Here is a 72,089-nt window from a genome sequence, read left to right on the forward strand (position 1 = left end):
CAGCATCAGCAGTAGCATAACTCCTTCCTGGTCATTCTTATCGCCTTCCCTCCTAGAACAGAAATCAAGGTTTATGCAGAAACTGAATTGAAGGTTGCTCCTCAAAACTCACTGGAACTTTAGCAGATCAGACACCACTTCTGCCACCTGGATGGCTCCGAGACAAATTTATATCAACAATTTTTCCTCTTACCTGTTTTTAGGCCGTGACCATGGAGGAAACAAAGGCATGTCAGTCTCTTCAAAACCAGGAGTGAGCTCTTTTCAAGACATGAGATGTTCTGCCCACACCTGGAGAACTCAGGCATATTTTTTATAGCTTGGAAGTTTTTGTAACCACAGGGGATACAACTAAGAATTACTGTACTTCTGATAATTGCAAGGAAAAGCAATTGCTCTCCCCGCATAGCAATAGCGTCTCATTTACCAGAACGGAAAAACATGTTTGTGTTTCTTGTCATGCACAGAGCAGATGGAGTCATGCTGAAGTTGTGAATTTGACCTCCATGAAACTGACCCCCTGCATACAAGGTGGAGTTTGGCCTGTGCCGTAGTTGGTCAGCTAGTAAGAGTGCTAATGGGTCATGCTGGCATACAGCAATCAGTTGTACCCTGGTAACTGTGAGCAATGCTTGGATGGAAGAGCTAGCTTATTTATAGCCACACAGCAGGGGATGAAATTAGAAACTGGAGTAGCAGAGAATGGGTGTGTACTGTTATGTGGTTCTCTCCTTCATCTGAAGGTGGAGCCATTCAGTGTTGGTTGGTGGGAAGAGATTGAGCCCAATCCATCAACTTTCAGGGCATTTGAATAAGACTTTCTCAGTAGACATCAGGTATCATTCGTATGCTGATGATATCCAATTTTATAACCATGGACTGACCAAGCAGGTCTGTCAAGGTTTTGCCCTTGTGCATGAAGGAGGTTGGATGGGGAGGTGACATCAATACAACTGAACGTGTCTAGAAATATTTTACAAGGAGAGTTCTCCATTCCTCTGAAAACAATAAAATACCTTATCCCACCAGACTTGAAATCCTAGGCTTAGAAAACTTGGAACTCCGTCGCCTTCGACAAAACCTAAGTTTAACTCACAGAATCATCTATTGTAATGTCCTTCCTGTTAAAGACTACTTCAGTTTTAATTGCAATAATACTAGAGCAACCAATAGGTTTAAACTTAATGTCAACTGCTTTAATCTAGATTGCAGAAAATATGACTTCTGTAACAGAATCATCAGTGCTTGGAATACTTTACCTGACTCTGTGGTCTCTTCCCATAATCCTAAAAACTTTAACCAAAAACTTTCTACTATTGACCTCACCCCATTCCTAAGAGGACCATAAGGGGCATGCATAAGAGCACAAATGTGCCTACCGTTCCTGTCCTATTGTTTTTCTTTTCTTCTTCCTATATATATATATGCTTATACCTCCTTATATTTACCCATATATGTGTTATATACTATATAATCTTTTTGTATGATACCTACATATATTGTTGTGACAAAATCAATCAATCAATCAATCAATCAATCTTTGGCTGCTTTTACAGAGGGGTAGAATCAAGACCACATAAAATGTTAGTACCACTTTATAATACTTTGTTAAGAACACACTTGAAGTACTGCATCCAGTTTTGCTATGATATAAGAAAGATATTGAAACTCTAGAAAGATTGCAGGGAAGAGCAAGAAAGATGATTACATGGCTGGAGGCTGAAAATTAAGATGAACAGTTGCAGGAGCTCATGGCCCAAAGCTGTTTTTTCAAGAGGCAACTGGACTTTCTGGTTTTTCTTTGAAGACATTTTGCTTCTTATCCAAAAGCTTCTTCAGCTCTGACTTGATAGTAGGGAATGGAAAGATATGAATAGAATAGAATAGAATTTTTTATTGGCCAAGTGTGATTGGACACACAAGGAATTTGTCTTGGTGCATATGCTCTCAGTGTACATAAAAGAAAAGATACCTTCATCAAGGTACAACATTTACAACACAAATGATGGTCAATATATCAATATAAATCATAAGGATTGCCAGCAACAAAGTTACAGTCATACAGTCATAAGTGGAAAGAGATTGGTGATGGGAACGATGAGAAGATTATTAGTAGTGCAGATTTAGTAAATAGTTTGACAGTGTTGAGGGAATTATTTGTTTAGCAGAGTGATGGCCTTCGGGAAAAAACTGTTCTTGTGTCTAGTTGTTCTGGTATGCAGGGCTCTATAGCGTCATTTTGAGGGTAGGAGTTGAAACAGTTTATGTCCTGGATGTGAGGGATCTGTAAATATTTTCACGGCCCTCTTCTTGATTCGTGCAGTATACAGGTCCTCAATGGAAGGCAGGTTGGTAGCAATTATTTTTTCTGCAGTTCTAATTATCCTCTGAAGTCTGTGTCTTTCTTGTTGGGTTGCAGAACCGAACCAGACAGTTATAGAGGTGCAAATGACAGACTCAATAATTCCTCTGTAGAACTGGATCAGCAGCTCCTTGGGCAGTTTGAGCTTTCTGAGTTGGCACAGAAAGAACATTCTTTGTTGTCCTTTTTTGATGATGTTTTTGATGTTAGCTGTCCATTTTAGATCTTGTGATATGATAGAACCTAGAAATTTAAAGGTTTCTACTGTTGATACTGTGTTGTCTAGTATTGTGAGAGGTGGAAGTATGGAAGGGTTTCTCCTAAAGTCTACCACCATTTCTACGGTTTTGAGCGTGTTCAGTTCCAGATTGTTTTGGTTGCACCACAAGGCTAGTCGTTCGATCTCTCGTCTATATGCGGATTCGTCATTGTCTCGAATGAGACCAATCACTGTTGCAAGGATGCAAGGATATAAATCCTTCCATTCCCCACCATCCAATCAGAGCTGGAGAATCTTATTAGATGAGAAAGGGAATTTCTTCAAAGAAAAACCAGAAAGTCCTGTTGCCTCTTGAAAACCATCTTTGGGACAACCATGACCTGGATGACTGAGAATCTCCATAGACAAAATAACAGAGTTAGAAGGGACCTTGTAGGTCATCTAGTCCAACCCCCTGCCGAAGCAGGAGACCCTACACCATTTCTGACAGATGGCAGTCCAAACTCTTCTTGAAAGCCTTCAGTGATGAAACTCCCACAATTTCTGAAGACAACTTCTGCTGGGGTTAATTGTTCTCACTGTCAGAAAATTTAGGTGCATGGGAAAATAGCCTGACTCCCTTCTCTCTGTGGCAGCCCCTGAGATATTGGAACGCTGCTATCATGTCTCCCCTAGTCCTTCTTTTCATTAAACTAGACATACCAAGTTCCCTGCAACTGTTCTTCATGTATTTTAGCCTCCAGTCCCCTAATCATCTTTGTTGCTCTTCTCTGCACTCTTTCCAGAGTCTCAACATCTTTTTTATACTATAGTGACCAAAACTGGATGCAGTATTCTAGGTGTGGTTTTACTAAGGCTTTATAGAATGGTATTAGGACCTCCCTTGATCTTGATTATATCCTTCTGTTAATACAATTTAGGATTGTGTTGGGTTTTTTTGGCTGCTGCCCACACTGTCAGTTCATATTTAATTGGTTGTTTACTAAGACTCCAAGATCCCTCTCACAGTTACTTCTATTAAGCCTGGTTTTACTCAGTCTACAGTATATGTATACTTTTAGTTTGTATTGCCTAAGTGTAAAACTTTATTTTTCTCTACATTGAATTTCATTTTGTTAGATAGGGCCCAGGGTTCAAGTCTGTCAAGATCCATCTGGATCTTCAGCCTATCATTCTAGGGGTGTTGGATCTTCTGGCCAGCTTAGTATCATCTGCAAATTTGGTAAGTTCTCCTTCTATTCCCTCATCAAAGTCGTTGATGAAGATATTAAACAGTACTAGGCCTAAGACAGAACCACTGCTTACATCACTCCATGTAGATGTAGTACCATTAAGGACTACTCTTTTGTCAGTCAGTTACAAATCCATCTGATGGTGATGCCATCTATCCCACTTTTTTCTAGCTTACCAAAAAGTAGGTTGTGGTCTACTTTTTCGAATACCTTCCTGAAGTCTAAGTATATTATGCCCACTGTCAATGAAAGAAAACTCCGAGGCTTGAGTTTCCTCAAAGTTCCATTTTATTAGAGATCTCATATTGGCACATCTGGAAAGTTCAAGTTCCTGTCCAACACCCACATATCCATCACATGGTCCAATCAAAGCACCATCCCAATTGGAGATGCCTCCCAGTTCCAGCTGTCCAGGTGCAGGGCAAGATGTCCTTGATTTTCTGAGAAAGGAATGTTATGAGTATATATCAGTTCCAAGGCCCAAGATGTATTCTAGGCCTGACACTGGACTTTGATCTCTTGTGCTTTCAAAGGGAGTTGAGATTAATGGAGCATTTGACCCCTTCATTGGGTTCATTTTTGTCATCTCCTACATTCCTTCCCGCCTCCCTATTTCCCACAAGGTACAGCAAAGCAAAGCAAATGAAACCCAGCATAAAGAAACCCCCCCACAAGCTTCCCACTCCCACCAGAATGGTAGCATCCCAATAGAGATCTATGGGACCTGACATGTAACCAATTGCAGCACTTGAGAAGGAATTCTTTAACGGACAAGTTCCTACTTCTTGTCAACACTTTTTAAAAAATAATCAGATTCTAAATATGCCTGAAAGATAAATATAAATGAGGCAATACATGCATTACTTAGAAATTCTTGTTTCTTACTATATTTTCTCTACAATTCAGATCTGGCCTCAGCAGAATAATGTAGCATTTGGGGAAAAAGATACAAGCTAAGAGAGCAGCTCCAGAGGCCAAAATGGAGAAGATCTCCACAGCCACCATGGACTTCCCTCTGGTGCTCAGGTAGGTGGGGAGGAAAGTGATCCAAACACTGCAAAAGACCACCATGCTGAAAGTAATGAACTTGGCTTCATTAAAACTATCAGGCAATTTCCTAGCTAGAAATGCTACTATGAAACTGACAAGGGCCAAAAAACCTAGGTAGGAGAGGACAATGTAAAACATTGAAGCTGAGCCTTCCTTACATTCCAAGATGGTCTCTCCATTCAAGGAGTGGAAGTCCATGTTGGGAAACGGGGGAGAGGTTCCCAACCAGGTGGCACAAAGAAGGGCTTGGACCAGAGGACAGGCTAAGACAATGGAGTTGGTCAGTGGTTTTCCTAAGAGTTTCCTTGTCTTGTTCCCTGGCTTGGTGGCCATGAAGGCCAGAACCACCATGATGGTTTTTGCCAAAACAGAGGAAATTGTGAGGGAAAAGAGAATGGCAAAGGCAGATTGTTGTAAGAGGCAAGTGATCTTCCCTGGTTGACCAATGAAGAGGAAGGAGCAGAAGAAGCAGAGAAGGAGGGAGACCAGCAGGATGTAAGTGAGTTCTCTGTTGTTGGCCTTGACAATTGGTGTCTCGTGATGTTTATAGAAAATCACCAGGACTGCAGATGTGATCCCAGAGAGGAAAAGAGCAAGAAAAACTAAAATGTATCCCAGGGTGTCTTGATAGGCAAGGAAGTGGATCTTCTTGGCCATGCATTGGTCCTTGTCCTTGTTGGGATATTGGTCTTCTGGGCAGGGTTCACAGTGAGCTGCATCTGAAATCAAAAATCTCTGTCTAATGATTCCTTGAACAACCACCATGCACATTATCCCTCCCGCATAAATGATAGGAGTGTTGCCTTTCTGCTATTGTTCTACCTACAAAGGGAGTAATGAAATAATCCCCTGTGCTATTTATGGGGCATCAAAAAGAGCAAATCATCCTTTGTTTATGATGATCTTGGGGAGAGATTAGCCAGAGACAAGGATTTATTCAATTTCAGCTATCCATTCACTGTGCACTTCCATGAGTAATCTGGCTTTCAGTTTGAGATTCCTGCTTGTTTTTTCTGCCATTTTATAATGGAACCTATTAAGTTCGGGCAATAAAGAGGCAGGAGACCAGTGAGTATATATATATCTTTAGTTTATAGTGAACCCAGTTTAGTTTATAGTATATATCTTTAGTTTATAGTGAACCCAGCAAAAGACAACCGGCAAAACCCCCTCTTTATATACTATTTTGGCTAAGGCTTCAACCAATCAGCAACGTGCTTGTTCCCGCCCAAAATTCCCTCCTAAAGTTTAAAATACATTACACTCCTTTCCTCCCAGAACGCATTGTACCCATATTTACATAAAATTAGCATGTTATTTCTCCACGTAGTCACGCAGGTAGACAGGGCGTCTCCTAACTCTTTCTGACCTGCGCAATTCATTCTCTGGGAGTGAGTCGAGCTGGTCGGAGGGACTGTTAGTTCCTCCCAGCTCCTCCTCTGGGCCGTCCGGCCCTGGATTATTGGCTGAGTCGTCCCTGCTGTCTTCAGGAGGAACCGGTTGGCGTCGCTGGACTTCATCGGACTCAGATAAGTCCCCCGCTCGCCTTGGGTTTGAGTCAGCTGTGAATTCAAACATTTGGTAGTCAGGGCCTGGCTGATTGGTTTCTGTTTTACTTGGTATTCGTTTCCTTATTTGGTCTATGTGGCATCTCCAAACCCGGCCATCCTCCATGTCTACTACATATGATTTCGGCCCGGTTATTCCAAGAATTGTTCCTTTTAACCATGTTGGACCCTCACTATAGTTGTGTGCCCACACTGGGTCATCCACTGCTATTTCCCTAGTTTTTCCTTGTATCCCCCTGTACCCATCTTGGGTGTAGGTTGGGTTTAATCGGTCCAACGGGCACCTGAGCTTCCTGCCCATCAATAATTCCGCCGGGCTGCGGCCGGTTGTTACACAGGGGGTTCTATGTTGGACTGCTAAAAAGGTATCGATTTTTGTTTGCCAATCACCTGGACTTATCCTAGATAGCGCTTCCTTGGCGCTCCGAACGAAACGTTCTGCAAGTCCGTTCGTCGCCGGGTGGAAAGGCGCCGAGAGGACATGTCTGATGCCCTCCTCTGCCAAGTACCCCTCAAACTGGGTTGCCGTGAATTGTGGGCCGTTGTCGGAAACTAGGGTGTCGGGCAGGCCATGGGTTACAAATAGATGCCTTAGGACTGAGATAACTGCCTCGGCCGTCGTGGTTCTCATGAGAATGATTTCTAACCATTTTGAGTAGGCATCTACTACGATTAAAAAGGTTTGCCCATGGAATGGCCCGGAAAAATCTATGTGAATCCTAGACCATGGCCCCTGGGGTTTCTCCCACTCTCTAATTGGGGCTGTAGGGGGTAGTGGCCATGACTCTTGGCAGGATTGGCATTTCCCTACCCTGTCGCTTATTTCCTTATCCATTAGGGGCCACCATACATAACTCCTCGCTAAACTCTTCATCCTCACGATCCCCGGGTGGCCCATATGCAATAGTTCCAATACATTTTTTCATAATTTCTCCGGGATGACCACTCTATCCCCCCATAACAGACACCCCCCTTGAACTAACAGTTCCGCTCGTTTTTTCGCAAAGTCTTTGAAACGCTCGCCTGGCGCAGCGGGCCATCCCCTTTGCACCCAACCGATTACAGTCCGTATGGTAATGTCCTTGTAAGATGCCCTAGCCACTTCCTTGGATGTGACTGGGCCAGAGTCCAAAGAGTCAATTAGCAAGACGGTGTCCCCGGGTCGGGTCTTCGATAGTCTCTGGTAAAGGGCATCTACTCAGAGCGTCCGCATGCCCTAAGTCTTTTCCGGGGCGGTGGAGCAATTTGTAAGAGTATGCCGCTAGGAAAATAGTCCATCGGGTCAGCCTGGGTGAAAGTGCAATGGGTGTTGGGCGGTCGCCCGCTAATAGACCCAGTAGGGGTCTATGGTCCGTGACTATCTCGAAATCTCGTCCGAATACATATTCGTGGAATTTCTTAACCCCGGAGACTATAGCCAATGCTTCCCTATCTAGCTGGCTATAGTTCCTTTCGGCCGAGGACATTGTTCGGGAATAATACTCTATAGGGGCTTCTGTTCCATTCGGTAATCTATGGCTGAGCACAGCCCCCACCCCGCAGGGAGATGCATCACAAACTAGTACTAATGGCAACATGCCATTGTATTGAATAAGGAGGCTATCGCTGGACAAAAGGTTTTTTACCCCTTCAAATGCCTTAGCTTCCACCTTCCCCCAGGACCAAACAGTTTTCTTTGCTAGTAATTTGTGTAGCGGTTCGGCTATTGTTGCCTTGTTCTTTAAGAATACCGCACAGAAGTTGACAAGACCTAAGAATGCTTGTAACTCCGTTTTATTTTTGGGAGCTGGGGCCTTCCTGATGGCCCGTACCTTGCTCTCAGTGGGGTGAATCCCTTCCCTGTCTATTCGGTAGCCCAGGAATTCTACGGATTCTACCCCAATTTGGCATTTGTTAAGCTTAACGTTAAGCCCGGCAGACCTGAAAATGCCCAAAACCTTCCTTAGTCTTACCCCCAGTTCCTCTAAGTTCTCAGCTGATACCAATACATCGTCAAAATATGGTACCACCCCAGGTAGACCCTGTAATAGTCGCTCCATTAGGTTTTGAAATAGCCCTGGGGCCACACTAACTCCGAACTGGAGTCGAGTGCATTTGAAAGCACCTCGGTGCGTGACAATTGTCTGAGCCTCGGCTGTGCTGCTATCTACGGGTAACTGCTGGTAGGCTTGAGCCAAATCGACTTTGGCGAAAACCTGCCCTTGTCCCAACGAGTGCAGCAAGTGTTGCACTACTGGGACGGGGTATGCACTCTTCTGCAATGCTTTGTTGAGCGTTGCCTTGTAGTCAGCACAAATCCGGACCGATCCATCTGGTTTGACTGGGGTCACTATAGGTGTCTCCCATTTTGCATGGTCAATAGGCACTAGTATTCCCTGGCTTACTAGCTTGTCCAATTCCCGGTCAATCTTGGGCTTTAGGGCGAATGGGACCCTCCTAGCCTTTAACCTGATAGGGGCAACTTGTGGGTCTAGATTGAAGGAAATAGGGGTCCCCTCGTACTTGCCCAGGCAGTCTTTGAAGATGTCCTCGAACTCCTTCAGCAGTTCAACCTTGAGGTTGACTTCATTTCTGAAGACCCCGGTCACTCCCATGCCCAAAGCTCGGAACCAGTCCAGTCCTAGCAAACTCGGTAAAGTTCCATCTACTATGGTGATTGGCAGGGCTTTCTTGAACTGTCCATACTTGACTTGGACGGACGTTACCCCTCAAACAGGGATTCGATTTCCTTGGTAGTCTTGCACTCTCAGCTTCTGGGTTTGTAGCTGGCGCTTCGCGACAGCTGGCAAGTCTCTCACGAGGGTGTCCCAGGACATAATTGTGATTGATGAGCCGGTGTCCACTTCCATTTGGCACGGCACCCCTTCAATGTATGTCTTGGTAAAAATCTTTTTTTCTAGTCGCGTCGATGCGTGGCCCACTCTCACAGTGGTCTGGTTTAACTTCGCGCCCTTTTTGAATGGACCAATCCCGGGTCGCTTCGCTGCTCCCGCGCTCTGATTGGTTGGTTTGAATTTTTGGCGGGAAGGTTGGGGGGCTCGACAGGCCTGCGCTATGTGACCTTTCTTTTCGCACCGCCGACAAATCGCGTCCTTAAACTTGCAGTTTTGTCGTTGATGTTGGCCCCCGCAACTCACGCATTCGCCCCGGTCCCCTCTCTCCGGCCTCCCGGTGTGGAAAACCTCTTCCTCTTCCTCACCTTCTGACTCGGCCTGGACTTCCTCATTGTGGACCGGTGTTGTTTTCGCTCTGGTACCCTGTGCATTCGGCTTTTGCAAGGTTTCTGCCGCTTTGGTAGACATCTCGTGAGCCCTGGCTTCGTCCAAGGCTATTGCCAAAGTCAGGTTGCTCTTAGACAGCAGCCGCCTTTGCAGTCGGATGTCCCTGACCCCACAAATGAGCTGTTAGAGTAATGAGTCCTCCAAATCTCTGTACTCACAGTGGTTCACGGCTTTCCTCAACGCGGCCATGTACATGCTTATCGATTCGCCTTCTCACTGTACCCGCTGCCTCAACTCGAACCGTTGGACGAACTTTGAGGGTACCGGTGCATAGTGCGCTCGAAGTCTTGTTTGTAGTGTTTGCCACAGTACCGATTGTACCGGCGTTGGCTCTGAAAGTGACTCTGCGGTATCGAAAACCTCTGGACCGCAGTGGCTCAGGAAGTACGCTCGCTTCCTATTATCCGAAACTCCTTGTAGTTCGTTTGCTTCGAGGAAACACTCGAAACGAGCCATGTATGACCCCCATTTCTCTTTTGCTGGGTCAAATGGCGCTGGCGGCGTGTAGCTGGACATCACTAACTATCCACCCTTGAACTGGCTGGGTTCGCGCTTTCTTTTGCTCCTTCAGCTCTTTTTTTCCGATCTCGCTGCCTCAGAATCCCATCTTCGTCGCCAATGTTAAGTTCGGGCAATAAAGAGGCAGGAGACCAGTGAGTGACAACAGCTCTTTAGTTTATAGTGAACCCAGCAAAAGACAACCAGCAAAAACCCCTCTTTATATACTATTTTGGCTAAGGCTTCAACCAATCAGCAACGTGCTTGTTCCCGCCCAAAATTCCCTCCTAAAGTTTAAAATACATTACAGAACCCATAGAAGACAGACAGATCTGTTATCCAGAAATGCTTCTATTTTGTTTGTGTGTACATTATCCCTGCCTTAACTTCTCTGCTTTGTATTTCTAATCCATTCATTAGGATATTTTTTTTTTTGCTCTCTCCTGCCCTACCAAATTGACATAAATTGATGGATCTCCTCTTTTCTTGGCAGGTCTATTTCTTCAGAGGGTTGATAGTGCTGACAGAAGGAGCTTATTCTGAATAATAAAAATTAAAGTTTGGACCGGACACCCCACTTCCTCAGGGAAGATTGGAAGGTGTTTTTTTCAATTAGAGTAGCAGTGGAAATCCTAGTTGGGCATTCTTTTTTTTTTAATTTACATTTATATCCCGCCCTTCTCCAAAGACTCAGGGCGGCTTACAGTGTGTAAGGCAATAGTCTCATTCTATTTGTATATTTACAAAGTCAACTTATTGCCCCCCCAACAATCTGGGTCCTCATTTTACCTACCTTATAAAGGATGGAAGGCTGAGTCAACCTTGGGCCTGGTGGGATTCGAGCCTGCAGTAATTGCAGGCTGCTGTGTTTTAATAACAGGTTATCTTACAGCCTGAGCCACCAAACTCTGCCCTAGAACTATCCTGCATGGAATTGCTGAGGATCAGGGAAGGTGGCCTCTGTGGCCAAGGCAGTTTAGATGTGTAAACTGAAAGGTTTTGCTGAAAATATGATTTTATGTCAATCTTCTTAAAATGACAACAATAACACAAAAATGACTTAATGAATGTTTTCTTTGATCCTGGAAGATTAACTTTCGAAGTTTTGTCTACCTGTCTTGTTAGAAATGGTCCCTTCTGGACAAGGGGAACATTGGTAGCAGCAAACCTGCTCACCCTCTGGAACTCTTCTCCTCTCTCCTGCCTGGCATCTCTTCTTGCCACACCTGGCAAAGGGCACCTTCTGAAAGAGAAGAGAGAAAAATTTGGGATGACCTAAGTAATGTACCTGCTGCATTTCCCCAAATAACTGTCATAATTTCTGATTCAATTGCTTATTTTTCACTTTAGGAAGATATAATGCATCTCAGGAAGAGAATGAATTTTTCCCTGATCTTTTTTTAAAAAAATGTCTTTATTCAACCTTTTTAGTTTTAAAAATACATTCTCATTTTTATAACTTTCGATTATCAGTATCCCTTTAAATTTCATATTTCCAATTTATGCCCCATTATTCTATACATTTTATATACGTCTTTCAATAAATAATATCTTGTACTATATTCTACATTTGTTCGTCTTTAAGATCAGTTTGGTATAATAGACATATAAATAAATATATAAATGTATAAAGACAAATAGATAAAAGGTAAAAGTTCCCCTCGCACATACGTGCTAGTCGTTGCCAACTCTAGGGGGCGGTGCTCATCTCCGTTTCAAAGCCGAAGAGCCAGCGCTGTCCGAAGACGTCTCCGTGGTCATGTGGCCGGTATGACTCAATGCCAAAGGCGCACGGAACGCTGTTACCTTCCCACCAAAGATGGTCCCTATTTTTTCTACTTGCATTTTTTTATCTGCTTTCGAACTGCTAGGTTGGCAGAAGCTGGGACAAGTAACGGGAGCTCACCCCGTTACACAGCAGCACTAGGGATTCGAACCGCTGAGCTGCCGACCTTTCGATTGACAAGCTCAACGTTCTACCCCTGAGCCACCACGTCCCTTAAAAATAGATAAATGTGTGTGTATATATATATATATATATATTTATTATACCAAACAGAATCTTTCCCTGATCTTACAACCTTGCAGCTCACCTTTGTGGCCCAGACAATTCCATCAGAGTTAATGGTGAAATCCTGGCCTGGGGGAGCCTCAGGATTTACTTGACCAAACTTCATGGGGACAAAAGATTGATTGGGGAGGAAAACCCAGTTGAGAAGATCATAACGAGCCGATCCCAGTCCATCTTCTGAGAAGGAGACTTCCTCTCCAGCACTGTTGTTGAACTGGACATTCCTCAAATAGGGAAGAATCTGAAAGAAAGGAGACCTTCAGAAATTGGAGTACTTGGCTTAGAGTTATCAGTGAGACATTGTGGCTTCTATCATAACATGGTGACCATCTTGAGAAAATGGGATTATGTCTGAGAAGCTAGAGGAGTTCCCTTGGTGGAGATCTGAAGAATCAGGAGTAACACCGAATATCTGGAACTACAAATGTTTCCTTTATCACAGGGCATGGTTTCCAACTCCTTTTTCATCAAAATACAACACACACAAAAATTCCATATTCCAAATGTAAAGATAGGCTACACCCAGCTTCAGATAGTTACTTTGGCCAAAGTCTGGTTAATTGACAAATGAATTTTAGAAATGAATAATTTCTATCAGAACCATGGAAAATTCCACTGACTTTAAAGACCAGAATTCTGACAGACAAACACAATTCAAAGCGCATTGAAGATGTCTCCTCCAATGGTGACTAAATGTTTGTAACCAAATTGCCAAGTTCGGAGCTCAGAACAACACCCTAACTACCAACCTCAGCTACTAATATTCAAATACATTCCACGGACTTTCTCTACCCCATAGTCAAAGGCAGCAGAATGCAGGAACCAGGTCTGACCAAGTGAGGCCGTGTAGAAGGAAGCATCTGCCCTATTGACTATTAAGCCTTTGGTACTGAAAAATCAAATCAGGATCCTTTTAGGATCACTTTGAATCCTGCCGTGTGCTGTGGTTGACAGAGGCTGCTTTCACACAAAAAGATGACTATTGCAACAAATGGTAAACTAAACAAAAAAGGCAGAGGGTCACACAGGATAATAAGCCATATAAACTTAAAACAAGCTTAAAATGAATTGAGTGAATTTTTACATGTTGGATTCGGGGCTCATTCCGAGCAAAACTGAGACTTTTCTGCATAGATGCCCTCTAAGATTTCCACTGACCAGGTGAAATGTGTTGCACAAACACACCCAGATTGCTATCTTGTTTTGGGCTGACATCTTTTTCTTGGAATGGAAGTTGGAACTCATCATCTGAAATTTGGGCAATTGTTGAAGGCCATTCAGGACTTTATAATGATCTTTCCTATGTGGAACTTATGGATCATTGGTTTGGATTTCTCTCTTTTCCTCCTCTATCCTCTTTCAATAAAATATTGAAAAATATTTAATCATTTTTTGATGTTTTATTATGATTTGAGATGGATTGATATGGGAGTATACAGACATTTAATCAGTAACTGAAGAAATTGTTATGGGGAGCTTCCTCTCTAAGCATCTGTGGACCGAGTAAAAACCCACAGTAATTACCTGCCATGACTGGATATTTGAGATCCTCTTTCCAAGCCTCATCATGGTCGGTCGGGCTCTGTATCCATACATTGCATGCAAAGCGTGTGCCACAGAATAAATGGCATTGTAGATATTATAACTTTCACCTGTCATTCTTGTTTCAAAAGTGTAATTTGGTAGATTCTGCAAATTCTCCTTTCCTGTACATTGTTTTTCCCCCTTTAGGGGATTCTTGTCTGGTTTGTGGATCTTGCAACGAAAGACAAATTCCCACCATAGAGGGAGAAAGACGTCTCCTTGAGGATTCAAGGGGTCTAAAGACAGGAGGAAATGGCCGAATCCTGAGACATCCCCAGTATGGTCCCTGAAATTCAAGACTCCGTGAAAAGTCTTTATAAATTGCAATGTGTCTTCAGAATCATTTATACTAAGTTTCCAATGGGAAGTTAATATCCAAATTGTCCTAAATGATATCTTTTTGATTTTTTCATAAACAAACAGAGCCCCTTGTACACTGCTAGTCATAGTGGGCTCTCCAAACAGGATAAACACTTCTGTCTTAGACCATGTTTGGAAAATGTGAAGTAATTTTTTTATCATAATATGAATACCATCCAATTTCAATGTTCTAGTAAAGGCAAGGCAGATCTCCTCCTCCTGGAGCATTGGCATCACAATTGAAATGAAATGCTCTCCACTGTCATCTTCAGGGGCCAGAAGTCCAACCCAATTCCACTGGAAATGCAGGAGCAGCTGGACTAAACCCACATACTGAGGAGATTCCTTGGAATTAATTCGGAAGAAGGAAGGATAAACTCTTCTCTCTCCCCGAGAGAACTCAAAGCCAACACCGAGCTGGAGAAAAAGAGATTCTTTTTTCAAAGACAAAGTAGATGTTGACTTTAGGGGTCATATTGTGGCCCCAGCAGTCAAGGCAACTCAATTCGAATGGCAAACTGAAACTTCTTCCCTTCTTAGCCCTTTTTATTGGTTGTCAGAAGACAAGAGTAGAAACCATCAACCTGATACAGAGAATAAATGACACTAAAATGATGACTACCATTTTATCACATATAAATGGCCACAAGCTGATGTTATGCTTCTCCCCAAAAACTACCTTTGGTTTTATCTTTGGTTTCTGAGTAACCTTCTGATCTCTGTCTACTCTGTGCTGTATCCAAGAGAGCTCTCTTACCTGTGGGACCTTAAAGATGCTGAAGATGTAGGCCATCAGCCTTGAGGACTTGCCACTGAGACCACCAATGACGGACAGCAGAGTGTCCTGCAGGTGACATTTATACCCTGGAACCAGTTGGGCTCGTGAGGAGAGCATGGAGAGGCTGTTTAAGGAAATATATATCTCCCTCTGAAAATGTCCATAGATGTGGAAGCCAAAGGTGATGTTGGGGAGCAGAAGAAAATCCTTATTGACCTCAGAGACAGCAAACATCAATGCAAGGAACTGCTGGTAGTTACTGGGGACGAGTCTGTAGTGAGAAAAACATTGGGGAACATTACAGGAAAGCTTCTGTATGGCTGTAGAATTTGCTTCATTGTTTGGGGGGAATTTTGGAGGAAGCAACTGCCAAATTTCATTCGGTTTCTTTTTTTAAAAAAAGATCTTTCTTATCGAAACTTGGAGGACTTTGTGAGAAAGGAGACGAGCCGTTGCATTCATATCATGGACTGTTTTCTAGCCTTCTATCATCCCTCTCATCTTCACTTTGCTCCAGTGGTTACAATCCTTCCCATCTGCTTCTCTTTCAGGCTAGAAATTCCAATCTCCCTTGGAAAAGCTTCTTCAGGTGTGGCAAACATTGTTAAGCAGAGGACTACAGGGTGGGGGGTCACCTCATAGATGTAGTGAAGACCACTATACACGAGCAATGCTGATTGCAAAACTGAGAGGGATTTTTGTAACTCATGAACACTGGAAGAGGATTGAGCTTTTATTTTAATTTTCCACCCCAAGTTACTGTCCAGATTAATATTATAATTGAATGATAATGCCTGCACAGTTTCTACTGTAGTCTTCATGTTTGTTTTTTATCATCTCCGTGAGAAAGAGATTGAGAATCGCACCCTATTTAAAGAGCTTAGTACTTTATTGAGAGAAGCACAAAATGTGCACTATACTAGGAGAGTGCAAAATAGTAGAAGAAGTATTTCTGAAAGGAGTCCCAGAATTTAAAGCAAAGAAATTATTTAACTGCATGTTTCTTCTTCAACGGAAACTTACGCATTATCTATAAAAAGATTCAATGTATTAAAGTCTAGGACAGGAGATTTTGAAATGGTTCCCAGAGGCAAATTCCCACCAATAACGAGATCACCAGGCCTATAGTAGCTTTCCTCTAACTCGATGTAATCCCTGAACATACAGATGGTTTGCATCCTCTTTGCTGTAGTTGGAGCCAGGAGCCAGAAGAGCATCAGCATTAGCAGTAGCATGACTCCTGCCTGGTCGTTCTTATCGCCTTCCCTCCTAGAACAGAATTCAAGGTTTATGTAGAAACTGATTCGAAAGTTGCTCCTCAAATCTCACTGCACCTTTAGCAGTCAGAAACCACCTGTGCCACCTGGATGGCACCAGGACAAATTTATATCAACAATGCTCCCTGTTACCTGTGTTTGGCTGTGATCATGGAGGAAACAAAGGCACATGAGTCTCTTCCAACCCAGGAGTGAGCTCTTTGCAAGACAAGCTAAGGTGACATTTTCTGCCCACATCTGGAGAACTCAGATATTTTTTTTATAGCTTGGAGGTTTTTGTGTCAAGAAATCCACAGGGGATGCTATAGTACTTTACTTCTGATAATTGCAAAGTAAAACAATTGTTCTACCTATGTAGAGGAAATGGAGTCATAATGTAGTTGTGAATTTGACCTCCATGAAACTTACCCACTGAACACAAGTGGGAGTTTGGCCTGTGCCACAGTTGGTCAGTCAGCTAGTATGAGTGCTAATGGGTCAGGCTGGCATATAACAATCAGTTGTACTCTGGTAACTGTGAGCAGTCATGCCAATGCTGGGATGGAAGAACTAGTTTATTGTAGCCACAAGGAAGTGGATGAAATTAGAAACTGGATAAGAGAGAATGGGTGCACATTATTTTGTGGTTCTCTCCTTCATCTGAAGGTGGTTCCATTCAATGTTGGTTTATGGGAAGAGATTGAGCCCAATCCACTAACTTTCAGGGTGCATCAATAAGGCCTTCTTAGTCAGAGACAGATATCATTGATATGCTGATGGTGATCAGTTGTAGATACATGGACTGACCAAGCAGTAGTCTCAAGGTTTTGCCCTAGTGCATTGAAGGTTGCTGGATGGGGAGGACCATTAATGGTTTAAATCCAGTTAGGTTGCATTAACAGAATGAGAGAATCAAGATAACGTGTTTTATTAGTACCGCTTTATAATACCTTGGAAAGATCACACGTGGAATACGGCATTCAGTTATAAAAAATATGTTGCAATCATAGAACGAGTGCAGAGAAGAGCAAGAAAGATGATTAGACAGCTGGAGGCTGAAACCTACGATGTGTCAGGCCTGGAAACCATACTAGACTTTAGGGTTCCAGACTCTGCCACATTTTTCCCCTGAGGGGAGGAAGGGGGGTTGAGGGGTATGGTAACATTCTTCAAGCGGTCAAGGTCGGATGGTGTTCACATCTGCAGGAAGAGTGGCGAGAAGATATTCGAATGAACTGGGAGAACGTGGGACCATGTGACCAGCAAAGGGGTCAGGGGGGTGGGACTCTTGGGGTTTGTATAACTGGGAAAAGAATCCGGAAGTTCAGTTTTGGAATTTCACTCATCGTGTGCCAGTTTCCTTATGCTAGTAAAGAACTCTGAAAGACAATGGCTTCTGAGTTTTTTACTAGCATGAGGAAACTGGCACACGATGAAGGAATGTAGGAACTGTGTATGTCTAATCTAAGAGGGGTGACATGATAGCAGTCTTCCAAAATTTGAGGGTTTATCACAGAGAAAAGGAGGTCAGCGTATTCTCCAAAGCACCTGAAGGCAGGACAGGTTTACATTTAATGGGGTGGAACCTTTTCAAGGAGTGATCCAACTAGAACTAAGGATAAATTTTCTGACAATGAAGACAGTCAGTGGAAGGCCTTGCCTCCAGAAGTTGTGGGTGCTTTAACACTGGAGGTGTCAACCCTGAAGTAGCTAAACTGAGGCCATTTGAAGAAGGAACTGGACAACCATTTGTCTAAAATGGTTTGGGGTGTCAGGTCCCAAATAGTTCTATAGGGATGCTGGCATTTTGGTGGGAGGAAGCGGGGGAAGGAATGGAGTGGTCTGTATATGAAGTTTCTGTTTCCCTGCAATGACGTAGTGTGGGAGGGGTTTGGTTAGCATTGCTTTAAATAGCTGGTTTTAAATGAGAAGCTTCAGTTCTTGCCTCGATCTCTTGTTATTTATTTATTTATTTATTTTATTTATTTATTCGAATTTTTATACTGCCCTATCTCCCGAAGGACTCAGGGCGGTTCACAGCCAGATAAAAACATGCAAATAATACAGGTAAAAACAACAATTAAAAAACTTATTAATTAGGCCGAATTAAAAATATCACTAGAATAAAATAATATAAAACCCCATTAAAAACTAAATTTAAAAACTAAAACCCTAGGCTAGCCCTGCGCAAATAAATAGATGTGTCTTAAGCTCGCAGCGGAAGGTTCGGAGGTCAGGAAGTTGACGAAGCCCTGGGGGAAGCTCGTTCCAGAGGGTGGGAGCCCCCACAGAAAAGGCCCTTCCCCTGGGCGTCGCCAGTCAGCACTGCCTGGCGGACGGCACCCTAAGGAGTCCCTCTCTGTGAGAGCGTACGGGTCGGTGGGAGGCGATCGGTGGCAGTAGGCGGTCCCGTAAATAACCCGGCCCTATGCTATGGAGCGCTAGGTTATCACAAACCTTCCAATTAAAGCTCCTTTTGGAACCACTGCACTTTCAGGTCCTGCTTTCTTGGGAAGATTGGAGAGCCAAGACCTTACATGGGGTCTATTGCTTCAGCAGGGGGTTGGACTAGAAGATCGCCAAGGTCTCTCCCAGCTCTGTTATTCTGCTTTAACATGAAGAACAGAAAAAACATTTTCAGAATTGCAAGATTGCGTTAAAACCAAGCAGGTCTGGATGATTGGTCCTTCAAGAAGTGGAACATTTCATCTTTGATTCTTCATGACAGTTCACTATCCTTCTTAAGACTTTTGTGAAATCTGGGTTTCTTGTGGACTACTAGTTTCTGCTCAAGTAGTATTTTAGCTATCTCAAGAAAAGTCTTTGTAAATGTTGTGTCAGGTACAAAACATTGAGACCAGTGTGAAGTTCCAATTAGACTGAATTATTACTAGTCATGACTCTCCATAGGAACCTAATAAATGAACGGTTAGTACTATCTTGGTGTTAGATAATGGTCAACGGAATTAAAAAGGGACTGGACTTAAGTCCATTTGTGACTACATAAAGAGTTTAGGCTGATTCCTCTTTTGAATCCATGCTCCATTTCTGTTACTCCTCCTACAGCTTCAGTTTGTTAAACAGAATACAGTTGAGCTGTGGAGAGCCTGAATGTCCATGAGAGCAACAGAGAGGACAGAGGTAAGAGTAATGGAAGAGCGGAAGCCAAAAGTCTTCTGCTATTGGGAACAAACCCACAGTTGAGATGAAACCAGCTTGAGAGAAGGGGTTGTTCTTCTATCTCAGAAGGAGGACTCAGTTTAACCCCTACTCAAGAAAGAATTGCCAGAACACATGATACTGGACGATTTTGGTGGACCGTGGATGAATTTTCATTTCTGTGAGGATTCAGGACTGGGTGTGGGGTGGAAATGGCATTGGTTGCACATTTACGTGAACTTCGGAAGGAGCAGGAAGAGGGCAGTGCATCACTGGCCTGATTTTTAAATTCTAAATTTTAAATTTTTAAATTTTAAATTTTTAAATGGTAATTTTACTGGGTATTTTATATGGTCAATTGGACGGTTTTAATTTCGGCCTTTTATTGAATAAGCTTTTTAATTGTTATTTTAATATGTATATTAACTGTTTTAAATGAAGGCTGTACACCGCCCTGAGTCCTTCGGGAGAAGGGCGGTATAAAAGTTTAATTAATAAATAATAAATAAATAAATAAATTCCAGCTCAACGTGATCTCTTGGTAGTGTTTCATGTCATCAATGTCAAGCGCTGGAAATCAGGAGTGCAGGCGACCCAAATGAATATAGGATTGTTGTATGTTAATGGTCTCCAGAAGAATCTGATCTGCTAACAGCGAAAGCAAATTTGGCGGTAAATAAGAGTCAACAGAATTCAAGGTGGGCTGGATTTAGATCTCTTGGGGACTTGAGATTGATGGACACTTTGACCCCTCCATCGGACTCATCCTCGTCATCTCCTACCTCAGCCCTGGTTTCCATCTGTCTTATAGGCCTTGATGAGATCCTGACAGTTAGAACAATTAATCAGTGGAACAACTTGCCTGCAGAACTTGTGAATGCTCCAGCACTGGAAATTTTTAAGAAAATGTTGAATAACCATTTGTCTGAAATGGTGTAGGGTTTCCTGCCTGGGCAGGGGGTTGGACTAGAAGACCTCCAAGGTCCATTCTAACTCTCTTATTATTATTATTAAATACTTTACTAACTCAACCCCTGCCAAATACCAAGCCCATAGACTAATGGTTCTTAACATTTTCTTCACCACAGGTCCCCTTTAAATCCATTGTGTGGCCATACACCTTGGCCATCGATCACCAAGACTTAACTCAAGGTTTAAATCATAACATTTCTTCAAGCCTTCACAGGCACCGTGTGATGATGTTATGGACTCTCTCAGGGTCTTTGGACCCCAGGCAGAGAAGCTCCACCATAGACCAAAAATCACTGATGTTGACACCCACCTGAAACTTCACCTGCCATGGGAGCTTTCTGCAATGCTGCCTAGATCGCACAAGGGAAGCAGAATGAATCACTTTGTAAAACGTCTGCATTGTGCAATTACAGAAGCGGCCACCATTTTATTTATTTATTTATTTATTTTATTTGTCACATTATATATAAGCATAAGCATGAAATAACTATACGATATATAAGCATATATATATAATCATAAGTATGTAATAACTCTATGAAATAGAATAGAATAGAATTTTATTGGCCAAGTGTGATTGGACACACAAGGAATTTGTCTTGGTGCATCTGCTCTCAGTGTACATAAAAGAAAAGATACGTTCATCAAGGTACAACATTTACAACACAATTGATGGTCAATATATCAATATAAATCATAAGGATTGCCAGCAACAAGTTATAGTCATACAGTCATAAATGGAAAGAGATTGGTGATGGGAACTATGAGAAGATTAATAGTAGTGCAGATTCAGTAAATAGTTTGACAGTGTTGATGGAATTATTTGTTTAGCAGAGTGATGGCCTTTGGGAAAAAACTGTTCTTGTGTCTAGTTGTTCTGTTGTGCAGTGCTCTATAGCGTCGTTTTGAGGGTAGGAATTGAAACAGTTTATATCCAGGATGCGAGGGATCTGTAAATATTTTCACGGCCCTTTTTTTTCATTCGTGCAGTATACAGGTCCTCAATGGAAGGCAGGTTGGTAGCAATTATTTTTTCTGCAGTTCTAATTATCCTCTGAACTGTGTTTTTCTTGTTGGGTTGCAGAACCGAACCAGACAGTTACAGAGGTGCAAATGACAGACTCAATAATTCCTCTGTAGAACTGAATCAGCAGCTCCTTGGGCAGTTTGAGCTTACTGAGTTGGCGCAGAAAGAACATTGTTTGTTGTCCTTTTTTAATGATGTTTTTGATGTTGGCTGTCCATTTTAGATCTTGCGATATGATAGAACCCAGAAATTTGAAGGTTTCTACTGTTGATACTGTGTTGTCAAGTATTGTGAGAGGTGGAAGTATGGAAGGGTTTCTCCTAAAGTCTACCACCATTTCTACGGTTTTGAGTGTGTTCAGTTCCAGATTGTTTTGGTTGCACCACAAGGCTAGTCGTTCGACCTCTTGTCTATATGCGGATTCGTCATTGTCTCGAATGAGACCAATCACTGTTGTGTCATCTGCGAACTTCAGTAGCTTAACAGATGGATCATTGTCATTGTCATTGTCATTTTCATTGTCATGAAAACCTTTGAAAGGCTAGTGCTTTCCTACTTGAAAACTATCACAGATCCGCTGTTAGACCCCTTGCAATTTGCATACCGAGCAAATAGATCAACAGATGATGCTGTTAATATGGCTCTGCACTACATCCTACAACATCTTGAGTCTCCAAAGACCTGTGCAAGGGTCCTTTTTGTAGACTTTAGTTTAGCATTCAATACCATCATTCCAGATATTCTTCTAACTAAGCTAAACCAGCTACAGGTACAGCAGCAGACTTGTAAGTGGATCACAAGCTTCCTAACAAACAGGAAGCAGCAGGTGAAGCTAAGCAAGATCACATCAAATACCTGTGCAATTAGCACATGGGCCCCCCAAGGCTGTGTGCTCTCCCCACTTCTCTTCTCTCTGTATACCAATGACTGCATCTCCAATAGAATAGAATAGAATAGAATAGAATTTTATTGGCCAAGTGTGATTGGACACACAAGGAATTTGTCTTGGTGCATATGCTCTCAGTGTACATAAAAGAAAAGATACGTTCATCAAGGTACAACATTTACAACACAATTGATGATCAATATAAATCATAAGGATTGCCAGCAACAAGTTATAGTCATACAGTCATAAGTGGAAAGAGATTGGTGATGGGAACTATGAAACGATTAATAGTAGTGCAGATTCAGTAAATAGTCTGACAGTGTTGATGTGATGGCCTTCGGGAAAAAACTGTTCTTGTGTCTAGTTGTTCTGGTGTGCAGTGCTCTATAGCGTCGTTTTGAGGGTAGGAGTTGAAACAGTTTATGTCCAGGATGCGAGGGATCTGTAAATATTTTCACGGCCCTCTTCTTCATTCGTGCAGTATACAGGTCCTCAATGGAAGGCAGGTTGGTAGCAATTATTTTTTCTGCAGTTCTAATTATCCTCTGAAGTCTGTGTTTTTCTTGTTGGGTTGCAGAACCGAACCAGACAGTTACAGAGGTGCAAATGACAGACTCAATAATTCCTCTGTAGAACTGAATCAGCAGCTCCTTGGGCAGTTTGAGCTTACTGAGTTGGCGCAGAAAGAACATTGTTTGTTGTCCTTTTTTAATGATGTTTTTGATGTTGGCTGTCCATTTTAGATCTTGCGATATGATAGAACCCAGAAATTTGAAGGTTTCTACTGTTGATACTGTGTTGTCAAGTATTGTGAGAGGTGGAAGTATGGAAGGGTTTCTCCTAAAGTCTACCACCATTTCTACGGTTTTGAGTGTGTTCAGTTCCAGATTGTTGTGGTTGCACCACAAGGCTAGTTGTTCGACCTCTTGTCTATATGCGGATTCGTCATTGTCTCGAATGAGACCAATCACTGTTGTGTCATCTGCGAACTTCAGTAGCTTAACAGATGGATCATTGTCATTGTCATTGTCATTTTCATTGTCATGAAAACCTTTGAAAGGCTAGTGCTTTCCTACTTGAAAACTATCACAGATCCGCTGTTAGACCCCTTGCAATTTGCATACCGAGCAAATAGATCAACAGATGATGCTGTTAATATGGCTCTGCACTACATCCTACAACATCTTGAGTCTCCAAAGACCTGTGCAAGGGTCCTTTTTGTAGACTTTAGTTTAGCATTCAATACCATCATTCCAGATATTCTTCTATCTAAGCTAAACCAGCTACAGGTACAGCAACAGACTTGTAAGTGGATCACAAGCTTCCTAACAAACAGGAAGCAGCAGGTGAAGCTAAGCAAGATCACATCAAATACCTGTGCAATTAGCACATGGGCCCCCCAAGGCTGTGTGCTCTCCCCACTTCTCTTCTCTCTGTATACCAATGACTGCATCTCCAATAGAATAGAATAGAATAGAATAGAATTTTATTGGCCAAGTGTGATTGGACACACAAGGAATTTGTCTTGGTGCATATGTTCTCAGTGTACATAAAAGAAAAGATACGTTCATCAAGGTACAACATTTACAACACAATTGATGATCAATATAAATCATAAGGATTGCCAGCAACAAGTTATAGTCATACAGTCATAAGTGGAAAGAGATTGGTGATGGGAACTATGAAACGATTAATAGTAGTGCAGATTCAGTAAATAGTCTGACAGTGTTGAGGGAATTATTTGTTTAGCAGAGTGATGGCCTTCGGGAAAAAACTGTTCTTGTGTCTAGTTGTTCTGGTGTGCAGTGCTCTATAGCGTCGTTTTGAGGGTAGGAGTTGAAACAGTTTATGTCCAGGATGCGAGGGATCTGTAAATATTTTCACGGCCCTCTTCTTCATTCGTGCAGTATACAGGTCCTCAATGGAAGGCAGGTTGGTAGCAATTATTTTTTCTGCAGTTCTAATTATCCTCTGAAGTCTGTGTTTTTCTTGTTGGGTTGCAGAACCGAACCAGACAGTTACAGAGGTGCAAATGACAGACTCAATAATTCCTCTGTAGAACTGAATCAGCAGCTCCTTGGGCAGTTTGAGCTTACTGAGTTGGCGCAGAAAGAACATTGTTTGTTGTCCTTTTTTAATGATGTTTTTGATGTTGGCTGTCCATTTTAGATCTTGCGATATGATAGAACCCAGAAATTTGAAGGTTTCTACTGTTGATACTGTGTTGTCAAGTATTGTGAGAGGTGGAAGTATGGAAGGGTTTCTCCTAAAGTCTACCACCATTTCTACGGTTTTGAGTGTGTTCAGTTCCAGATTGTTGTGGTTGCACCACAAGGCTAGTTGTTCGACCTCTTGTCTATATGCGGATTCGTCATTGTCTCGAATGAGACCAATCACTGTTGTGTCATCTGCGAACTTCAGTAGCTTAACAGATGGATCATTGTCATTGTCATTGTCATTTTCATTGTCATGAAAACCTTTGAAAGGCTAGTGCTTTCCTACTTGAAAACTATCACAGATCCGCTGTTAGACCCCTTGCAATTTGCATACCGAGCAAATAGATCAACAGATGATGCTGTTAATATGGCTCTGCACTACATCCTACAACATCTTGAGTCTCCAAAGACCTGTGCAAGGGTCCTTTTTGTAGACTTTAGTTTAGCATTCAATACCATCATTCCAGATATTCTTCTATCTAAGCTAAACCAGCTACAGGTACAGCAACAGAGTTGTAAGTGGATCACAAGCTTCCTAACAAACAGGAAGCAGCAGGTGAAGCTAAGCAAGATCACATCAAATACCTGTGCAATTAGCACATGGGCCCCCCAAGGCTGTGTGCTCTCCCCACTTCTCTTCTCTCTGTATACCAATGACTGCATCTCCAATAGAATAGAATAGAATAGAATAGAATTTTATTGGCCAAGTGTGATTGGACACACAAGGAATTTGTCTTGGTGCATATGTTCTCAGTGTACATAAAAGAAAAGATACGTTCATCAAGGTACAACATTTACAACACAATTGATGATCAATATAAATCATAAGGATTGCCAGCAACAAGTTATAGTCATACAGTCATAAGTGGAAAGAGATTGGTGATGGGAACTATGAAACGATTAATAGTAGTGCAGATTCAGTAAATAGTCTGACAGTGTTGAGGGAATTATTTGTTTAGCAGAGTGATGGCCTTCGGGAAAAAACTGTTCTTGTGTCTAGTTGTTCTGGTGTGCAGTGCTCTATAGCGTCGTTTTGAGGGTAGGAGTTGAAACAGTTTATGTCCAGGATGCGAGGGATCTGCAAATATTTTCACGGCTCTCTTCTTGATTCGTGCAGTATACAGGTCCTCAATGGAAGGCAAGTTGGTAGCAATTATTTTTTCTGCAGTTCTAATTATCCTCTGAAGTCTGTGTTTTTCTTGTTGGGTTGCAGAACCGAACCAGACAGTTATAGAGGTGCAAATGACAGACTCAATAATTCCTCTGTAGAACTGGATCAGCAGCTCCTTGGGCAGTTTGAGCTTACTGAGTTGGCGCAGAAAGAATATTCTTTGTTGTCCTTTTTTAATGATGTTTTTGATGTTAGCTGTCCATTTGAGATCTTGCGATATGATAGAACCCAGAAATTTGAAGGTTTCTACTGTTGATACTGTGTTGTCAAGTATTGTGAGAGGTGGAAGTATGGAAGGGTTTTTCCTAAAATCTACCACCATTTCTACGGTTTTGAGTGTGTTCAGTTCCAGATTGTTTTGGTTGCACCACAAGGCTAGTCGTTCGACCTCTCGTCTATATGCGGATTCGTCATTGTCTCGAATGAGACCAATCACTGTTGTGTCATCTGTGAACTTCAGTAGCTTAACAAATGGATCATTGGAGATGCAGTCATTGGTATACAGAGAGAAGAGAAGTGGGGAGAGCACACAGCCTTGGGGGGCCCCTGTGCTAATTGTACAGGTATTTGATGTGATCTTGCTTAGCTTCACCTGCTGCTTCCTGTTTGTTAGGAAGCTTGTGATCCACTTACAAGTCTGTTGCTGTACCTGTAGCTGGTTTAGCTTAGTTAGAAGAATATCTGGAATGATGGTATTGAATGCTAAACTAAAGTCTACAAAAAGGACCCTTGCACAGGTCTTTGGAGACTCAAGATGTTGTAGGATGTAGTGCAGAGCCATATTAACAGCATCATCTGTTGATCTATTTGCTCGGTATGCAAATTGCAAGGGGTCTAACAGCGGATCTGTGATAGTTTTCAAGTAGGAAAGCACTAGCCTTTCAAAGGTTTTCATGACTATAGATGTTAAAGCAACTGGTCTGTAGTCATTCAGTTCCTTGATGGTGGGCTTCTTCGGCACTGGGATGATGGTAGAGCGTTTGAAACAAGAAGGAACATAGCACATCTCTAGTGATTTATTGAAAATATGGGTGAAGATGGGGGCCAATTGGTCAGCACAGATTTTTAAGCAAGGAGTTATCTTGTCTGGGCCTGGAGCTTTTCCTGGCTTTTGTCTGTGAAATAGGTCCTGCATTTCCTTTTCTGTGATCACTAGGGGTTGTGAACCCAATGAAATGGGGTCAGTTGTAGGAGGCTTGGCTGTTGTTGGTGTGTCTGAGATGGGGGTTGTGGAGATAGGTGGCTGTAGTTTCCTTTCAAACCTGCAGTAAAACTCATTCAGGTCATCTGCCAGTTGTTGATTACCTTCAGCCTGGGAAGGAGGGTTGCCATAGCTGTGATATTTTAAAGAGTTTTCCACATGTTTGCTGGTTCATTTGCTGAAAACTGATTCTTTAGCTTTTCAGAGTAGCTTCTTTTTGCTGCTCTGATCTCCCTTGTTAGTGCATTTCTGGCCTGATTGTACAGCATTTTATCACCTTTTCTCTAAGCTTCCTCTTTGGAATGTCATAGCTGCTTAAGTTTAGGTGTGAACCAAGGTTTGTTGTTACTGTATATTCGCAAGTTCCTTGTAGGTACACATAGGTCTTCACAGAAGCTGACATATGATGTTACAGTATCTGTGAGTTCATCCAGGTTTGCAGAGGTATCTTCAAAAATATTCCAATCAGTGCAGTCAAAACATGCCTGCAGCTTTAATTTTGCCTCCTCCGTCCAGGTCTTCACTGATTTAATTATTGGATACAATAAAAGCGAATATTTGGACAGGAACAGTAGGCACGTTGGTGCTCTTATGCACGCCCCTTACATTTTGCCACCAAGTAGCTGCAACTGAATGAGGTCATTGGTGGCCGCCTTCAAAATCATGTTTGGAGTGTCCATTAAATGAAACTGTTGCAACAATTATGGAAGGACTTGAGTTTTTGTATACTTTACACATGTCAGTGTGATAGATTGCAAAATCACTTTTTCATCATTGTTGCTTAACAAGCACAGTTTGTAATGTTTGTGTGGCTATTACAACTGCTTAATCCTTCAGGCCCCTTCCCTTCCAAAACCACAGTGGATTCAACAGCAGGACAAAAAACCAACCAGGTCTCATGGCAGTATTGATTGTTAAGAGTGCTTGTATAAATCCAGAGAATAGTGGGAGGAACACTTAAAGACAAAAATGTACGTTCATGTTTATACATTTCAGAAAGAAGGAGAAAGTGATAAATGCATAAGTAATAGATGATGTAAGGATACCTATTCATAATTAGGAAACCTCTAGTTCTTCCCCCACCCTTCTATTGTTACTATCTTCAACCAAGAAGATGTTTCTTCATAAATGAACACATCAGTTACATTGCCATAGATATTTTCAAGTTTATTGAAAACCAGAGAATTCAAGTTTGCAATTTTAGGGGCCAATTTGCACACATGAGAAATCTGATGAAAATAGCGATGTTATCAACAACATAGCAATTTTGCACTACCCAGGACAGGCGGTTCTGCCTTGGTCACTTCCCATTTGTACTACGGCAATATTCTTGCATTGGGCCTACCCTTGAAGACCCCTTCAAAACTGCAGCTGGTCCAAAATGAAGAGGTGCTCACAAGATTGGACATTTCTAGGTTCATCCATGTTAGACTTCTGTTGCATGAGCTGCAGTGGTTCCCAGGTTCCTCCAAGGCACCATTCAAGATGCTGGTTATCATCTTTAAATTACTACATCACAGGACTGAGTAATTTGCAGATGTTTCCTGACTTTACTTAGGAAGGTGAGATAGCTGTCATGCCTTGGATGACCTTGCTGAGAACATATACCCATTAAGGGTATATGTTCCGGAGAAGGGCGGTATAAAAATGTGAATAAATAAATAAATAAATAAATAAGGTACTTTGATTGTGATTCTGGGCATGGGTTGAATTATTCCTGTGCAGACTCTCTGTGCATACGGATCTTGTAGAGCACCATGGATTACCAAGAAAGTCAAAGAGCTGAATGTTAATGATTAATATGCTGCATAGAGTTGTGACATACTTTGCTCATCCATCCGAGGGAAATCCTGCCTGACATTGATGAGGATGTACAGCAGATCTGGACGGGTTGGGTATTTAAACTGTAATATTTCAAAAATAATTGAATAGTGGTAGGGAACTCTATAAAGCCTCAGACATCCAGGGAAACATCCATAGATGGTTAAAACACTGGTACTGAACTCAACCCTTTAAAACATTAGCTTAAAATAAACTAAAGAAAATAAAAATATATCCTCCTTACGGAAACAATAAACATATATTTAACAAAGTTTAATTCATACAAGGCACAGCACCTCACTGAATACATGCTGAAGACATGACAGAAAAAGTATGGGTGATTATTGCTGACCACAGTTAAATTGTTGCCAGTTACAGAATATAATAAGGAATTCATTAATGGAAAAATTCTTTCTTCATGTCATCATTTTATACAATTTTTATCACATACTAAACATGCCTCAATGACAAATATAAATGAAATATAAATGAGGCTGATCCTTGCATTAGTTAGAAATTCTTGTTTCTTACTATATTTTCTCTACAATTCAGATCCGGCCTCAGCAGAATAATGTAGCATTTGGGGAAGAAGATACAAGCCAAGAGAGCAGCTCCAGAGGCCAAAATGGAGAAGATCTCCACAGCCACCATGGACTTCCCTTTGGTGCTCAGGTAGGTGGGGAGGAAAGTAATCCAAACACTGCAAAAAACCAGCATGCTAAAAGTAATGAACTTGGCTTCATTAAAGCTATCAGGCAATTTCCTAGCTAGAAAAGCCACTGTGAAACTGATGAAGGCCAGAAAACCTAGGTAGGCAAGGACAACGTAAAACATTAAATCTGAGCCTTCTTTACATTCCAAGATGGTCTCTCCAAACAAGGAGTGGAAGTCCCTGCTGGGAAATGGGGGAGAGGTTCCCAGCCAGGTGGCACAAAGAAGGGCTTGGACCAGGGGACAGGCTATGACAATGGAGTTGGTCAGTGGTTTTCCTAAGAGTTTCCTTGTCTTGTTCCCTGGCTTGGTGGCCATGAAAGCCAGAACCACCATGACAGTTTTTGCCAATACAGAGGACACTGCAAGGGAAAAGAGAATGGCAAAGGCAGATTGTCGTACAAGACAGGTGACCTTCCCAGGTTGACCAATGAAGAGGAAAGAGCAGAGGAAGCAGAGCAGGAGGGAGGCCAAGAGGATGTAGGTGAGGTCTCGGTTGTTGGCCTTGACAATCGGTGTCTCGTGATGTTTATAGAAAATCACCAGGACTGCAGAAGTGATCCCAGAGAAAAAGAAAGCAAGAAAAACTAAAATGTATCCCAGGGTGTCCTGATAGGCAAGGAAGTGGATTTTCTTGGCAATGCATTGGTCCTTGTCCTTGTTGGGATATTGGTCTTCTGGGCAGAGTTCACAGTGGGCTGCATCTGAAATCAAGGGTTTGTTTAACAATTTCAGGGTCATCTACTAAGCACATTATCTCTACTTTAGAGAATATATGAATGTTGCCTTCCTGCTGTTCTACCCATAAAGGGAGTGATGAAAGAACCCACTGTGCAATTTATTGAACATCAAAAAGAGAAACTCATCCTTCATCTAAGATGGTCCTGGGGATAGATTAGCCAGAGAAAAGGATTTGTTCAATTCCAGCTATCCATTCACTGTGCCCTTCCATGAGTAATGTGGCTTTCAGTCTGAGATTCCTGCCTGTTTTTTCCTCCCATTTTATAATGGAACCCACAGAAGACAGGCAGATCTGTTATCCAGGAATGCTGCTGTTTCGTTTTGAGTACATTATCCTTGCCTCAACCTGTCTGCTCTGTACCTCAAATCTGTTCATTCAGACATTTTTTGCTCCCTCCTTCTCTCTCAAAGAGACATCGGTAGATGAATGTCGTCTTTCCCTGACAGGTCTATTTCCTCAGAGGGTGACAATGCTGACAGAAGGAGCATATTCTGAATAATAAAAATTAAAGCTTGGACCGGACACCCCACTTCCTCAGGAAAGATTGGAAGGTGGTTTTTGCAATTGGATATTAGAATAGCAGTGGAAATCCTAGCTGGACATTCATAAATTCTGCCCAAAAGCTATCCTGCATGGAGCTGCTGAGGATCGGGAAAGGAGGCCTCTGTGGTCAGGGCAGTTTAGATCTGTAAATGGAAAGGTTTTGCTGAATAATATGATTTCATGTCACTCTTATCAAAAATGAAAACAATAGTAAAAAAATGACTTAATAAATGTCTTCCTAGATTGTGGAAGATCTACTTTTGAAGTCTGCCCTACCTGTCTGATTAGAAATGGTCCCTTCTGGACAAGGGTCACACCGGTAGCAGCAAACCGGCTTGCCCTCTGGAACTCTTCTCCTCTCTCCTGCTTGGCACCTCTTCATGCCACACCTGGCAAAGGGCTTCTTCTGAAAGAGAAAAGACAAATACTTGAAGTTACTTAAACAATCAACCTGCTTAAGAAATTTCATTCTTTTCCCCATTCTTGTTTCCCTTTCTTATTCCTTCTTCTATGTTCAGAATTCTCTTCTAAAGAAATAGATTGCCACTGTCTATCAGAAATCAAGAACAGCCCTGAGGTAATCAGGCCTGAGGCATTTCTGACACACCAATGGATGTGGGGAGTTTGGATCTGGAATCTCAGCCTGCAGAAAAAGGCTTATGATGGGACTACAGCATTTCTCTAAGAAAGAACCATGAGGATACAACTGAGTGGAAATGATCCGTGATTCGACCGGAAGCTTTGCGGTGAGACAGTCGGGGATTAGTGGGCTCTGATGAGCCTTGTAATATCCCAGGCTGACAAACTGCTGTCAGGGGGTCTTCGGACCAGATCTGTCCTGTAGGGACGGAGAAGAAGAAGAGGCACCTGGGACAACCAAGAGGAACAGGCAAGTTCCACGGAGGTCAGAGGAAACTCTTTGACTTGGCGGTGGGGTGGTGGTGGCCATAGTGGCCGTCATAAAGCTGGGGCCCCCAGACAAAGTTTTGAGCAGGAGCGGTGATTTGGACTGAGTTCTGGTACTGGGTGTGTGATTGGCCAGCTCACAAGTAATAAAGAAATATTTTTAAATTGCTAAAAGGTGCCCCAGTGAAGAAACAGCAGTCAATGGGCATTGGGGAATGGAGAGAGAAGAACAATGCGGAAGTTTAAAATGTTAAAGCCCAAAATGGAACTTGATTTTTGGTTTAGAATTTGAGTGGAGACAAATTATTATTAGAAGAAACCCAAAATAGTTGTGAAGAGGATTGGAAATAATTTTAAAACTTCTGAACATTGAAGGAAAAAAGAGAAAAGCTTAAAAGCCCGGCAATAGAGATCTTTTAATTGGATTTGGATCTGGATTTTAAATTGGAATTTGGGGAATACAAAATTAAGAAGAAGAAGATGGAAATTGGGAAATATTGGTAATGTGGATTTAATAAATAAATTGGATTTTTTTTAGCTTGTTGATTGGAAGTCTGGAGTGGAGAGAGACATCTACAGGCAGAAAGAAACATTTACAATGGTTAACTTGTGTTTTGGAAAAAAATCTTAAAGCGATAAGAGCGATGGGAACTTTTGAGGAGGATTTGTTTTTGGTTCAAGCTGTTTGATCTCTACATCCAAAGAAGGTGGAATATAATAAGACTTAAAATTGGAACAAAAACAATCCAGGAAAACAAAATGGTGCAGGAACTAATTGAAATGATTAAAATGATGCGTATATCATTCAAATTGGAATTAAATGAAACAATTACAATGATGCATGGAAAACCTAAGCCAGATGAACTAGAGACTGTGTTGGAACATACCCAAGTGGATAAAGAAACCAGGAACGCGAAGCAAGAAATTAGTACTAAAAGTAAAGACATTGTAATTTTTTATGAAAAATTAAATGATTATGTTGGGAGTAACAATGAAAAAAAGAGAGGACGTAGGAGAAAATTAACTGGAAAAAGAAAACAAACAAAGGGAAGAAAAGGAAAGGGGAAAAGGTTAGAAAGGGAGGTGAACTTTAAAGATTACATTGGGATTAGCAATGATAAAAATAGAGAGGTTGGAAAGAGACAAGGAGAGAAAGAAGAGGGGAAGAGACAAAATATAAAAAAATTCAAATAATTACACTGGGATCAACAGTGGGAAAATAAGAGTGGGGAAACGGGGGAAGATAGACAGCAGATGGAAATACAGGGCAAACTGGGAGAGTAAGGGACTTTAAAATGAGAAAAAAAGGTGGAGAAAAGAAGAAAATAAGAGAATGGGATAAGGGGAGAAAGGAATATTTAATGGAAAGTAAAAGGGAAAATAGGTTATATATTTAGAATTATAAATGAATTGTAGTAAAATTTATAATTATGAATGAATGATAGTAAGTTTAATATGGGGACGCTGTGGCTCAGGGGCTAAGACAGCTGAGCTTGTTGATCGAAAGGTCGGCAGTTCAGCGGTTCGAATCCCTAGTGCTGCCGTGTAACGGGGTGAGCTCCCGTTATTTGTCCCAGCTTCTGCCAACCTAGCAGTTTCGAAAGCATGTAAAAATGCAAGTAGAAAAAATAGAGACCACCTTGGTGGGAAGGGAAGAGCGTTCCGTGCGTCTTTGGCATTGAGTCATGCCGGCCACATGACCACGGAGACGTCTTCGGACAGTGCTGGCTCTTCGGCTTTGAAACGGAGATAAGCACCGCCCCCTAGAGTCAGGAACGACTAGCATGTATGTGTGAGGGGAACCTTTACCTTTACCTAAGTTTAATATATGTGATTGTAATACTTGGAATGTTTTTAATTGTAAGAAAGCATTTGAAATTATATTGTATTGAGAGGATGAAAATTGACTTTGTTTACTGTTTAATATGAAGAGATTAAGACACGGTTAGCAATATTAGTTTTTAGAGGAATGAAATAGAAATGAATGACTTTAAAGCAAATTGCAGTAATACATTTGATTGTAGTATTTGGTTAAGCTGATTAAAAAAAGAAATGGAAAAGAGGGAAGAAAATGGGTTATATATGTAAAATTGTATGAATATTAAGATTTACAACTGGAATAATGGAATCTAGGGAAAATGTTTGAAACTATATGAAAAAGGAATGGAAATTTGGGTTTATTTAAAAAAAAACCAATTAGAATTGAGAAATAGAAATGAATGATTTTAATGTTATATACTTAAGTGAATTGTAGTAATATATTTGATTGTACTGTTTGGTTAAACTGATAAAAAATGGAAAAGAGGGAAGGAAATGGGTTATATATGTAAAACTATATGAATATGAATATTTATAATTGGAATTTAGGGGAAATACTTGAAATTTTACTATATTGTGAAAAGGTAGTACTGGGAGAACATTTGAATAAGATGATTTAGAGTTCGGGTTAGATTTTAGAAAAATGACTGACTTTAATTTAAAGGGTTTCAATTTGAAAAAAGGAGGGGATGGAGAAAGAAAAATTGATTAAGATTAGAGATTAGGACGAACGGTAATATTGTTTATATACCAGAAGAAACAGAAGGAAAATAAAACAAAAAATCAGAGAGAAAGAATATTATGGCGAAAAGTGAAATATATAAAATGGTGTTGGCGAAAACCAAAAGCGGTACAAATTTTGACTCGGCCAGTACTCTGTTGAGAAAAAATGTATTGTTTGTTTGTTTGTATGTGTGTTTGTTTGGAAAAAAAATAAAACCTTTTCTAAAAAATAAAAGGAAACGGTCCATGGAAATCACTGTTGGTTCCTCTAATTGCATCCTGTGTTTCCATCAGAAGTCATTCGCAAGCCTAAACTTTTGTGGAATGAGACAAATCAGAGCTTAAATGTGTTATATGCAAAGCCGATTTTTCACCAAATGACTGCCATGATTCCTCACCCAACGGATAATTTTTCAAGTTAGGAAGATGTTCTGCATCTCAGGAAATGAGCTCACCTTTCTGGCCCAGATGATCCCATCAGAGTTAATGGTGAAATCCTGGCCTGGGGGAGCCTCAGGATTTACTTGCCCAACCTTCATGGAGACAAAAGATCGATTGGGGAGGAAAACCCAGTTGAGAAGATCATAACGAGCAGATCCCAGTCCATCTTCTGAGAAGGAGACTTCCTCTCCAGCAGTGTTGTTGAACTGGACATTCCTCAAATAGGGAAGAATCTGAAAGAAAGGAGACCTTCAGAAATTGGAGTATCTGGGCTAACAGCGACAAATGAGACCTCATGGCTTCTACCACTTTTAAATAGTGACTTTGGCCCAAGGTCTTGTTAACTGATAAATGAATGTTTGAAATGAATAAATCATTTCTATCAGAACTATGGAAAATTCCACTGATTTTCTCTGGCTCATTGTCAAAGACAGGAGAATGCAGGATCCAGGTTTGATCTACTGGGCCATGTGGAAGGAAGCATCTAACCTGGTTTATTTAGAGAGGTCCAACATTTTAGCCTTTGATGCAGGAAAGTCTGATGAATTTCAGACCAGGAACTCATTAGGACCACTTTGAATCTTGCTCTGTGCTGTGGTTGTCATAGAAACAGAATAACAGTATTGGAAGGGACATTGGAGGTCATTTAGTCCAACCCCCTGATCAAGCAACGGACTCTCTACAGTTTTAGACAAGTGGCTATCCTGTCTCTTCTTAAATGGCTCCAGCAATGGGGCACCCTCGACTTCTAAAGGTAAACCCTTCCTTAAGAAATTTCTCCTTCGTTCTAGGTTGCTTCTATCCTTGGTTAGTTTCTAACTGTGGACTGAGTCAAAAGCCACAGAATTACCTGCCATGACTGGACAGTTGAGGTCCTCTTTCCAAGCCTCATCGTGGTCAGTCGAACTCTGGATCCATACATTGCATGTAAACTGTGTGCCAGAGCATAAACAGCATTGTAGATATTGTAACTGTCACCTGTCATTCTCGTTTCAAAAATGTAATTTTGCAGATTCCGCAGATTCTCTTTTCCTGTACATTGTTTTTCCCCCTTTGGCAGGATCTTTCCTGATTGATGGATCTTGCAGCCAAAGACCCTTTTCCACCATTGAGGGAGAAAGACGTCTCCTTGGGGGTTGAAGGGGTCTAAAGACAAGAGGAATTGGCTGAATTCAGAGACGTCCCCGGAGTGGAGCCTAAAATGCAAGAGCCCATGCAAAACGTTTACACTATACAATGTGTATTCAGATTCCTCCATGCCAAGTTTCCAATGGGAAGTGAAGATATAAACTTTCCTAAATGATACTTTCATGTCTTTTTCAAAAGAATATGCCACCCCTATTACAGTGGTAGTAACAGTTAAGTCTGCAAAGAGAATAAACACTTTTGTTTTAGACAAAGTAGAGAAATTGAAAATAATCTTGTTGTGATTGATTTCAATATCATCCAATTCCAGCATAAGAGTGAAGGCCAGGCAGATCTCCTTCTCCTGGAGCATTGGCGTCAGAGTTGAGATGAAACGTTCTCCCCTGTCATCTTCAGGGGCCAGAAGTCCAACCCAGTTCCACTGGAAGTACAGGAGCAGCTGGACTAAACCCACATACTGAGGAGATTCCTTGGGATTAATCCGGAAGAAGGAAGGATAAACTCTTCTCTCTCCCTGAGGGAACTCAAAGCCAACACCGAGCTGGAGAAAAAGAGATTCTTTATTTTCAAAGACAAAGTAAAAGTTTCATGCTTACTTTAGTAGTGACCATTGTGTAGTTGGTGGCCTTCTAGTCTGGCTGACTCACTTTGACTGGCAAATTTCATCTTCTTCCCTTATTAGCCATTTTTATTAATTGGGGTACATTAGAAGACAAGAGAAGAAACCAACAACCTGATAAAGAGAATAAATGCCACTAAAATGATTGTTACCCTTTAATAAAAAATAAACTAAGAGTCACAAGCTCATTATATCCCCCACCCCAACAAACAAATACTTTTATTTTTATCTTTGTCTTTGGTCTGTGCTTCTGATCTTTGTCTATTCCATACTGTATCCAAGAGAGCTCTCTTACCTGTGGGACCTTAAAGATGCTGAAGATGGAGGCCATTTCCCTTGAGGACTTGCCACTGAGACCACCAATGACGGACAACAGAGTGTCCTGCAGGTCACATTTGTAACCTGGAACCACTTGGCCGCGTGAAGAGAGCATGGAGAGGCTGTTTAAGGAAATAATCTTCTCCCTCTGGAAGTGGCGGTAGATGCGGAAGCCAAGGGTGATGTTGGGGAGCAGAAGAAAATCCTTATTGACCTCGGAGACAGCAAACATCAATGCAAGGAACTGCTGGTAGTTACTGGTGAGGAGTCTGTAGTGAGAAAAACATTGGAGAACATTACACGAAAACTTGTGCATGGCTGTAGAATTTGCTTCACTTTTTGGGGGGGACTTATGGTGGCAGAAACTCCCAAATTGGAGTTGGGTTTCTTTCAAAGGATTCCCCTTGACTAAAATTGGATGACTTTGTGAGAAAGGAGACATGACTTTCCCTAGATATTATGGACTGTTTTATGCTCTCTATCATCCCTGCCATATTCACTTTGCTTCAGTGGCTGTAATTCTTTCCAACTGCTCCCCTTTCAATGTTATCATTTAAGGTCTCTCTTGGAGCAGCTTCTTCAGGTGGGGTGAAGATTGCTGAGCACAGGACTAGAGTGGGGGTCACCTCATAGATTTACTGAAGGCCATTATAGATGAGCAATGCTGATTCTAAGACTGAGAGGGATTTTTGTAAGTCCTGAACACTTGAAGAGTTTTGGACTTTTATTTGAATTTTCTACCAGAAGTTAATATTCAGATTAATATTATAATCTGACTTCTTCACTAGGCCAGCACAGCTTCCCTCTTCATTTTTTTGTTTATCATCTTCCTGATGAAGAGATTGAGAATTCCAGCCTATTTGAAGAGCTTCCTAATTTATGCAGAGAAGCACAAAATGTGGACTACGCCAGGACAGTACAAACACTAGAAGAAGTAATTCTGAAAAAAGATCCCTGAATTCAAAACAAAGAGAACATTTATCTGCATGTTTCTCCTCCAGCTGAAACTTACACATTCTCGAAGATAAGATTCACTGTATTAAAGTCTGGGATAGGATACTTGACAAAGGTTCTCAAGGGCAAATTCCCACCAATAATGAGATCACCAGGCCTGTAGTTACTTTCCTCTAACTGGATATAATCCCTGAGCTCACACATGCTGTGCAGCTTCTTTGCTGTAGTTGGAGCCAGGAGCCAGAAGAGCATCAGCATCAGCAGTAGCATAACTCCTTCCCGGTCATTCTTATCGCCTTCCCTCCTAGAACAGAAATCAAGGTTTATGCAGAAACTAAGCTGAAGGTTGCTCCTCAAAATTCACTGGAACTTTAGCAGATCAGACACCACGTGTGTCACCTGGAGGGCACCAGGACAAATTTATATCAACCAGGCTTCCTCTTACCTGTGTTTGGGCCGTGACCATGGAGGAAACAAAGGCATGTGAGTCTCTTCCAACCCAGGAATGAGCTCTTTGCAAGACAGGCTAAGGTGACACGTTCTGCCCCCCCAGCTGGTGAACTCAGAGATATTTTTTAAAGCAAGTTTTATCCTGGAAGATCTTTGTGTCTAGAAATCCACAGGGGATACACTAAGAATGCCTGTTCTTCTGATAATTGCAGCCATTGTCCTTTCCCCTTAGCAACAGCTTCTCTTCATGCAGCAGAATGGAAAACATGTTTGTGTCTCTTCTTGTAATTCATAGAGCAGATGGAGTCATGGGGAAGCTGTGTAGGTGACCTATGTAAAAGTGACCCCTGCACAGAAGATGGATTTTGGCTTATGCCCTAGTTTGGTCAGATCATATGAATGCTACTTACTAATAGTGGCACAAGGCAGAAATGTAATTTGAGGAAGAAACTCAGGATATTAACTGCAATTTTTTGGCAAGACTTGCAAATTTCTGTTGCTGTAGCCTAAGGGTAGCAATTGTCATCTGGGTGTCTCTTTTGGTTTTTTGGGGGGCTGCTCCTCAAATTGCCAGTTCTGAAATCCTTTTCTTGAAGATTCATTCACAGGACCAGTTGGGATCATTACTACTGTACCAAACTTTCTGCTGCACAGCAACCTCCGTGTCTGAGCCTCTGGAGGGCATTTCACAGTTGACTGTGGGATTCCCCAGATTTATGGTCTTGAGAGATGTCCATTTGCCATCACTGGGACTGCCCTTAGAGGCATCTCACCATGGACACCATCATTCTTGGCTCAACATCCAACCAGCCATCCAACCAACCATCCAACCAGCCATCCAACCAACCATCCAACCAACCATCTCAACAAACAGTCAAGTACCCAACATCCAAACACTCACCTCCCAAAACATCCATCCACCCATCCAACCACCTATACAACCACCTGTTGTACATAACCCTCAACCAACTAACATCCAAAACTAGGTATGCACACCCCTTACCTCTTCAACACCAATCACTACAGATCTGAAATGCAAATTGATAAATGCAAGAAGCATTGTTAACAAATTACCTGAATTTATCCTCTTGTTAAACAGTGGTACATTTGATATTATATTTGTTTGTGAAACATGGCTGAACTCGTCCCTCCCTGACTCCATTGTTTCAAACAAAGAATATCAAGTTTATCGATCAGATCGTGAAAACCGAAGAGGTGGTGGAGTGGCTATCTTTTACAAAAAGTCACTGAATCTAAAAAACATTCAAGTTGCACATAAACTTTCTCTTCCTGAAACTATTGTATGCAACCTATCCCTTAACACTACACTTCGAGACGACTTCCGGTATCCAGCGGCAACGGACGTCTGGAAGGCTTCTCCTGCCTCCAGCGCCCGAATCCGGCCGCCGCCGAGGCCCTCAGGGGCCAGGTGTTCCGAAAAGGACACCTGCCGCACGGACGGCTCGCCAGGGGTCTCCCAGCCGACATACAGGACTGTGGGGACCAATGCTGGCGCGTCCTAGGCTTGGCGGGGTTTGGAGGCCACAGGCCGCGGCCATTATTTTGGTCGTCGCCTGGGCCGCTGTGCCCAGTGACACCGGGGCATTGGATCTATAACTGCAGCAGCCTGGTGGTGAACAGGGCACGGAGAAGAATTGAGGAGGAGAAGGGAAGGGAATATCGGTAAATGTGAGTGGAGTGCTCCGGTGCGGGGGTTTTTCTCCCCTGCGGTTGGAAGGAGCACGAGTTATTCTGGAGAGGAGAACTTAAAATAAGAAGATTACGGTTTTGTGGAGCTCTGGAGAGAAGAGGTGATGGAGAAATTTAGGAGGGAAGGTTTGAGGCCCCTCCTTCTGGGGAACAGTGGTGGCGTCCAGCTTCCGCCTTCACTATGAGAATTTTGATGACATCACTTCCCTTGACTTCCTGGTTGACTAACTGTACTCTGGACTCGTTGCTCCTGTGAGTGCCCCTGGTGGATCGGAGGAAATTACAAGGATACTGTGCCTGCCTGAGGATTTTGTATTTTTTTCCTTAATGGCAAAGGTCAGAGACCAACTGCTGGAGAGATGGAAGAATTTTGGAAAAGTTATCTAATATGGACAAGAAATTGGATGAAATAAGAGCAGAAATTGTGACTATCCAAAAGGATTTAAAGGATACTCAACAAGTTTCAGCAGAAAACAAGCAGAAAGTGGAAGGTTTGGAGGGTGAGATGCGGGCAGTGCAGAAAAGAGAGGAGACGACAGGCAATGCTGTGCTTGGACTACAGATGGATAAAATGTCTTATTTCCTTAGGTTTCAAAATTTGGAAGAAGTGGACCAAGAAGACTTGAGAGATGTTGTGACTAAATTGTTGGGAGAATTTCTTGGGAGAGGTGTTGATTTCATGAATTGGGATGTGGATCGAGTTTATAGAGTTAATTAGCAATATGCACGCACGCATGCAGTTCCCAGAGAGGTTCATGTCAAATTTGTGAGAAGAGGCGAGATGAAATTCTTAGAAAACATAGGAGTGGGGCACTGATTTACAGGGGCAGGAGATAGCCATTCTGAGGCAGATTCCCAGACAGGTACGTGAAAAAGAAAGAAATATTATTTTTGTCAAGCAAATTGTACCAGAAGGAGTGGGCTTCAGATGGCTGATGCCAGAGGATTGATGATTTTCGGGAGGGCATTACGAAAAAATCAGAACAATTGCGGGGGCTACGGCCTATGTGGAGGAACACAAAGCCCTCCTGGAATCAGATGGCCCAGGAATTGAAGAAGGGAGGTTATAGATCATGGGGAGCGGCTGCCGCTGTTGCGGCCCTGGAGTTAGGTCAGGCTGAACCCAGAGTTCTGAGATCCAAAACTAGGAAGTGATAAAGATATTTGGGATTGTGTTGGTTTTCCTTATTCTCTTTGTACGATATTCTGTTTATTCTTGACTCTTCTTTATTACGTATTTAAAATTTGTAAACTTAGCTACTTCGTGTCACCTGCTTGCCATATGGATTTTGGCTTATGCCCTAGTTTGGTCAGATCATATGAGTGCTACTTACTAATAGTGGCACAAGGCAGAAATGTAATTTGAGGAAGAAACTCAGGATATTAACTGCAATTTTTTGGCAAGACTTGCAAATTTCTGTTGCTGTAGCCTAAGGGTAGCAATTGTCATCTGGGTGTCTCTTTTGGTTTTTTGGGGGGCTGCTCCTCAAATTGCCAGTTCTGAAATCCTTTTCTTGAAGATTCATTCACAGGACCAGTTGGGATCATTACTACTGTACCAAACTTTCTGCTGCACAGCAACCTCCGTGTCTGAGCCTCTGGAGGGCATTTCACAGTTGACTGTGGGATTCCCCAGATTTATGGTCTTGAGAGATGTCCATTTGCCATCACTGGGACTGCCCTTAGAGGCATCTCACCATGGACACCATCATTCTTGGCTCAACATCCAACCAGCCAACCAACCAACCATCCATCCAGCCTTCCAACCAACCATCCAACCAACCATCTCAACAAACAGTCAAGTACCCAACATCCAAATACTCACCACCCAAAACATCCATCCACCCATCCAACCACCTATACAACCACCAGTTGTACATAACCCTCAACCAACTAACATCCAAAACTAGGTATGCACGCCCCTTACCTCTTCAACATCAATCACTACAGATCTTAAATGCAAATTGATAAATGCTAGAAGTATTGTAAACAAATTACCTGAATTTATCCTCTTGGTCCAGTGGTACATTTGATGTTATATTTGTTTGTGAAACATGGCTGAACTCATCCCTCCCTGACTCCATCGTTTCAAACAAAGAATATCAAGTTTATCGATCAGATCGTGAAAACTGAAGAGGTGGTGGAGTGGCTATTTTTAACAAAAAGTCACTGAATCTAAAAAACATTCAAGTTGCACATAAACTTTCTCTTCCTGAAACTATTGTATGCAACCTATCCCTTAACACTACACTTCGATTCTTACTATGCTACAGAGCCACCTGACTACGACATTATTCATGCAAATATGTCAACCTCACTGCTAACATGGGCTACCTCTTGCCCATATCCTCTCATCTTCCTGGGTGACCTAAATCTACCTCTTATTAACTGGATAACTAATGAATGTACAACTGATCCAATCCATACTACACTATACAATGCTGTTACAAATCTAGGACTTGAACAACTTGTAACTAACAATACAAGACTCAACAATTGCCTTGACCTCATCTTCTGCAACAACACAAACTCAATTTATGGACTACAAATAAAAGAACCCTTTTCCAACAGCGACCACTGCATGATTGACTTTCGTCTTAATATACACCCTTACATAAATCGTCATAACAATAGTATTCCTAACTACAATTTCAAAAAAGCCAACTATGACCTTATAAACAACAATCTCTGAACTCTGGACTGGCAAAAACTATTCGCAACCTGTATAACTGCTGAAGACCACTATAGAGTTTTCCTACTTGAAATCAATAAAGTCATTAAACTATATGTACCACAAACAACCACCAAGATCAGGAAAAGCAAACTACCCATATCAATAAAAAAGCTTCAATAAAAAAAAATCCCTCTGGAGAAGAAACAAAAAAGGCTATGTAGCAAATTTCAAAAACCGCTACAGAAATATATGCAACCAAATAAAAACTGAATGCACAAATTACCGCACCAAGCAAGAAGAGGACCTTCTGCACACGAATTCCAATCGTGCTTTTTATAATTTTGTGAACAATAAACTTAAAGACTCAAGATCCATCCCACCACTAAAAGATTCTAACGGCAAAGAATGCAATGATGAAACAGTTAAAGCAAACCTCTTAAACAAATTCTTTGGCTCAGTTTTTGTTAACAGTGATGACACGTATCCGACATTCCCAAATCGTACCAGCAATGAGTATGACGACTTAACACATATAGATTTCACAGAAGATAATGTTGGAAAAGTTCTTCATAACTTGAAACCATCGCTATCTATTGGACCTGATGGACTATGTGCATACTTCTTAAAAAAACTTTCCACTAATATAGCAGAACCCCTAAGCATAATCTCTGATAAAGCTTTCATGACCAGTTCCCTTCCCAAACTTTGGTCACTAGCCACAATCATCCCAATCTTCAAAAAAGGAGACCCCAGCTTAGTTGATAATTACAGACCAATCTCTCTATGCTGTGTCACCTGCAAAGTAATGGAATCAATCATCAACCAATCCATTACCCTCCACTTAGAAACAAACAACCTACTCTCCAATAAACAATTTGGTTTCAGAAAAAAATTATCATGTAACTTACAACTTCTCCACTGTAAAAACATATGAACTAGAAATCTTGATCAAGGCAAAGCAATGGATGCAATCTACATAGACTTCTGCAAAGCTGTTGACTCAGTAGTACATGATAATTGCTACCAACCTGCCTTCCATTGAGGACCTGTATACTGCACAAATCAAGAAGAGGGCCGTGAAAATATTTACAGACCCCTCGCATCCTGGACATAAACTGTTTCAACTCCTACCCTCAAAACGACGCTATAGAGCACTGCACACCAGAACAACTAGACACAAGAACAGTTTTTTCCCAAAGGCCATCACTCTGCTAAACAAATAATTCCCTCAACACTGTCAAACTATTTACTGAATCTGCACTATTATTAATCTTCTCATAGTTCCCATCACCAATGTCTTTCCACTTATGACTGTATGACTATAACTTGTTGCTGGCAATCCTTATGATTTATATTGATATATTGACCATCAATTGTGTTATAAATGTTGTACCTTGATGAAGGTATCTTTTTTTTTATGTACACTGAGAGCATATGCACCAAGACAAATTCCTTGTGTGTCCAATCACACTTGGCCAATAAAAATTCTATTCTATTCTATTCTATTCTATTCTATTCTATTCTATTCTATTCTATTCTATTCTATTCTATAAACTTCTCCTAAAACTAAAATCCTGTGGCATTTCAGGACCCCTTCGCAATTGGATATCTGCTTTTCTCTCTAACAGACAACAAATGATCAAAATTGGCAATGCTCTATCAAATCCTGTTCCTGTCAAGAGTGGCGTTCCTCAAGGCAGTGTTCTTGGACCAACACTCTTCATACTATACATAAATGATCTTTGTGACCATATCTCAAGTAATTGTGTTCTCTTTGCTGATGATGTCAAACTATTATTTATATGTTATTTAACACCACTGACAATACATCTACCATTCAAAAAGACCTTGATCATCTAACCGCTTGGTCTAAAACTTGGCAACTCCAAATCTCAACCACCAAATGCTCAGTCTTATATATTGGAAAAAAGAAACCAAACACTAAGTAATATAATATAACAACAGAGTTGGAAGGGACCTTGCAGGCCTTCTAGTCCAACCCCCTGCCCAGGCAGGAAACCCTACACCATCTCAGTCAGATGGTTATCCAACATTTTCTTAAAAATTTCCAGTGTTGGAGCATTCACAACTTCTGCAGGCAAGTCGTTCCAATTATTAATTGTTCTAACTGTCAGGAAATTTCTCCTTAGTTCTAGGTTGCTTCTTTCCTTGATCAGTTTCCACCCATTGCTTCTTGTTCTACCCTCAGGTGCTTTGAAGAACAGCCTGACTCCCTCTTCTTTGTGGCAACCCCTGAGCTATCATGTCTCCCCTAGTCCTTCTTTTTATTAAACTAGACATACCCAGTTCCTGCAACCGTTCTTCATATGTTTTAGCCTCCAGTCCCCTAATCCTCTTTGTTGCTCTTCTCTGCACTCTTTCTAGAGTCTCAACATCTTTTTTACATTGTGGCTACCAAAACTGGATGCAATATTCCAAGTGTGGCCTTACCAAGGCATTATAAAGTGGTACTAACATTTCACGTGATCTTGATTCTATCCCTCTGTTGATGCAGCCCAGAACTGTGTTGGCTCTTTTAGCAGATGCTGCACACTGCTGGCTCATATCTAAATGGTTGTCCACTAGGACTCCAAGATCCCTCTCACAGGTACTACTATTGAGCAAGGTACCACATATCCGGTACCTGTGCATTTTGGGTTTTTTTGCCTAAATGTAGAACCTTACTTTTTTCACTGTTGAATTTCATTTTGTTAGATAGCGTCCAATGTTCAAGTCTGTCAAGATCTTTCTGTAACTTGAGCCTATCTTCTGGAGTGTTGGCTATTCCTGCCAGCTTGGTGTCATCTGCAAATTTGATGAGTTCCCCATCTATCCCCTTGTCCAAGTCATTGATGAAGATGTTGAAGAGTACTGGACCTAAAACAGAGCCTTGGGGTACTCCACTGCATACTTCCCTCCATGTGGATGTAGTTCCGTCGAGGACTACACGTTGAGTGCGGTTGGTCAGCCAGTTACGAATCCATCTGGTGGTGGTGCTGTCTAACCCACATTTTCCTACTTTATCTAGTAGTAGGTTATGGTCTACTTTATCAAATGCTTTACTGAAGTCCAAGTAAATTATATCGACAGCATTCCTCTGGTCTACTAATTTTGTCATTTTGTCAAAGAATGCAATAAGATTAGTCTGGCATGATCTGTTTTTGACAAACCCATGTTGGCTTTTGGTTATTACTTTGTTTGCTTCTAGGTGTTCGGTGATTCGTTGCTTGATTATCTTTTCCAGAATCTTCCCCGGTATTGAGGTCAGGCTGATAGTTCTGTAGTTTCCTGGATCTGTTTTTTTCCCTTTTTTGAAGATGGGAACTCCATCAGCTCTTTTCCAGTCCTCTGGCAGCTCCCCTGTGCTCCAGGATCTTTGAAAGATATAGTTCAGTGGTTCTGAGATCACGTCTGCCAGTTCCTTCAGAACCTTGGGGTGTAATCCATCCGGTCCTGGTGATTTGAACTCATCTAGGGTAGATACAGATGGCCATCACCCTGTTAAAGACCTTGGAGTTTTCATATCAAATGATCTAAGTGGCAAAGCCCACTGCAACTACATAGCAAAAAAGGCTCTAAGAGTTCTAAACCTAATCTTGCGTAGCTTCTTTTCCAAAAACACTACATTACTAACCAAAGCACATAAAACATTTGCTAGGCCAATTCTAGAATACAGCTTGCCTATCTGGAACCCACACCACATTTCTGACATCAATACAATTGAACGTGTCCAGAAATATTTTACAAGAAGAGTTCTCCACTCCTCTGAAAACAACAAAATACTGTATCCCACCAGACTTGAAATCCTAGGCTTAGAAAATTTAGAACTCCGTCGCCTTCGACAAGACCTAAATTTAACTCATAGAATCATCTATTGTAATGTCCTTCCTGTTAAAGACTACTTCAGCTTTAATTGCAATAATACAAGCGCAACCAATAAATTTAAACTTAATGTTAACTGCTTTAATCTAGATTGCAGAAAATATGACTTCTATAACAGAATCATCAGTGCTTGGAACACATTACCTGACTCTGTGGTCTCTTCCCATAATCCCAAAAGCTTTAACCAAAAACTTTCTGCTATTGACCTCACCCCATTCCTAAGAGGACTATAAGGGGAGTGCATAAGAGCACAAACGTGCCTACTGTTCCTGTCCTATTGTTTTTCTTTTTCTTCTTATATATATATGCTTATACTTCCTTATATTTCCTCATATATATTTATTTATTTATTATTTAAACTTTTATACCGCCCTTCTCCGAGGACTCAGGGCGGTGTACAATACAAATAAAATACAAATACCAGAGCAGTTAAAATACAATATAGTTAAAAAACTGATTCAATAAGCAATAATTAAAAATAGAAGTATTAAAGTCTAAAAAATTTAAAACCCCACTAAAAACCTCAATTAAAATCATTAGGCCAGCCCTGCTTGATGAAACAAGAAAGTTTTGAGTTCTCGTTTAAAGGTCCGAAGATCGGGGAGAAGACATAGCCCCACAGGCAATTCATTCCAGAGGGTTGGAGCCCCCACAGAGAATGCTCGTCCCCTGGGGCCACCAGCCGACACTGTTTGGCTGACGGCACCCCAAGGAGGCCCTCCCTGTGAGAGCGCACCGGACGATGGGAGGCTGTTGGCGGCAGTAGGAAGTCCTGTAAGTACCCCGGTCCCATGGCATGGAGCGCTTTAAAGGTGATAACCAGGACCTTGAATCGCACCTGGAAGACCACCAGCAACCAATGCAGTCTGCGCAGGAGAGGTGTTATGTGGGAGCTATGTGACGCTCCCTCTATCCCCCGCGCAGCCGCATTCTGCACCAGCTGGAGCCTCCTGGTGCTCTTCAAGGGGAGCCCCATGTAGAGAGCATTGCAGTAATCCAGGCGGGAGGTCACGAGGGCATGAGTGACTGTGCACAGAGAGTCCCGGTCAAGGAAGGGGCGCAACTGGCAGATCAGGCGAACCTGATAAAAAGCTCCCCTGGCGACGGCTGTCAAATGATCTTCTAGAGACAGCCGTACATCCAGGAGAACGCCTAAGTTGCGCACCGATTCCCTGGGGGCCAACGATTCGCCCCCCACAGTCAGGGATGGAATTAGCTGACTGTGCCGGGACGCTGGTATCCACAGCCACTCCGTCTTGGATTGGTTGAGTCGGAGTCTGTTCATCCCATCCAGACCCGAATGGCCTCAAGGCACCGGGTCATCACATCAACAGCTTCGTTGGGGTGGTTCGGGGTGGAAATGTACAGCTGAGTATCATCAGTGTACAGCTGACAACTCACCCCGAAACCACGGATGATCTCTCCCAGCGGCTTCATGTAGATGTTAAACAGGAGGGGTGAGAGAATCGACCCCTGAGGCACCCCACACGTGAGTAGCCTAGAGGTCGACCTCTGCCCCCCTATCAACACCGTCTGCGAATGGTCGGAGAGGTAGGAGGAGAACCACCAAAAAACGGTGCCCCCCACTCCCAAGCCCTCCAACCGTCGCAGCAAGATACCATGGTCGATGGTATCGAAAGCCGCTGATAGATCTAACAGGACAAGAACAGAGGAACAACCCCTGTCCCGTGCCCTCCAGAGATCATCAACCAACGCGACCAAAGCCGTCTCCGTGCTGTACCCAGGCCTGAAGCCAGACTGGCACGGGTCTAGATAGACAGTTTCCTCCAGATACCGGGGAAGCTGCATGTTTATATATTGTATAATCTTTTTGTGTGATGCCTATATATATTGTTGTGACAAACAAACAAACAAACAAACAAACAAACAAACAAACAAACTCAAAGCAGGCCATTTCCAATGGGATCTGAGGAGGAGCCATCCTTGTCCCCTTTGTCCTGGCCAGATCATGGCCTGATGACTTTGAGATTCTTTTACTCTGCCCCTCTCTGCAGGGTCGCCGGATTTATTTGACAACATTTAGCAATGAGATTGGCCTATAATTCTGAATCTTCTGTTGTTCATTATTATTTTTGGGGATGAGTGTTATTAATGCTTCCATCCAGGATTCTGGTATCTTGGCTTTTTCTAATACTCCATTATATGTTTCTAATAACAATTTTTCTAACGGTTCTTGGAGTTCTTTATAAAATTCGGCAGGGATTCCATCCAGACCTGGAATCTTGTTATTTTTTTTTGCTTTTGAATTGCCCTTTGTAGCTCCCGTTTCGTTATCTTCTCATTTAATACTTTCTTTTTTGGAGATATCTTTGGATATCTCTCTCTTCAATTTTTTCTTGGCTATATAAGCTTTGGAAATAGTTTAGTGCTATACTTTTTTTTTTCCTTTCTGGAAGTGTATCATCACATTCTCATCCTCTAATTGTTCTATTTATCTCTTTCCCTTTTCTTTTTTTAATTTATGTGCCAATCATCTTCCAGGATTGTTGGCATTTTTAAAATAATTTTGTTTAACTGCTCTAATTTTTTGTGCTACTTCTTTTGATTTATTTATTTATTTATTTATTTATTTATTTATTTATTTATTTATTTATTTATTTATTTTTAATTTACATTTATATCCCGCCCTTCTCCAAAGACGCAGGGTGGCTTACAGTGTGTAAGGCAATAGTCTCATCCTATTTGTATATTTACAAAGTCAACTTATTGCCCCCACAACAATCTGGGTCCTCATTTTACCTACCTTATAAAGGATGGAAGGCTGAGTCAACCTCGGGCCGGGCTTGAACCTGCAGTAATTGCAGGCTGCTGTGTTCTAATAAATTTATTTATTTATTTATTTATTTATTTATTTATTTATTTATTTATTTATTTATTTATTTATTCTATTTGTATACCACCCTTCTCCCGAGGACTCAGGGCGGTTCACAGCCAATAAAAAATACATATAATACAAGTTAAGAACAATATAAAAAACTGATTCAATATATGGCCTAAAAACTAAAATAAGAATAAAAACCCCATTTAAAAACTGCATTTAAGCTAGCCCTGCGCGATGGAACAGAAGAGTCTTCAGCTCGCGGCGAAAGGTTATTAGTTGTCATTTGTGTTTAATTAATTCCTTTTCTATTTTGGTTTGTTGATTTTGGGGTTCTTTCTGTAACTTAGATTCTAGTTTTGCCAATTTTCTTTGGAGTTCCATAATACGTTTCTTTTTAATTCTGTTTTTCCTTATTGTATCTGCCATCGATAGACCTCTTATATAGGCTTTCGTTGTATCCCATAAATTTTAGATGATGGTTTGCTCATTCCAATTTTCTTTTAGAAAAGGGCCTAGTTCTTTTTCTCTATGTTGAATATAATTCTTTTCTTTCACTATCCTTTAGTTCATGGTCCATCTTCCTTTTCTCCTAACTTCTTTTTTCCATCTCATTTAATGGACATTTTTAATCTCTAATGGCTCCCAAGGGCAAATTCCCAGCAATAATGAGATCACCAGGCCTATAGTAGCTTTCCTCTAACTTGATATAATCCCTGAGCACACAAATGGTTTGCAGCATCAGTAGTGGGATTCAAGTAATTTAACAACCAGTTCTCTGCCCTAATGACCAGTTTGCCAAATTGCTCAGAAATTTAACAACCGGTTCTCCTGAAGGGGTGCGAACTGGCTGAATCCCACCACTGCACTGCATACAAGAGGGAGTTTTTGGCTGGGCCATAGTTGGACAGCTAGCATTAGTGCTAATGGGGTTAGGTGGCACAGGAGATTCATTTTACCCTTGAGCAGTCATTCCAATGCTTGGATGGAATAACCAGTTTTAAAACCACTTGGAAAGGCAATGAAATTAAAAACTGATAAATCTCATGGCAGTTTTTATTGTTAAGGGTGCAACCAGGATAAATTCTGTCCAGAAATTTGGCATGCATTCCTGTGGGATGAGAAGTATAAAGCTCATAAATATTTTCAAACATGAAAGCTAAACCCTGCTTTACATTCCAAGATAGTCTCCCCAAACACAGAATGGAAGTCCAAGTTTGGAATTGGGGGAGAGGTTACCAACCAGCTGGCACAAAGAAGGGCTTGGACCAGAGGACGGGCTATGACAATGGAGTTGGTCAGTGGACAAGAAGTATAAAACTCATAAATATTTTCAAGCACACTGGATCAGGAATGCACTGCTACAGATTTGGAAAAAGATAAAACAGAAACATTATACAAGAATCCCAATTTGGTTATCGCTAACAGAAGCATTGATATATTCAAATTTACTGGAGAAAAGTAAGATAATTAGATATAAGAAATTGATAAATGATCAGGGAGAATTGAAAAAGAAACAGGAATTAGAACAAGATATGGGTAGGGTGATAGATTGGTGGACATTCACACGAATTCAATCTAAAGTGGTAAGAGATAAAAAATGGTATGAGGTACGAAAAGAACTGCAAGAATTGGATAAAATCATTCATGGAAGAGAAATAAAATTAATTAGCAATATATACAAATATCTACTTAGATATAAAATGGAAGAAGTAGTAGTTAAGGGTACCATGATTAGATGGGCAAATTTTTTTGGCTACAATGTAGAACTGGAGAAATGGGAAAAATTATATTAAATATTTGTCAATATTAAATAATTATTATTAAATAATGTCAATATTAAATTGACATTATCAATGGCTTACAAGGAAAACCAGCTAAAAATGTTTTACAGATGGCATTTTACACCAGTACAGCTAGCTAAAATGTTTCCTAATAATTCACCAAACTGCTGGAAATGTAAAAAAACTCCTGGAACATACTATCACCTATGGTGGACATGTCCTAAGGTGAAAAAAGTTTGGTCCAGAATCAGAAACTGGACAGAAGAGATAAGTGGACATAAGGTGGACTTGAAACCAGAGATGTTTTTACTTGGGATACTAACCAGAATTTATGGTAAAGATATTCAGTATTTGACATTACATATAATTACAGCGGCAAGGATCGCCCACACACAGCTCTGGAAAAAGGAAAAGATACCAACGGAAGAAGAAACAACCAAGAAAATTCTGACTGTGCAGAGATGAATAAATTAACGAAAGAAATAAAGGAAAAGGAAGAGACAGAATATTATCTAATATGGACCAAATGGTATAAGCAGTTGGAGAATAGAAAAACTGAATAGAAAAAAAGGATGAAAAGAGAAGACAAAAAATGTGTAAAATATTGTAAATGAAACTAGATGTAAAGGGATGATAAAGTCTTTACAAACAAGATTTCCATCAAATCAGAGCATTTGACATAACTGAGGACAGTTTGAAAACAAGGACAGGATGATAGTTGTGGACCACAGGTAAATTGCAACTATTTGCAGCACTTGATAAGGAATTATTTAATGGACAAGTTCTTCCTTCTTGTCAATTTTTTTTAAAAAAAATATCACATTGTAAACATGCCTCAAAGACAAATATAAATGAGGCCAATCCATGCATCAGTTAGAAATTCTTATTCCTTATTATATTTTCTCTGCAATTCAGATCAGGCCTCAGTAGAATAATGTAGCATTTAGGGAAAAAGATACAAGCCAAGAGAGCAGCTCCAGAGGCCAAAATGGAGAAGATCTCCACAGCCACCATGAATTTCCCTTTGGTGCTCAGGTAGGCAGGAAGGAAGGTGATCCAAACACTGCAAAAGACCAGCATGCTAAAAGTAATGAACTTGGCTTCATTAAAGCTATCAGGCAATTTCCTTGCTAGAAATGCGACTATGAAACTGACAAGGGCCAAAAGTCCCAGGTAGGCAAGGACAATGTAAAACATGAAATCTGAGCCTTCCTTGCATTCCAAGATGATCTCTCCAAACAAGGAATGGAAGTCCAAGTTAAGAAATGGGGGAGAGGTTCCCAGCCAGGTAGCACAAAGAAGGGTTTGGACCAGGGGACAGGCTAAGATAATGGAGTTGGTTAGTGGTTTTCCTAAGAGTTCCTTTGTCTTGTTCCCTGGCTTGGTGGCCATGAAGGCCAGAACCACCATGACAGTTTTTGCCAACACAGAGGAAACTGCCAGGGAAAAGAGAATGGCAAAGGCAGATTGTTGGAAGAGGCAGGTGATCTTCCCAGGTTGACCAATGAAGAAGAAGGAGCAGAGGAAGCAGAGCAGGAGGGAGACCAGGAGGATGTAGGTGAGATCGCGGTTGTTGGCCTTGACAATCGGTGTGTCACAATGCTTATGGAAAATTGCCAGGACTGCCAATGTGATCAAAGAGAGAGCAAGAGTAAGAGATGCTAAAATGTATCCCAGGGTGTCTTGATAGGAAAGGAAGTGGAGTTTCTTGGCAATGCATTGGTCCTTGTCCTTGTTGGGAAATTGGTCTTCTGGGCAGAGTTCACAGTGAGCAGCATCTAAAATCAAAAGTCTTTGTCTAAGGATTATTTGAGCAAGTACCATGTGTATTATCCCCCCCCACCCCCCGCAAAAGTGATATGTGTGTTGCCTTTCTGCTGTTGACCTACCTACAAAGGGAGTAATGAAATAATCCCCTGTGCTATTTATGAGTCATTAAAAAGGGCAAATCATCCTTCATTTAAGATGATCCTAGGGATAGATTAGCCAGAGACAAGGATTTGTTCAGTTCCAGCTATCCATTCACTGTGCACTTCCATTAGTAATGTGGCTTTCAAATCTTAGATTCCTGCCTGGTTTTTCCACCATTTTATAATGGAACACAAAGAAGACTGAAAGATCTCTTATCCAGAAATGCTGCTGTTCTAATAATGCCTCAACCTCTCTACTTTGTATCTCAAATCTGTTCATTCAGATGTTTTTTGCTCCCTCCTTCTCTATCAAAGAGGCAAAGAAAGATGAATATCTTCTTTCCCTGGCAGGTCTATTTCTTCAGAGATTGATAGTGCTGATGGAAGGAGCTTATTCTGAAGAATAAAAATTAAAGCCTGGACTGCAAACCTCATTTCCTCAGGAAGATTGGAAGGCGGTTTTTTCAATCGGAGGTTAGAGTGGAGTAGAAATGCAAATTGGACATTCATAAATTCTTCCCTAAAGCTATCCTGCCCTATTGATTTAACAAATCTCTTCCTTGATTATGGAAGATTTAGATGAGAAGTTTGGTCTACCTGTCTTGTTAGAAATGGTCCCTTCTGGACAAGTGTGACACTGGTAGCAGCAAACCTGCTCTCCCTCTGGAACTCTTCTCCTCTCTCCTGCCTGGCACCTCTTCATGCTACACCTGGCAAAGGGCTTCTTCTGAAAGAGAAAAGAAAAATATTTGAAATTACTTAAACAATCAACCTGCTTAAGAAATTTCATTCTTTTCCCCGTTCCTATTTCCCTTCCTTATTCCTACTTCTATGTTCAGATTCTCTTCTAAAGAAATACATTGCCACTGTCTATCAGAAATCAAGAACAGTTCTGAGGCAATCTGGCCAGTGGCATTCCTGACACACTCATGGATTTTGGAGATTGGAATTGGGATCTCAGCCTGCAGAGGAAGGCTTGTGGCTGAACTACAGCATTTCTAAAAGAAAGAACCATGAGGCTACAACTGAACATCAATGGTCCATGCAAATCACTATTGCTTGCTATAATTGCATCCTGTGTTTCAAGCAGACTTCCCAAGCCTAACCCTTATGACCTGACCTTTATATGATATAAATCAAACCTCAAAGGTGTTACACGCAAATCAGATTTTCAAGTTAGGAAGATATTCTGCATCTCAGGAAGAAAATGAATCTTTTCTCGAACTTACAAAATTTCCTTGCAGCTTACCTTTGTGGCCCAGATGATCTCATCAGAGTTAATGGTGAAATCCTGGCCTGGGGGAGCCTCAGGATTTACTTGCCCAACTTTCATGGGAACAAAAGATTGATTGGGGAGGAAAATCCAGTTGAGAAGATCATAACGAGCAGATCCCAGTCCATCTTCTGAGAAGGAGACTTCCTCTCCAGCACTGTTGTTGAACTGGACATTCCTCAAATAGGGAAGAATCTGAAAGAAAGGAGACCTTCAGAGATCAGAGTATGTGGGCTAGAGCTACAAATGAGACATCATGGCTTCTAACATCACATAATTGCCATCTTGAGAAGATGAATTTATATTTGAGAGGCTAGTTCCATCTCTTGGTGGTGATCTGAGGAATCTGGTGTAACACCAAATATTTAACTCTGAAACTAAATGTTTTCTCTTTATCACTGGGCATAGTTTCCCACTCCAATTTCACCAATACAGAAGAATTTTAGTTCCACAATATAAATTTAATTTTAGGATTTTCCTCTTGTGATACTTGGCTACATGCACTTTCAAATAGTTCCTTTGGCCCAAGGTCTTGTTAACTGATAAATGAATGTTTGAAATGAATAGATCATTTCTATCAGAACTATGGAAAATTCCACTGATTTTCTCTGGCTCATTGTCAAAGGCAGCAGAATGCAGGATCCAGGTTTGATCTACTGGGCCATGTGGAAGGAGGCATATGACCTGGTTTATTTAGAGAGGTCCAACATTTTAGCCTTTGATGCAGGAAATTCTGATGAATTTCAGACCAGGAACCCATTAGGACCACTTTGAATCTTGCTCTGTGCTGTGGTTGTCATAGAAACAGAATAATAGTATTGGAAGGGACATTGGAGGTCTTCTAGTCCAACCCCCTGATCAAGCAACGGACCCTCTAAAGTTTTAGACAAGTGGCTATCCTGTTTCTTCTTAAATGATTCCAGCAATGGGGCATCCACAACTTCTAAAGGTAAACCGTTCCTTAAGAAATTTCTCCTTAGTTCTAGGTTGCTTCTCTCCTTGGTAAGGAAGGAGAATTGAAAGAAGTTAAAGAGATGACAGGGAAAAATGAACAATGATTGTAGCAAATGGAAGAAAAATCAGATGTAATGGAGAAAAAAGTTGAAGAGATGGACTATAGACTTACAACCACTGATAAAAATCAGGAAAAAACAATTATAACTCTGGAAATGAATAAAGCTGATTATTATTTAAGATTCCAAAATATTGAGGAAGAAAAGGGAGAAAACTTAGCAGAGAAGATTGCAGAGATATTAGCAGAAGTAATGGAAGAAAGCAAGGAAATAATCTTAAATGGAATTGATGAGATATATAGAGTGCATACAAGATATGCAACAATTTACCTAGAGAAATTCATGTCAGATTCACTAAGAAAACTTTGAGAACAGAGATATTGCAGATGATGAGAAACCTAACGATAAAGCACAAAAGGAGAGAAGTAGTGGTACTGAAAAAAATTCCAAGAATAGTGAGAGACCTGAGAAAAGAATATTAATTTCTCATAAAACATTTGATAAATTTTATAGGGATAAATTTTATATGGCTGATCCCAGAAGAAATATTGATGAACTGGCAAAAGCAAAGATATAGATTAGATTCAATAGAAAAAGCAGAGCTATTTTATGAACAACACGTAGGTCTTGAAGAACAAAAAAGATTGAGAGATGAAAAAGGAGATGGACAACAGGAGGAAAAGAAGGAGCAGCCAAGGGAGATGACTAAAGAACAAGAAGAGAGAGCGATAAGAGAGGGAGTAAGAGCAAAAGAAGTTAAAGAACAAAGAGAGATAAGAACGACTAGATCAACAAAACAAGTAAATAAATAAGAAATGGAGGAAGAAATTAAAGTAATATCTCTGAATATAAATGGATTAAATTTGGCAATAAAAAGAAGGAAGCTATTTAATAAATTAGAGAAGCTAAAACTAAAAATTATATGCCAACAAGAAGTTCATATTAGAAAACAACATGAAAAACTTTTGGAGCGAACAAAATTGGGGATGTTGTATACAACATTGGCTTCTCAAAGTAAAAGAGGAATGGTATTTTATATCAAACAGACAATTCAATCCAAAAAAATATTTGAAAATGAGGAGGGAAGAGTGTTAATGGTAGAAATTGTAATGAACTATAAAAAAACATTACTTGTGGGAATATATGCTCCAAATGAAAATGAAGAAGAATTTTATGCAAAATTACACAGAAAAATACTAGAATCAGGGGTGAAATCTAAATTTTTTCCCTACCGGTTCTGTGGGCATGGCTTAATTGGTGGGCGTGGCTTGGTCAGATGACTGGGTGGGTGTGGCCAATAACAATAAATAATAAAAATAATAAACAAAGTATAAAAAACAATAAAAAGTACCAAAAACCAACTTTCACACTTTACATACACACAACCCAACACAACTGACTCTCACACAATGTAAAAGCAGCTGCACTTCACATGTCACACAGCTACAAAAAGCTCAAAAACCAACTTTCACACTTTACACACACACACACAACACAACACAACTGACACACACGCACACACAAAATACCACATACAGCTTTCTGAGATTTTCTGTGTTTGTGTAGTTAGAGTGAAACACTACAGAAATACACCAAATCTCAGAAAGCTGCACAAATATTTTATTTTATTATTTTATTTTATTTATATTTTTAGATCGGGGTCTCCAATCTTAGTAACTTTAAGGTTTGTGGACTTCAATTCCCAGAGTTCCTCAGCCAGCAAAGCCAGCCAGCATTAGTTGCTCAGTGATAAAATAGATTAGCTAAGCAACTGATTCTGTCTGGTACTGAAAGTGAAACTGGGGCTTTCCGGCTGCGAGAAAAGCCATGAGGTCGATCAGTAATCCAGTAAGTGCCTTGGAATCTCTTAAAAGGAGGTTTTCTACATGTTTTCTACAGAAAACATGTTTTTTAAGGTTCTGCTGATGAGGAACTCAGGTGAGATCGCCAGAGGAGCCTTTAAATTTTTTTTTTAAAGTTTAAAGGCTCTGCCAATCTCAGCTGAGGGGTGGGATCCTCAAAGGCTTTTTTTTTACTTTTAAAGGCACATTTCAGCTGAAGAAAAACCTGCTTTTAAAAGTGAAAAAAACAACCCTCTGCTTATGGTGCAGCTCAGCAGAGATGGGGGGTGCTGGTGGGGCTAGGGATTTTTGCTACCGGTCCTCCAAGCCAGCAGCCACCATCGCTACTGGATCGTGTGAGCGGGTCCAAACCGGGAGCATTTCACCCCTGACTAGAATATGAATAGGAAGATAGTTGCATAATAAGAGACTTTAACGCAATAGTTGATAACAAACTAGATTATAAATCTACAAAAATGAATAAAAAACCAAGGAAGACACTTCCAAAAACAATGGTAGATGAATTACACAATTTACACAATGGTAGATGAATTAAGTCTACAAGATGCTTGGAGAAAGAGAAACCTAAAGGAAAAGCAGTATACATTTCATTCAAATCGGCACATGTCATGATCAAGAATAGATATAATGTGGATGTCTACAGATTTAATATCTAAGATAGATAAGATTTTTTTTTTTTATTATAAACATATAAACATATGGGCACACCACAATCTGATAACGATGGTATGGAAAGGCCAAAGAAAAAGAACGAGATGGACATTAATTTTTTTTTTGTTTACATTTATATCCCGCCCTTCTCCGAAGACTCAGGGTGGCTTACAGTGTGTAAGGCAATAGTCTCATTCTATTTGTATATTTACAAAGTCAACTTATTGCCCCCACAACAATCTGGGTCTTCATTTTACCTACCTTATAAAGGATGGAAGGCTGAGTCAACCTTGGGCCTGGTGGGACTAGAACCTGCAGTAATTGCAGGCAGCTGTGTTTTAATAACAGGCTATCTTACAGCCTGAGTCACACTGCGGCCCTAATCAAAGCTTATTAAATGATAAAGACTTTATACAATATATGGAAAAAGAATTGACATTTTTCTTCAAAGAGAATAGAAATGAAGATACATCATTGCAAGAAAATTGGAGGAGGAATATAAGAAATTAGAGAAAGATTTGCAAAAAACCCCACAAGATAAAAAAAATTAACCTAATGGACTTGAAAAAACATAAATTGAACTTAATTGAGAATGAAGGAAAATAAAATCAACAAGGCAATTTTTTTTGAAAATGCAAATAAACCAGAAAGATGGCTGGCATATAAAATGAAAAAAGAAAAGAAAAGAAAGAAAATTGATAACTTAACTACTAGATCAAGATGGAAAGATATATTATCGAAATGAGGAAAAGAAATGAGGAAAAGAAAAATAATAATTGAGGAATATTATAAGAAATTATATCAACAAGAGCAGATATCAGAAGGGAAAATAGAAAATAGAACAATATCTGGAAAAAGCAATGATTCCTAAAATACCAGATGAATTTTAAAAAGCACTAGAAGAAAGAATATCAATGATTGAATTGATGGAGGGGATTAAAAGACAGAAGAATGGAAAAAAAACCCGGGACCAGATGGATTACCAGTAGAACTATATAAAGAATTGCAAGATGTACAAAGATGATTGAAGATGTATAATTAATGTAAGATCGGAGCTGCCTGGCTACCACTTCAGAATGATGAGAAAGAAGGAAGTAGAAGAGAGAAGGAGGTAGGAAAGAGAAGAGGAGGAAGAGGAAAGGAAGGAAGAGGGATAGAAGAGGGAGAAGAAAGGAGTAGGGAGGAAGGAGGAGAGGATGTAGATAAGAGAGGAGGAGGATGGTTGTGGAAAGTAGAAGAAGGTAGAGAAGGAGAGTAAAAGGAAGGGGGTGGTGACCGGGCAGATCCGATTAATTGTATATGATGGAACATTAAATATGTTATTGGATATGTTATTGGATAAGAATGTTAAAATAAAACTTTTTTAAACAAAAAAGAATTGCAAGATGTACTAAGCGATAAAATGTTACAAGTATTTAATGATTTATTAATAGAAGCCAAGGCTCCGAATTCATGGATGGAATATACCAAAAGAAGAATCAGATTTACAACAAATAAAGAGTTATAGACCAATTTTACTATTAAATGCAGATTACAGAATATTTGCATCAGTCATGGCGGAAAGATTGAAGAGGTTGCTAAATGAATTTATACATTCAGATCACATTCAGAAAAACAAATGACATTGCTATTTTTAGATGCACAGAAGGCATTTGATAATGTGAATTGGCAATTTATGATCGCACAATTAAAAAAGATGGACTTTGGGGATAGATTTATAAATATGGTTAAGACTATATGTAAAAATCAATTGGCAAAGGTAAATAATAAATGGCGAAATGACAGAGAAAGTAGATATCAGAAAAGGAACTAGACAAGGATGTCCGTTATCTCCATTGTTATTCATCTTGACACTAGAAATTTTAAACAGAAAAATAAGACAAGATAAAGAAATAAAAGGAATGAAAATTAAAAGAGAAGAATACAAACTACAAGCATTTGCAGATGATTTAGTATTTATTATGGAAGAACCAATGGAAATGGGCCCAAACTTAATGTAACAGAGGAATATGGAGAAGTAGCTGGATTGAAAATAAATAAAGACAAGACAAAAATTATGATTAAAAGCATGAGAGAAAAACAAAAGAAGCAATTAATCCAGAAGCTAGATATTCAAATAGTGAAGAAAGTGAAATATCTGGGCATCCAACTAACTTTAAGATGTATTACAGTGAAGGAAGTTAACTACTATAAACTGAGAAACCAAATTGAAATAGATTTGGAAAAATGGAAAAATCTGCAATTATCATTAATAGGAAGAATAGCGTTAAATCGAAATGAATGTATTGCCAAGAATTTTGTTTTTCTTTCAAACAATCCCGATAAAATTGGAGAAGAAATATTTTGAGAGTTTGAATAAAATGATGTGGAAATATATATGGCAAGGAAAGAAAGCAAGGATATCAAATTGCTTCAAGACTCTAAGATTAGAGGAGGATTTGGTCTACCAAACTGGGAACTTTACCACCAAGCGGCGATGTTAACTTGAGTTAAAGAATGGATTTTACTGAGAAATACAAGGCTACTGACTTTGGAAGGACATGATTTGCAACTAGGTTGGCACGCTTTCTTATGGTATGGAAAAAATAGGATACATGGATACTTCCAGAGACTTTGTGTAAGAAATGGCTTGTTAACAGTATGGGAGAGAGTGAAATAAAAACATTATATGGAAATACCAATGTGGCTTTCAACAATAGAAGCGTGACACATACAAATATGAGTAACATGAACAATATTGTAAGGTATAAGGACATTTTAACAGAGAAGGGAGAACTAAAACAGAAACAAGACTTAGAAAAACAAGGGATTGAGACTGATTGGTACACAAGATTGCAAATACAATCAAGATATGATAAAGATTTGAAACAATATGGTTTTAATTTGGGGGAATCAGAGTTGGATCAGATATTGACTGGAAGGGATGAAAAAAATGATTAAAAGATTGTATAATTACTTATTGCAAGTTAGATTAGAAGATGAAGAAGTAAAAGAGACAATGATAACACGGGCGAAAAATTTTGGTTATGCAATAGAATTAAAGAAATGGCAACAACTATGGGAAAGGAATTATAAATTGACAATGGCAACTGCATATAAAGAAAATTTATATAAAATGTTTTATAGATGGCACATGCCACCAGCAAAGCCAGCAAAAATGTTTAAAGATAAATCAGCTAAATATTGGAAATGCTCGCACTTGCCGGGATCATATTATCATACGTGGTGGACATGTACAGAAGCAAAAAACTATTGGTTTAGAATACAGACACGGTTAAAGGAAATGTTATAAAAGCCTGTAGAATTAAAGCCAGAGATTTTTTTATTGGGTATTTTGCCAGAGAGATATACCAAAGAAGATATGTATTTAATTATGTGCGTAATAACAACAGCAAGAATTGTATTTGCGCAAAATTGGAAGACAGAAAATCCCGTCAGAAGGTGAAGTAATAAAAAAGTTTTTAGATTGTGCGGAAATGAATAGATTAACTCTAAGAATAAAAGATAAAGAGGAATCGGTGTATTTCAAGACATGGGAAAGATTCTATGTATGGTTAGAAAAGAGATATGAATAAAAGATGCTAGATAAACAATTTTAATAAGGGATAATTAAATGTGGGAAATGACAAAAAAGAAATAGAAACCCAGATAGTGCCAAAGTAAATGGAAAAAAGGAATGTGGGGGGAAGGAAAGAAGATTATAAATATAAACGTACAATTATGAAATGATAGATTGAGTAAAATGGAAAAGAAACTGAAAATAAAGTATATAATATTAGAAAATTGGAGTTGCTTGGTTACCAAATGAGGGAAATATTATACAACAAAGAAGAAAGAAAGAAGATAGGAATAGAGGGTAAGATAGAGGAGGTGAAGGAGAGAGAGGAATGGAAAAAAGTGGAAGGAGAGGAAGATAGGATAGGGGATAAGAGTAGGGGAAAAGGTGAGAAAGGAGAGAAAGAGGAGAGGAGCAGGGGAGAGGAAGGGGAAGGAGGAAGGAGAGGAGGAGTAAGAAAGTAGGACAGGCGAGGAGGGAGGGAGGGAAAAGAGGAAGAAGTTTGTTGTGAAATGAAGGAAAAGAAAGGGTAGAAGAGCAACCTCAAATGTAATTAAAGTGTTTTATCGTTGTGCTTTCTTCAGAAAAAATATGTATGATTATTTATGGACAAGAGAATGTAAATTTACAATATGTATATAAGAAAAAATAAAATAAAAAACTTTTTCAAAAAAAAGAAAAGAAATTTCTCTTAAGTTCTAGGTTGCTTCTGTCCTTGGTTAGCTTCCATCCATTCTTAATCAGAAGCTGTTTTCACACAGCAAGCTGAGTAGCACAACAAATGGGAAACTAGAAAAAAGAGCAGAGTCTGAGATGAATTGATGGGAGCACACAGGAACTTAATCAGTAACAGAAGAAATTCATATTCCAATCTAAGCGTCTGTGGACTGAGTCAAAAAGCCACAGAAATTACCTGCCATGACTGGACAGTTGAGATCCTCTTTCCAAGCCTCATTATGAATGGTCCAACTCTGGATCCATACATTGCATGTAAAGCATGTGCCAGAGAATAAACAGCATTGTAGATATTGTAACTTTCTCCTGTCATTCTTTTTTCAAAAGTGTAATTGGGCACATTCTGCAGATTTTCCATTCCTGTACATTGTTTTTCCCCCTTTGGAAGGATCTTTCCTGATTTATGGCTCTTGCACCCGAAGACCCTTTTCCACCATTGAGGGAGAAAGACATCTCCTTGGAGGTTCAAGGGGTCTAAAGACAAGAGGAAGTGGCTGAATTTTAAGACATTCCCGGAGTGGTCCCTGAAATGCAAGGCCCCGTGCAAAGGTTTTATAAATTGCAATGTGTATTCAGATTTGTCCAAGCCAAGTTTCCAATGGGAAGTGAAGATACAAACTTTACTCAATGATACTTTTCTGAGTTTTTCAAAACCATGTATTGCCCCTATTATACTGCTAGTAGCAGCTAAGTCTCCAAACATAATAAACACTTTTGTTTTAGACCATTTGAGGAAATTGTCAATTAACTTGTCCTGAGTGATTTTAATATTATCTAATTTCATCATCTCAGTGAAGGCCAGGCAGATCTCCTTTTCCTGGAGCATCGGTGTCAGAGTTGAGATGAAACGTTCTCCCCTGTCATCTTCAGGGGCCAGAAGACCAACCCAGTTCCACTGGAAATACAGGAGCAGCTGGACTAAACCCACATACTGAGGAAATTCCTTGGGATTAATCCGGAAGAAGGAAGGATAAACTCTTCTCTCTCCCTGAGAGAACTCAAAGCCAACACCGAGCTGGAGAAAAAGAGATTCTTTTTTCAAAGACAAAGTAAAAGTTTCATGTTGATTTTAGTAGTGACCATTGTGTGGTTGATGGCCGTCCAGTCAGACTGACTCACTTTGACTGGCAAACTTCATCTTCTTCCCTTCTTAGCCATTTTTATTGGTTGTCAGAAGACAAGAGAAGAAACCAACAATCTGATACAGCGAATAAATGGCACTAAAATGATGGCTACTCTTTAATAAAGAATAATCTAAGAGTCACAAACTCATTATATGCTCCCCTACTTTGAGTTTCATCTTCAGCTTCTCTGTGTGTATTTTGATCTTTGTCTACTCAATACTGTATCCAAGGGAGTTCCTTACCTGTGGGACCTTAAAGATGCTGAAGATGGAGGCCATCAGCCTTGAGGACTTGGCACTGAGACCACCAATGATGGACACCAGAGTGTCCTTCAGGTCACATTTGTACCCTGGAACCACATGGACTCGTGAGGAGAGCATGGAGAGGCTGTTTAAGGAAATAAATCTCTCCCTCTGGAAATGGCCATGGATGTGGAAGCCAAGGGTGATGTTGGGGAGAAGAAGAAAATTCTTATTGACCTCAGAGACAGCAAACCTCAATGCAAGGAACTGCTGGTAGTTACTGGTGATGAGTCTATAGTGAGAAGAACATTGGAGAACATTACAGAAATGTTTGTGCATGGCTGTAGAATTTGCTTCACTGTTTGGGGGGACTTTTGGGGGCAGAAACTCCCAAATTTCATTGAGTTGGGGTTTTTCAAAGGATATTTCTTGGCAAAAAATGGATGACTTTGTGAGAAAGGAGACATGACTTTCCCTAGATATTATGGACTGTTTTATATTCTCTATCATCCCTGCCATATTCGCTTTGCTTCAGTGGCTGAAATCCTTTCCAACTGCTCCCCTTTCAACATAATTATTTAAGATCTCTCTTGCAGCAGCTTCTTCAGGTGGGGTAAACATCTATTAAGAGATTGAGAATTCCAGCCTATTTTAAGAGCTTGCTATTTTATTAAGAAAAGCACAAAATGTGCACTACACCAGGGGCAGAACAAACACTAGAAGAAGTATTTCTTTAAAAACTCCCCGAATTTAAAGGAAAGGAAACAATTATCTGCATGTTTTTCCTCCAGCTGAAACTTACGCATTCTGGAAAAGAAGCGTCACTGTTTTAAAGTCGAAGACAGGATACTTTACACTGATTCCCAAGGGCAAAATCCCACCAATAATGAGATCACCAGGCCTATAGTAGCTTTTCCTTAAATTGATATAATCCCTGAAACAAGACGTGGTTTGCAGCCTCTTTGCTGTAGTCGGAGCCAGTAGCCAGAAGAGCATCAGCATCAGCAGTAGCATGACTCCTGCCTGGTCATTCTTATCACCTTCCCTCCTAGAACAGAAATCAAGGTTTATGCAGCAACTGAATTGAAGGTTGCTTCTCAAATCTCACTGGACCTTTAGCAGAGCAGGCACACCTGTGCCGCCTGGATGGCACCGAGACAAATTTATATCAACCAGGCTTCCTCTTACCTGTGTTTGGGCCGTGACCATAGAGGAAAAACAGGCATGTGAGTCTCTTCAAACCCAGGAGTGAGCTTTTTGTAAGACAGGCTAAGGTGATAATTTCTACTCCCCATCTGGTGAACTCAGAGATATATTTTAAAGCCAGTTTTATCCTGGAAGTTCTTTGTGTCTAGAAATCCACATACTGTTCTTCTGATAATTGCAGGGAACAGCCATTGTCCTTTCCCCTTAGCAACAGCTTCTCTTCATGCAGCAGAATGGAAAACATGTTTGTGTCTCTTCTTGTAATTCCCAGAGCAGATGGAGTCATGGGGAGTGTTGTGTCTCGCCCGCTCCCCCTGCCACAGCCGGGCCCCTCTTATCTCCTGCCGGACGCTGATAGTTCGGAAGAATGTCCTGGCATGCCTCCAGGCCCCAGCCCTGGCACCATGCCCGGACAGGCCGAGCAAGATGAAGGGCCTGACGTGCTTTCAGCCCCAATCCTGGCACCATGCCCAGGCAAACGGAGCAACTAAACCCCTCCCCCACAGCATGTGAGCCTGAAGAATGTGAGGCCAGTCATGAGCTAAGATTGCCAACAGCTGGAGGCTAGAGAGATCCTCGCTTCCGGAGAGTTGAGAGGCGATGTCAGCAAAAGGAAGGGAGGGGCAGGCCTGGATAAGTGCTGAGTCATGGAACCACACCCCATGGCCTATATAAAGGATCTGCTTTCTGGCATTCTCTGAGTCAGGCAAAGTCTAATCTGGATTGCTGAAGTCACACCTTGGATTCCTGCCTGCCCTGAGGACTCTGATAGGACTTTGGCAGAGCTGCAGAGGCACGCTTGATACAGACTTCCCCGACCCGGCCGTCAGAGGAGGAGTGGGACACGACAGGGAAGTTGTGTAGGTGACCTACGTAAAAGTGACCCCTGCACACAAGATGAATTTTGGCTTATGCCCTAGTTTGGTCAGATCATTTGAGTGCTACTTGGGAATAGTGGCACAAGACAGAAATGTAATTTGAGGAAGCATCTCAGGATCTTAACTGCAATTTTTTTGGCAAGACTTGGAAATTTCTGTTGTTGTAGCTGAAGGGTAGCAATTGTCATCTGGGTATATCTTTTGGTCTTTTGGGGTGCTGCTCCCCAAATTGCACAGTTGACTGTGGGGTTCCCCAGAGTTATGGTCTTGAGAGATGTCTATTTGCCATCACTGGGACTGCCCTTAGAGGCATCTCAAAATGGCCACCATCATTCTTGGCTCAACTCAAAGCAGGCCACTTCCAATGGGATCTGAGGAGGAGCTATCCTGGTCCCCTTTGTCCTGGCCAGATCATGGGCTGATGACTTTGAGATTCTTTTATGCTGCCCATCTCTGCAGGATCGCTGGATCTATTTGACCAGTCCATTCTTAGTGACTGATGGGGTTCCAAATGGAACTGAGGATTATACCTGAGGCTTTTCTGCATGGTTCTCCTGAGGCCTTGGCCACTACCTGGAATAGGAAAACTACTGAGGCCTTGGATAGGATCACTCGCATGCAACCTCTCTTGGTCCATTGTTCCTAACACACCCCATGACTCAATATTTTTTTGTAATTTTTAAATTTTTTTTAAAACAGACAAACATACAATACATTTTTCTGAATAGAGTATTGACCGGGTCAAAATTCATACAGCTTATTTTCCCCAAATTTAATTTATATATTTCAATTCCTGCCATTGTATTCCTTTTCTACTTTGCCCTTAATAATAATAATAACAACAGAGTTGGAAGGGACCTTGGAGGCCTTCTAGTCCAACCCTCTGCCCAGGCAGGAAACCCTACACCATCTCAGACAGATTTTTCATCCTTATTTTATATTTAATATATAATCAGAATTATCATCCGCCCTAATCTCCTAATTTTAATCTTCTTTCATTTCATTCTTTTATTTCTCCCTTTATCACATATATTTTTCAATATTTCTTTATTCTATTAAAACCCTTAAGTTACACACAATCATTTTGATATTTCACACATTTCTGAATATTCATTGTTTTCTAAAGGTGGACCAGATTATCATATCTTATTTCCTTACTAATTATTTTACCCTTTTAACAATATATTTCTTCAATTTTGTATTCTACATCATCTTTTTAAAATATAAATATTCCATTTACATTTCATTTAGATTTCCATTTCATCTTCTAAATAAATCCCTTCTACCTAAATAATAATTTATATCATCCTTTCCAATCATCTTCCCCTCTAAGTAAATAATTTCATATTATCATTTTACATTTAATTAAACCTATCTTGCATTTCCATTTTATTTAAATTTCCTTTTCTAAATAAATCATTATATTCACAATTTTATCATCCTTTCCAATCATCTTCCCCTCTAAGTAAATAATTTCAAATTATCATTTTTCATTACCTTAACTTCAATTTTCTTAATCCTAATATTAATACAATTCATTCAGATCTATACATAATAATAATCCAGCTATCATGTCAATTCTGTTTAACTTTCCATATTTTAATCTCTTTTAAATATATGCTATGGGTGGCCTGCTATGGGTTGGAAATGGTATTGGTTGCACTTTTAGATGAACTTTGGAAAGTGCAGGATGAGGCCAGTGCATCCATTCTGGCTCAACATTTATTTATTTATTTATTTATTATTTAGACTTTTATACCGCCCTTCTCCCGAAGGACTCAGGGTGGTGTACAGCCAAATTAAAAATATACAATATACAATATTAAAACAACAAATTAAAATAACATATTATATAATGGCCGAAAAATTTAAAAGTTTAAATGTAAAACCGTCAAATTGACCCCAATAAAACACAGTACCCCAATTTAAAATTATTAAAATTCAAATTTCAGAATTTAAAAATTAAAAGTTAAAAATTAAGCCAGTCCCACTTGGATGAACAAGTACGTTTTCAATTCACGGCGAAAGGTCCGAAGGTCAGGTAGTTGATGCAAAACAGGGGGAAGTTCGTTCCAGAGGGTAGGTGCTCCTACAGAGAAGGCCCTTCCCCTGGGGGCCACCAGCTGACATTGCTTGGCGGACGGCACCCTGAGAAGACCCTCTCTGTGTGAGCATACGGGTCGGTGGGAGGCATAGGGTAACAGCAGGCGGTCCCGTAAGTACCCGGGCCCTAAACATGACCTCTTGGTGGTCTTTAAGGTCATCAACCACCAAGCACGGACACTCAGGAGTTCAGGCAATACAAATGAAAATAGGCTTATTGTGTGCTGATGCTCTCTAGAAGAATCTGATTTACTAACACCACCATTGTCAATGGATTATTGTGTGCTACTAGAATCTGACCTACTAAGATCACCATTTTCGTCTTCAGCCATTCTGTTGTGACCAACCCTTGGCCGTTCATATCAAAATAATGATGGAAGTGTTTGCTAAGTGAAACTATCACAACAATTATGGAATGACTTCAGTTTTTGCTTTGGAAACCTGCGAACGTTGTTAATGTGGATAGGTTGCGAAGTTACTTTTTTATCATCATTGCTCAACAAGGACCAATGACAATGTTTGTGTGGGTATTACAACTGCTTAATCCTTCAGGGCTCCTCCCTCCCCAAACCACTGTGGAATGACATCTAGGACCAAAAACCAATAATCAGATCTCGTGGCAGTTTTTATTGTTAAGGGTGCAACCTGGATAAATCCTGTCCGGAAATTAGTGGGAGGAACTCTTGAAGACCAAAGGATGTACTCATGTTTGTACATTTCAGAAAAGAAGAGAAAATTATATATGCATAAGTAATAGACGATGTAAGCATACATATTCATAATTATCAAACCACTAGTTATTTCCCCTCCCTTCTAATGTTGCAATGTTCAACCAAGAAGATTTCTCTCAATAAAAGAACGTATCAGTTACATTGCCATAAACATTTTGTTAAAGCTTATTGAAAACCATAGAATTCTATTTTAGGGGCGAATTTGCACACATTCCTCCTACATTTCCTACATTTCCATTTCTCCATCTGGTGAAAATGGAGATGTTGTCTTCAACATACCAATTGTGTACTACCCAGGCCTGGTGGTTCTGCTCAAAGTCAGTCATGCCTTGGTCACTTCCCATTGACTTCTGCAATGTTTTTTTTTTTTTGGGCAGTGGTTTGTTCTCTGAGCTTCCCCTCAGAAGTAACTGCCAGGCTACTGCAACCCCTGGGAATAACAATAGCTCACAAACCCTCATTTACTCAGTTAAGAACTAACAATGATGAAAGACAAAATTCAGAAAGAATACAGCACCAACTTAATATACAAAATCAATTGCAACAACCGCAACCAGTTGTATGCTGGATGAACAGCACAACACTTAAAAACTAGAATTCATGAACACCAGCTGGTAGTCAACTGGCATTACGAGAAGTCCCTGTTTTTAAGCCACATCAAAAATTTACGACACTGGTTTAACTGGGCCAAAGCTGAAGTTATTGGACAAGCCAAAAACCATCATGTACATAAATTCCATGAAGCCTGGCTCTCTACAAATGGGTGCATCAGTAAACACATTGACTTAGAAGCAGCATATTTATTTATTTATTTATTTATTTATTTATTTATTTATTTATTTATTATTTACATTTCTATACCGCCCTTCTCCGAAGACTCAGGGCGGTTTACAGCCAAGTTAAAAAGACATATACAAAAATTAAAACACAATATTTGAAATTTAAAAATCTGAAACCATAAGGCCGAATATTAAAATAACAAGAAATAAAACCACTCAATTAAAAATTACTCTTAGGCCAACCCTGCTCATTGAAACAAAAAAAGTCTTGAGCTCGCGCTTAAAGGCCCGGAGGTCGGGAAGAAGGCGTAGCCCCAGAGGCAGTTCGTTCCATAGGGTAGGTGCCCCAACAGAGAAGGCTCTTCCCCTGGGGGCCGCCAGCCAACATTGTTTAGCTGACGGCACCCCGAGGAGACCCTCCCTGTGGGAGCGCACAGGTCGATGGGAGGCTATTGGCGGCAGTAGGCGGTCCCGTAAGTCACCTGGTCCTATGCCATGGAGCGCTTTAAAGGTGATCACCAACACCTTCAATCGCACGCGGAAGACCACTGGCAACCAGTGCAGCTTGCGTAGGAGAGGTGTTATATGGAAGCTCCGAGATGCTCCCTCTATCCCCCGTGCAGCCGCATTCTGTACCAGTTGAAGTCTCCCGGTGCTCTTCAAGGGGAGCCCCATGTAGAGAGCATTGCAGTAATCCAGGCGGATTTCTTATATGTACCTATAAGAAACCAGATGATCCAATTGACTAATGAAAGACAGAACCGATCACCTCACCAACTGAATTTTGTGCCACACAAACAACCAGTCACGTGACCAACTGACCACAACACCACCTAAGGCTTATATAAATTCAGAAGAGGAACCAAATAAGACAGTTCACACAATCTTGTAGAGCACCATAGATTATTAAGAAAGCTCAAGAGATGAAATGTCACACGAGATGATAACATACTGCATACAGATATGACGTACTTTACTCGTCCATCTCAGGAAAATACTGCCTGAAATTGATGAATTATAGCAGATCTGGATGTGAGGGGGATTTAAATTCTACCGTTTCAAAAATAATTGAATAGCGGTAAGCGGTTCTACAAAGCCTAAGATATCTAAGGAAAAAAACATATTTGCTTAAAAACGCTAATAGTGAACCCATTCCTTAAAAAACACTGACTTAATAAATTAAACTAAATTAAAAGGAATAAAATAAAAAAAAATTCCTCCCTGTAATAATAAACATAGATTTAAGAACAAGATTTCTATCAAATCAGAACATTGGATACCACTGAAAACATAAACAAACACTGGATGATAGTTGCTGACCAAAGCTAAATTGTACCCAGTTGCAGCACTTGGTAAGGAATTCTTTAATGGACAGGTTCCCTCTTCTTGTTAACATTTTTTAGAAATGTTATTACATGCTATAGATACCTCAAAGACAAATATAAATGAGGCAATCTGTGCATTAGTTACAAATTCTTGTTTCTTACTATATTTTCTCTACAATTCAGATCCGGCCTCAGCAGAATAATGTAGCATTTGGGGAAAAAGATACAAGCCAAGAGAGCAGCTCCAGAGGCCAAAATGGAGAAGATCTCCACAGCCACCATGGACTTCCCTTTGGTGCTCAGGTAGGTGGGGAGGAAAGTGATCCAAACACTGCAAAAGACCAACATGCTAAAAGTAATGAACTTGGCTTCATTAAAGCTGTCAGGCAATTTCCTAGCTAGAAAGGCAACTGTGAAACTGACGAGGGCCAAAAGACCTAGATAGGCAAGGACAGTGTAAAACATTAAAGCTGAGCCTTCCTTACATTCCAAGATGGTCTCTCCAAACAAGGAGTGGAAATCCATGTTGGGATATGGGGGAGAGGTTCCCAGCCAGGAAGCACAAAGAAGTGCTTGGACCAGGGGACAGGCTAAGACAATGGAGTTGGTGAGTGGTTTTCCTAAGAGTTTCCTTGTCTTGTTCCCTGGCTTGGTGGCCATGAAAGCCAGAACCACCATGACGGTTTTTGCCAAAACAGAGGAAACTGCGAGGGAAAAGAGAATGGCAAAGGCAGATTGTTGGAAGAAACAGGTGACCTTCCCTGGTTGACCAATGAAGAGGAAGGAGCAGAGGAAGCAGAGCAGGAGGGAGACCAGGAGGAGGAAAGGAAGTGGAGTTTCTTGGCAATGCATTGGTCCTTGTCCTTGTTGGGAAATTTGTCTTCTGGACAGGGTTCACAGTGAACTGCATCTGAAATCAAAAGTCTTTGTCTAAGGATTCCTTGAGCAACTACCATGCACATTATCACTCCTGTATAAATGATATGAAAGGGACACGGTGGCTCAGGGGCTAGGACGCTGAGCTTGTTGATCGAAAGGTGGGCAGCTCAGTGGTTCGAATCCCTCGTGCTGCCGTGTAATGGGGTGAGCTCCCGTTACTTGTCCCAGCTTCTGCCAACCTAGCAGTTTCAAAAGCACGTAAAAATGCAAGTAGAAAAAATAGGGACCACCTTTGGTGGGAAGGAAACAGCGTTCCGTGTGCCTTTGGCATTGAGTCATGCCGGCTGTCAGGGTTCCAGAAAAACCTCTTCTGCATAAAAAAAAACTCTGAAGCCATTGTCTTTCAAAGTTTTTTACTAGCATAAGGAAACTGGCACACGACGAGTGAAATTCCAAAACTGAAACTTCCGGATTTCCCCCCCAATTATACAAACCCCAAGAGTCCCACCCCCCTAACCCCTTTGCCGGTCACATGGCCAACGTTCTTCCACTTTATTCGAAACCTCTTCTTGCCACTCGTTCTGCAGATGCAAATTCAATCCGACCTTGACCGCTTGAAGAATGTTACCATACCCCTCAACCTCCCTTCTTCCCCTCAGAGGAGAAATGTGGCAGCGTCTGGAAACCTACGGCCTAGTATGGTTTCCAGGCCTGACAGTGTGTGCTTCTTGAGTGGTGCAGTGGCCTAGAGGTGGAGCCCTAGGGCTCACAATCAGGAGGCTGTGAGTTCGATCCTAAATAGTGGCAGATATTTCTCACAGGGCACAATGAGTAAATATCTGCTGCAAA

General features: G+C 40.7%; 1 protein-coding gene across 1 annotated transcript; it reads right to left on the reverse strand.

The window, feature by feature from the left end:
* Window positions 1-4,678: 4,678 nt before the first annotated feature.
* On the reverse strand, window positions 4,679-27,557 carry LOC131188280 (vomeronasal type-2 receptor 26-like). The gene is made up of 5 exons (XM_058163445.1): window positions 27,499-27,557; window positions 14,984-15,275; window positions 12,305-12,523; window positions 11,325-11,454; window positions 4,679-5,583 (listed from the first exon to the last, which is right to left on the reverse strand). The coding sequence occupies exons 1-5, from the start codon at window positions 27,555-27,557 to the stop codon at window positions 4,679-4,681; spliced, it is 1,605 nt and encodes a 534-aa protein (XP_058019428.1).
* Between the last annotated feature and the right edge of the window lie 44,532 nt (window positions 27,558-72,089).

Source organism: Ahaetulla prasina, chromosome 1, assembly GCF_028640845.1.
Source record: "Ahaetulla prasina isolate Xishuangbanna chromosome 1, ASM2864084v1, whole genome shotgun sequence".
Lineage (NCBI taxonomy): Eukaryota > Metazoa > Chordata > Lepidosauria > Squamata > Colubridae > Ahaetulla > Ahaetulla prasina.

What these genes read in the sequence shown, in the direction of transcription:
- LOC131188280 (XM_058163445.1), bottom strand. Translation starts at nt 27,557, where the DNA reads ATGATTTTGAAGGCGGCCACCAATGACCTCATTCAGTTGCAGCTACTT. An exon ending in CAGCTACTTGGTGGCAAAAT is followed by an intron (nt 15,276 to 27,498) that starts GTAAGGGGCGTG and finishes TTCTCACTACAG; the next exon opens with ACTCGTCCCCAGTAACTACC. An exon ending in GAATTGTCTGGGCCACAAAG is followed by an intron (nt 11,455 to 12,304) that starts GTGAGCTGCAAG and finishes CTTCTCTTTCAG; the next exon opens with AAGGTGCCCTTTGCCAGGTG.